We start from the raw sequence: 72,089 nt of genomic DNA on the forward strand, positions 1-72,089 counted from the left end.
GGCTGGATCCAGGCGGTTGTCACCGCCTCCCTTCGGGAGGGGTACTTCCCCGCCGCGCTCAAAACGGCGGTGGTGAGACCCCTCCTAAAGAAACCATCGTTAGATCCAGCCATCTTAAACAACTTTCGCCCTGTCTCCAACCTTCCCTTTATTGGGAAGGTTGTTGAGAAGGTGGTGGCCTTTCAGCTTCGACGGGCCTTGGAGGAAGCTAGTTATCTTGACCCCTTCCAGTCCGGCTTCAGACCTGGTTACAGCACAGAAACCGCTTTGGTCGCATTGACCGATGATCTCTGGAGGGCCAGAGATGGAGGCTATGCGTCCATCCTGGTTCTCCTTGACCTCTCAGCGGCTTTCGATACCATCGACCATGGTATCCTTCTGCGACGACTGCGGGAGGTGGGAGTGGGAGGCACTGTTTTGCGGTGGTTCTCCTCCTACCTCTCGGACAGGTCGCAGTCGGTGTTAGTAGGGGGGCAGAGATCGTCCCTGAGGCCCCTAACATGTGGAGTACCTCAGGGTTCGGTCCTATCCCCCCTACTATTTAACATATACATGAAACCGCTGGGCGAGATCATTCGGAGGCACGGGATAAAATACCATCAATATGCGGACGATACGCAATTGTATCTGTCCGCCCCGTGCCAACTCAATGAAGCGGTGGACGTGATGAACCGGGGTCTGGAGGCCGTTAAGGACTGGATGAGTGCTAACAAACTGGTGCTCAACCCGGATAAGACCGAGTGGCTGTTGTGTTTCCCCCCCAATAATTTGGCTAATACACCAACGCTTAGGCTGGGGGGTCAAATTTTATACCCCTCAGATAGGGTCCGCAATTTAGGAGTCCTCCTGGATCCACAGCTGACTTTTGACCATCAGCTGTCAGCTGTGACCAGGGGGGCATTTGCCCAGGTTCGCCTGGTCCGCCAGTTGCGGCCCTACCTAGATCGGGGGGCCCTCACAACAGTCACTCGAGCCCTTGTGATCTCTAGACTGGAATACTGCAATGGGCTCTACATGGGGTTGCCCCTGAAGTGCATCCGGCGACTACAGCTAGTCCAAAATGCAGCCGTGCGAGTGATAGTGGGCGCACCTCGATTCGCCCACGTTACACCTGTCCTCCGCGAGCTGCACTGGCTGCCTGTTGGTCTCCGGGTGCGCTTCAGGATAATGATGACCATCTTTAAAGCACTCCATGGTAGTGGATCTGGGTACTTGAGAGACCGCCTTCTGCCGATTACCTCCCTAAATCGACCAATCAGATCGCACAGACTGGGCCTCCTCCGAATTCCATCTGCCAGTCAATGTCGACTGGCGACCACACGGAGGAGAGCCTTTTCTGTTGCTGCCCCGACCCTATGGAACGAACTCCCCATGGAGATCCGCACCCTCACCACGATCCAGACCTTCCGCGCAGCCCTCAAGATCTGGCTCTCCCAGCAGGCCTGGGGATAGGCTTCCAATTACCCGCCCGAGTGTTTGATTGCTGAATGAAAGTTGTGTTTTATTATTTTTCTTTTGTTCACAAAGTGTTTGTTTTGACCTTGCACTTCCCCTCCCCTGTGGTTGTAAGCCGCCCTGAGTCCCCTCAGGGAAAAGGGCGGCATATAAATCCCAATAAAATAAATCATGAACTTTTAACTGGGTGGGATTCTGATGTAATTTCCAGAATTGGGATTCCGCAGATGTGCTAAAATGTCTGATTTATTAAATTGGAACTTTAAGGATTGTTTTGCCTTGGACTCTGATTTAATTCTACATGATACTTGGAATGCTGACAGTATCATGATGTACAGTGATTTTTTTGCCTTTGTGGAGCTCGGGTGGGTGTGGCTTGCATGGGCCGCCAGTTTGACACCCCTGCTCTACAGTATTCTCAGCAGCTTCTCCAACATGGCATCAGAATAAAAATCCAGGTTTTGCCCTGGAGCTGAACACATATCTTTGAGGATAACAATTTTAGTTGGATGTCTACAAATAATAAAATAAATATCTCTGATATATGCTGGGTCTAAAGATCCAGAAATGATATAGGAAATTACATCATCCTGTGCCCATATCATCTCAGATGCTAATGTTAACCCTGTCTCTGCCCTATTTCATGCTCTTCACTCCAGCCTGAGTCAACCTTGAGCTGTGTACTCAAGGGTCAAACTCTGTGGGCAGAGTTTGCCTGAAATGCTGTGGGTGGAGTTCACCTGCAAAACTTCATTTAACCCCTGCGCTATCAGAAATAAAGGTAAAGGGGCCTTGAGTGCCACTCTCTGGCAGAGGCTGGATATAATTTTGTTGGATGGATTTTCCTTGTATTTTTCAGGTTTTCTTATTGCTTTTCTATGAACTTCAGTGAACAACGTTTGCCCATGTCTGAAGAGAGAAATTGTTGGTTGCTTACCTTGTTGCAAAAATCTCATGACGAACAGGTGAGGCACCTGGACCTTTATCTGATTCCATGAATATGAATATATAATTTGGGGGGAGAGAGAGAATCAGGCATGGTATTATAAATACAAGTCAGTATATGGGCAGGATTGGGGCATCTTTTCCATAGGATTGAAGAGGATATGTCCCAAACAAGTGATGAACGTGAAGAAATGGTAACTGTGTAAGATATTCATCGCTGCCCGCTTCCATTAGATTTCCCATTAAAAATCAGGGTTTCATAGTGTTTGCTTGTACCATTCTGTGTCCACACATATATTCTTAATACTACAGGATGAATTGTCTGATTTGATATTGGGATTGTTCACACATTAATGACTGCAAAGAGTTTAAATCCTTCCATTCCCCACCATCCAGTCAGAGGTGACGAGGCTTCTTGGATGAGAAGTGAATCATCTTAAAAGAAAACCCAGAAAAAGCACATTCAGATCAACCATGACCTGGTTGACTGAGAATCTCCGTAGACATTTTAAGAGAAAAGTCTACTATGTTTAATTGAAATCTTTTTATGGCATTGTCCCCCAAATCATTGGGCAATGGCATAATGTGTGAACTGTTACTTCCTGCCAAAATGCAGTTTATTAAAATGCCTCTTCTGTATTTTTGCACAGATTCACCTATAAGTGATGTGATTTTAGAGACACACTGATCTACCTCCGAATAACATCAGAATTCATTTTACATAATCGAGCACATTTTTGTTTTCCACTTCCTAGGTGCATTATTTGGAAGGTATATATCACAGGCAGAAATAATAGATGATACAAAGAATTCAGGAAGAAAAAAAAGATAAGGATAAAAAAAATTCCTGCTTAGCAGTGAGGAAATTACCGGATGAAGGCAGTGAGAAAAATTTGAGAGCCTGTAAATTAGGTTTGGGTGAAGTATGTTGAAATCTTACCTGCAGGCATAAGTGATCTGAAATACAAGAAAACCAGGAAGGAAATTCGGCTGAAAGCTTTCGTAAATAGCTGATGAAACATTGGAGGCACTAAATGCTGGCTCTCTACTCAGAATTCTCTCAATGTGTTCTTTTTCTAATAGTACAAATAAGTATGCTGTATTATCCATGATTTAAAAATGGAGACCACCTGAAAATTAATTTGTATCTACCCTGTGAGAGAAGGAACATCTGGTGCAAAACACACGTGCTCTGGGATGCAAAAATTACTAAGGTTAGTGGACATGAGACCAGAGATGTAAACAGATTGTTTACCTTCTGATGAGTCGATTTGAAATATAATGCCCAGATCACATATCCTCGTCATAACTTTCAAGGGGAAATGACTCTAGCACTCTGCTGGATATAGGAAATAGAATATAATTTCTGGCCAGTTTCACATGGATGGAAATGATACTTCTAAGTTAACCTGTATATTGAAAAATAGCTTGGTTTTCAGGGGGAATATTAACTATGCCTTATACATAGGCTGGGTCTTCCCAAGGCAAAAATTGTTTCTCTGAAAAGAGTGAGAGCAAAACAGCTCAATTTCTCCATTTTTATTCAAAAGGGAGTATCCCTGCGAAACCAGGATATGTTTTTCCTTTTGGGACTGGTAGATAAGCAGTTGAGGGGGGGAAAAACCATGGAACATTATTTATATATGTGATAATTGCAGCAAGACCATTGTATGCACAAAGATTGAAAGATATGGCAAAACCTTGGCTGAAGAATTGTTGGTGAAGATGACAGAATCTGCTGAGATAAATGTAAAATGGACTTGTTGGATTAGAGGAAAAAGCAGCATCTTTGTTTACTGATGACTGGGAAAGTGTTTGTAAGTTGTAAGTATCAGAGTGGAAAACCTTTGGGGTAACTAGACATTGAAAGCATTCTGTGAACACGCTTACAAAATGGCTACCAATGGGAGCATTCATAAAAAGACTATTATGTTAACAGATCTCGCTCCTCTTGCCTTTCAGAATTCTCTCTTGGGAGATGATTTTTACTACAACAACATATAGCAATAGCAATAGCAGTTAGACTTATATACCGCTTCATAGGGCTTTCAGCCCTCTCTAAGCGGTTTACAGAGTCAGCATATTGCCCCCAACAACAATCCGGGTCCTCATATCATTTCCTTCCTCCCTCCCACCCTCCCATTTGCATTCCTGGAAAGCAGTGCCAACATCATGCACATCCTTAAGTATTTTTTTAAAAAGTGACATTTAACTTTCAGTCACGCAAGAAAAGTTTCAATTCTTTACAATATGTAGCCCTGTGAAAAAGGCCAAGATCAGGAATCCATGTTCTCTAGTTATAAAGTGATACAGAAGCATTTATAAACATTTATAATCACCCAAGTGATCTGCAATAACGTCACATATGGATCACTCTAAACATTTGTGTGTGTTTATGATCAGTTTCATCCGAAGGAGATTCACTGTCCCTAGACACTGAGAATATTGGGTAGCCATTAAGGAACAAGTTGGAATGATAAATCACAGATAAGTTATACCCCTTAATGGAACAATAATTAATCTGCTTCCCGATAATCTAAAATCCATACCATACTTTTAAAATTACTTCTCCTTTTTTTTATGACAATGATGGATTGACTTCCCTGAGATATATAAAAGAAAAAGCAAACAAAAAAAAAACATCCACACAGACCAAACCGCACCTATGCAAACATGTGGATATTCTCAAGTAAGTTGACTTTCTTTTGTGTGCCAGATGGATGGCATTTTATGGATACAGTCCTGTTTGCACTCACTAACTCAGTGTGCTAGTAGAAAAACTGGTTGTAATATAAGAAAACTTTTCCTGGTCAAAATAGAAAAGATTAACTATTAAATAGCTCACTCTTCAACTCTGTATCTGGTGATACGTGGTCAATATAACATGGATATCCAGTATAATACCGTTTCTCCTAAAATAAGACCTCCCCGGATAATAAGCCTAATCGGGCTTTTGAGCATATGCACTAAAATAAGCCCTCCTGAAAATATTGCAACACAGCAGCAGCCATGAGGTGACCACACTCGCTGCCTCCTGCACCTAAAAAATAATAAGACCTCCCCGAAAATACGACCAAATGTTTATTTCAGGAGTCAAAAGAAAAGGGAAACACGGTATCATATTATTATAATTGGTGCCAATTCTAGTTTCCCTCACTCCAAATGGCCAACTTCATTCCCATAGTGGCAGTTTTAATCCCGTGGAACAGACTCTTTGGGGAAATGAACTAATCCTTGAGAACATTAAGAACATTGAGAACATTAAAAACTGTTAATTGAGAAGGGAACAGATAATAGATAATCTGTAGGACCAACCCACATGATGTGCCAGTGCCTGGAGGCTGTCAGGGTCTGGATGGGGGTTAACAAACTTGTGCTCAATCCAGACAAGACCGAGTGGCTGTTGTGTTTCCCTCCCAAGAATTTGGTTAATATTCCATCACTCAGGCTGAGGGGTGAAAATTTATGCCCCTCAGACAGGGCTCGCAACTTGAGAGTCCTCCTGGACCCACAGCTGACCTTAGAATATCATTTGTCGGCTGTGACCAGGGGGGCATTTGCCCAGGTTCGCCTGGTGCACCAATTGCATCCCTACCTGAACCGGGAGGCACTCGCAACAGTCACTCATGCCCTTGTGACCTCAAGACTGGACTACTGCAATGCGCTCTACATGGGGCAGCCCTTGAAGAGTATTCGGAGACTTCAACTCGTCCAGAACGCAGCCGCGTGAGCGATTGTGGGTGCACCTTGGTACACCCACGTTATACCTATCCTCCGCGAGCTGAGGATACCGATCAGTCTCCGGATACGCTTCAAGGTGCTAGTTGTAACTTATAAAGCCCTTCATGGTATTGGACCTGGGTACTTGAGAGACTGCTTGCTGCCAATTACCTCCCAAAGACCCATTAGATCACACAGGGTCGGCCTCCTCCGGGTTCCGTCTACCAGCCAATGCCACCTGGCTACTACCCGGGGGAAGGCCTTCTCTATGGCAGCTCCGGCCCTCTGGAATGAACTCCCCGCAGAGATTCGGACCCTCACCTCTCTCCAGGCCTTCCGAAAAGCCGTCAAAACCTGGCTTTGCCAGCAGGCCTGGGGTTGATGAGTTCCCCTCCCCACTCGACTTGTGTGGTTGTGTGATTCTTGGCTATTTTAACTACTTGTATTGTGTTCTATGTTTCCCATTTTCCCCTTTTGAGTTGTTCGCCGCCCTGAGTCCCTCCCGGAGAAGGGCGGCATACAAATAAAATAAATCTAAATCTAAATCATATGCTAGTTAGACCAGCTACTGAATCACACCTAGTTCTGGTGATGAGTCAGTCTTTATACCATTTGAGAAAAGCAAGTTTGCTTTGGAGAAGCAGGAAGGGCCATATGGCATTCATTGGTTTCTCTTTTATCAGGAAAACAGTAGGGAACTCAGGGAGACCAACCAGGCAGCTACTCTTCTTGGTTTTCTTTAATTTGTAGGTTATTCCTATTGTTTTGTATCTGTGTTGGGATTTTAACTTTTGCAATGGATTCCTTCAACTGTTGGGTAATATATGGGAAGGGAGGGAGGGAAGGGCTAAAGGTCTGTTGTGCAAGCAGCTTTTTGTTGAGTTGTTAATTATTTAACAAGCATACTTTTAGTGGCTCTCACTAAATCCCAAAGAACAAGATAATGTCAAACCTCAGAGGATCTTTCCAGATGATGAAAAAAAATCCCTCGGTTTTTACTTTTAGCATATGCAACATTCCACAGCCAAGGACACACAACCTTATTCCTGTGCAAATAGCTTCCAAAAAAAGCAACCTTTTTTTCCTACTTTGGAATGGATGCTTATAAAATGTAAATTTCCATATATTATGTTGTAGAGACAGCCTTTTTGCTGTCATGTGCAGCTGTCACGTGCAGCTTACAGACTTTCTAAGGCACCTGCAGAACCCTGCGAAGGAAGAAGATATTAGAATAGATGAGACCACGACCATCTTAAATGTTTTCTTTGCTCTCTGAATTGTTCTCAAATCAGCAGAGGACAGCTATTGCTGAATAAGTCATATGCTGTAAAATGGGCTATTGTAATCTTGATTATGAGATGAAGACTACTCTAGTTGTATTCCTGTTTTTATTATCTAAAGCAGGGGTGTCAAACTCTATTTCATTGAAGGCTGCACCTGGGTTGTGTTTGACCTGGGAGGGTGGGGGGGCATGGCCATCTCGACATCACTTGTGTTGGGGGCACCTGTGGTGGTCCAAGCATTCTGCCAGTGAAAATGGGCTCCCAAGGTCCGTTTTTGGCTGTGACTACCTCCTGTAATCATCTGCCAATGAAAATGGAGCTCTGAAGGGACACACACATTCCTCCCGAGCAAAGATGATATTCGGCGGGTTCTGACAATTTCTGGAGAACCGGTAGCGGAAATTTTGAGTAGTTCGGAGAATCGGTAAATATCACCTCTGACTAGCCATCTATTCTCTGCCTCCTGAGTCCCAGCTGATCAGGAGGAAATGGGGATTTTGCAGTAACCTTCCCCTGGAGTGGTGGGGGAATGGAAATTTTACAGTATCCTTCCCCTGCCATGCCCACCAAGCCACACCCACCAAGTCATTCCACACCCATCAAGCCATGCCCACAAAACCGATAATAAAAATGTTTAAATCCCACCATTGCTCCCAAGCTCTATTTTTGCTGGCAGAGGGACTGCAGGCTGGTCCTTTATTGTTTCCAGGGCAGCCCCGTGGGCCAGATCCGGTCCTCGGTCCTTGAGTTTGACAACCCTGATCTAAGGCATAAAGCATGGAAAGATCTTTGTGTCAGGGTTCCAAATGGCATCCTCAAACAAATAACACTCCAAGGCTAGAAGTTCCTCAAAGTTGCAATTTATTAAAAGAGCCATGTTGGGAAATCTGGGGAAACCCGAATCTGAAAGCTTCCAGTTTTCCCCACCCAGTTAAAAATTCAAGATCCTCTCCCAACACCCACAAGTTCATCACATGGTCCAATCTCCCACTGCCATGAAGACAGATTCCTCCCATCCGGATCCGGCCAGGTGCAGAGACAAAGATGACCTTGGATTTCTAAGAAGAATGTTATTATGGCTACATATCACCCAACTCCATATAATCCCCCTTCCTATTTTCCCACAGTAAAAAGTGTGGCAGGCCTGAAGTCCAAAAAGAAAAGATGGCTTGCAGGCATGACACTTTGCATATTTTTATCCTCTTGCTCCCTGTTTTGATTAGATGGCCTTATTGTCTCTATCACTTTGGGAATGAGAAGAAGGTGAGATTGTATGTAATTCGGGAAAGGTTTGTGTGTCTGTGCATATGTGGATATCAGGGGTGGGTGGCTTTCGGCTTATTGTACTGCCGGTTAGCTCAGGACCGCGCTACGTGCGCATGCACAGTAGTGAAAAAATTGCTTCTGCACATGTGCAGAAGCAAAAAACAAGATGGCGGTGCCATAGAACCATTTCCGGGGTGTGTGTGTGTGTGATATCCGGCCAAGTTACTTCCAGTCGACCAAACCAGTCCAAACTGATAGGAACCCACCTCTGGTGTATATGCATGCACTCCTTGACATTTTCTGTTTTCATAGACGTACAATCTATGATGGCAAAGTTCTTGGCTAAAAAGCTGAGATAAATAAATGTTCTTAGCAGAAAGATACTATATTATGCTTGCATGCAGTTGCAAATGTTAATATAATTGCAATACGACAATCAAACTCATCAATTTGTCATTCTGTTCTAAAATCCAGGGGAGAAGCTGCTTTATGTTTTAAACATATAACTGTATAAAGAGCCATCTTGTGGACAAATAATGCATTTTTTTGTGAATGAATTTAAGATTGTAAACCATGAAGAAGAGAAAAAAAATGGTGGGTTAGGAAGCTTGTGGCCTTCCAGATATTGTTGCACCTCAGCTCTTATCAGTCTAATTGGTGACCACACAAGTGATAAGGAACCCAGCAACATTTGGGCACTCACAAGTTTCCTACTACTGTATGTTTGGGGGGGAAAGAAAGAAAGGAAGGAAGGAAGGAGGGAAGGAAGGAAGGAAGGAAGGAAGGAAGGAAGGAAGGAAGGAAGGAAGGAAGAAAACTACATTATTATAAACCAGTTGTTGTTGCTGTCATGTATCATCTTTGTCGTGAGAATCTTTTTTTTATTATCTCTTTGTTATGCTTCAACAAATAAACAACCTGTTGATTTAGAAATTTAATAAGAGAAATTTGTGGAAAATGGTGAAAATATAGGTTTAGCACTGAGACTTGGTTAATAGAGAAACAATGGACAAAGGGATTTTTATTAAAAAGCTAAAACATGGCTTTTAGATAAGGTTATTTATTCCTACGGAGTATCTATGCTCCATTAATATTAGTGTACTTTAGCATTAAAATCATTCCTAATCCTGGTTCCTTGGTAGGTAGAAATTTTCCCAGGCTAGGATTCTTAAGCCTTAATCAACCATGTTCTTCTACCTGCTCCTCCTGTTTTTCAAGTTCTTTCTTTCTGCTGGACTATAACCTAGGAAAACATCTCAGAGTTGGTATCTTTCCATTGATAATTTCATTCCCTAATCCAGAGCTTCTCGATTTTTGCAATTTTTAATCTGTGCGGACGTCAACTCCCAGAATTCCACATGCACCACATCCTTAATCACTGATGTAAAACGGGATGCTTCCTTTCTAGAACAAGGATAATAATACCTGGTTTGTCTGATGCTTTTAATGAGGAACATTTTTCTTGGAAAATGGAATGTCTCTGCTTTGACTTTAATTGGGTAGTAAATGTAAACATGCACCATCAGTGACACATATTTGAGTTCCCTGCAAGATTAAGAGATACTACATCACCAATCCATCTCAAAGGATTGCTAGTAGAGCTATCTAAAAGCAGGCAAAATATTACTTCTGTTTGGCTGCTTTACAGGTAATCCTTGATTTACAACAGTTTGTTTAGTGACCATTTGAAGTTAAAGCAGCACTGAAAAAAGTGATTTATGACCATTTTTCAGAGTTATGACAATTGCAGCATCTCCATGGTCATGTTATTTACATTTGGATGCTTGACAACTCACATGTCAGGCCTGCAGTTATATCCCTTTTAGGATCTTTGGCCTGCCACACTCTCTCTTATTTCATTATGCTGTCTCATTAGTGTAGTAGTTGGGAGGGGGCAATGGAAAAGAGTAGAATTGTGGAATGTGTTGTTGTCATTCTTTTCTAGAAGCCCAAGGTCATCTTTTGTCTTCGCACCTCTGCACCTGACCGGAGCCAGCTGGGTGGAGATGCCAGCATGGAAGAAGAAGATTGGACCATGTGATGGATTTGTGGGTGTGGGGACAAGATCATGAATTTTCAACTGGGTGGGAATCCTAGGTAACTTCCAGAATTGGGCTAATGCCAGCGTTCCAAATATCATGCAGAATTAAATCAGAGTCCAAGGCAGAGCTATCCTTAAAGTGCCTTGGACTCTGATTTAATTCTGCATGATATTTGGAACGCTGACATCACATTTATGACCTCTGCATGTGATCCCCTTTTCCAACCTGCTGATGAGTAAAGTCATGTGATCCCCTTTTCCAACCTGCTGATGAGTAAAGTCAATGGGAAAATTAGATTCACTTAACAACTACGTTATTAATTTAAGAACTGCAGTATTTCACTTAACAAATGTGGCAAGAAATGTCATAAAATGGGACAAAATTCACTTAACAATTTTCTCATTTAGCAACATAAATTTTGGGCTCAGTTTTGGTCTTAATTTGAGGACTATCTGTCATATTTTCTATGCATAGGATATGTCTTGGGTTTTGCTTGAAATAGCCATTATAGAATATCAGATAACATGTTCCTGGGTATGGCAATCTTGTTCTCTACTTGGATCTCCTATCATATATTTTGCTTTGCTCTGGAAATTTGTTTGCTGCTAAAGAGATATGCAAACATTCTCTTTTGATTTAGGTCACCTGCAGAGAAGCGTCTTTATTTTCACAATTACTCATTTATGCACTTGTTTAATCAAGATTGTACATTGTTTGGTTTTTGGTGGCTTCCTTGTTCGAATTCAGAAGCATAACCAAGACTGAAATAAGCTTGTGCCAATTAATCAGTGCACACCTACATTCAGTCAAATGCCAAACAGCAATGAATCTTGAGTAAAAGCTTCTTTGTGTGTTTTAATTAATTTATGAATGTATTTCTCTGCTCATCTCTAAAAGATATGAAAAGCAGGGATGGACATGGTTGAGAGTTTCAACAAGCTGTCATGTACAAGCAACTAAACGATATCGGGGGGAAATAAAGGCAGCTTGTGATATTCCACATATTGTTTTATTATTAATCGAACTCAAATGTTGCTTGGCTCTCATCATTTCTGGTAGCTCACAACAATCCAAATAAGGAAAATACAATAATAGCTAAATAATAATTGAGCAAAACAGAAAGACCCTCAAATAGAAAGAGAGTGACTGTGGCCAAAGAAGGTAAAAATAGGACCAATAGTAATGGACACTTTGGGTGCAATCCTGAAATATCTGGAGAATCACTTGAACACTATTGGCATTGGCAAAAATCACAATTATAGTCAATTACAAAATGCAGTTTACAGCTTACATCTTGCAATGATACCTTTAATACCATCAAACTACAGCATCTTTCTACTCCAAGTCCTTGGGAAAGATGCAATAAGTGGATAAAAATGCCAAATCCCATCTAAACATCTAGCTGACTGTGTGATGAATCATAATAATAAATAAAATACCAATTCTAATAGGCACCTTGAGTGCAATTCCAAAACATCTGGAGCACTATTTGAATAACAGCAACAGTTTTTCGATGTTTCGGACAGATCCTTTCCCAGCCCTGGCTGAAGATACCAAGTCAGGCTTCTTCCTACAAGCCAAAATGAAAACAAACAATCACCCAAAGATACAGGAACATTTAGAAAGTAGGTATCAGAGGTGAAATCCTCCCGGTTCGACCCGGTTTGGCCGAACCAGTAGGGATGATTGTCCCTGGTTCTGCAAACTGGTAGTTAAAAAAAGATTCCGAGGATCATACGGCTCAGCTGTGAGCCGCGCGATCTTGGGAAGCTTCCCCCCTGCTTTTTAAAGCATTATTTTTCTGCTGGTTTGGGCGAATAGGCAGGGAAAAAATGCTTTAAAAGGTGAAAAAAGTTGGCCACACCTACTCAGTCACATGATCCCCCCACCAAGCCACGCCCAGAAAACCAGTGAGAAAAAAAAATAGATTTCACCACTGGTAGGTATGTTATGGAAATGCTGAAGAAGCTATTATGAAAGATTTCAGGTGACTGCTCTGTAACAAATGCAAAACCTATTAGGAGTGAAATCAAGATTCAAATTCTCCTTCTTTCTTCTGATCATGCAATGCAATGAAGCAGAAACATCTTCCTTTTAAGAAGGAGAGATGCTTTGTACTGTTCCTTATTTGGGTAATGGACTGATCTTGGATCAGGGGATTTGCTTGAGGCTGTTTAAGAACTAGCTCTCAAATGCTGGGATTAAATGTTGATAACTTGTATTATTTTAAATACAGTGATGTTTAAAGATTACTGACATTTTATTCTTTAAATAGCTTTGTAGATTGAAAACAGACAAGTAAAAAGATCTCTTTCTCTCTCTCCCTCCCTCCCTCCCTCCCCCCCTCTCTCTGTGTGTTCCAGCATAACACTGGAACGTCTCAAGCAATTTCAATCAAACTTGGCACACAGATGACTTATTCTCTGGAAAAAAAAATACTGTGGGGATACGACACCCTTTACACCCCCTGGGGTGTGTTTTCTGTTAAAATGTAACCTGTTGTGCCTCAACAGGTTGCATTTTAACAGAATGGCTTCTACTGAACAGCCGTAAAATGGCTACTTCTGTACTGCACAGTGGAGTTGCCATGATAATGGCTTCACAGTACTCCACAAGCGGGCTCTCTCTGGTAAGGGGCAAAATCCAACATTAGAAATTACATTTGGTCTGGACATTTCCCCTCTATAAATACCCGGGCAACACCGGGTTATCAGCTAGTTAACTATAATTTAGGATGTCAATATTACAAACATACAATTATTTTCAGTTTTGATTCAAAGTTAAATATTACTTTGAAAAAAGAATTGCCACCCCTCACAACAAAGCATTTGTCATACAATAAAAGGTCTGGCTCTTTAAGTAGCATGGAAATCCAAGACTGGTTCATAGGCTGGGTGTGGCTGGTACCTTGAGGGCACCTCTCGCTGTCTTTGTATATTTTGTATATTTTGGTATGTTTGTTATGATGTTTTTATTTTATTTTATTTCATTTTATAAAGAGAAGTTAAAATACAAAACTCCAAAAAATTTAAAAAAAAACCCAACAATCAATCAAGACATTTAAAAAGTGCATTAAATATGCATACACATAATTGTCTATTAATTAAAAAACTGGTCTTCAGTTATCCCCTCTAACTGAATACTGGTTAATATATTACTACAATATTGATTCCCACCCCTTGAGAGAAAGCCCCCCTATTTTATTTAGTAAATCTATTTGCAAATTATTGACCTGTCATCTATCTACTACATTAATGACAAAATAGTTAACAGAAAGAACACTAATAATAATAAAAAAGACAAGGTTAAATTTTCAAAACTCTTATTACCCAAGTGTTATTGTAATCAATTTACAAAAAAATTGCCTATCTTATCTATCCCAAATGGTCTTTTTTATTGAAAACTATTTAGAAACCCTTATGTAGTGAGATGGTAGTATATAAGTTTCATTAATAAAGTTTTCAAAATAAGCTATTTTTTTAATGATGAAGTGTCCAAAGTATTGTTATTGAATTCACACACATAGACACTTTTTATTTTAATGAAAAAAGAGCAACTTTAATTGAAATTAAATTAAATTAAATTTTAATTAAAATTCTCAAATGTAGAAAAAAAGAAAAATAAAGCAAAAAAACAATTAGATTCCTAATTTCCCTCTTTTGATACATGTGCTGTTTTATAAACATTAAAAGTGCAATGTAATCATATTTGCCTTGCTTATTTTTATCAGCATCTCCCTGAATTATGCTCTCAGACAAGGAGGCAACCAATCTAGAAAATAACTTCCATTTAACTCCATAATAGCCCAAATAAGAAGCTAAGTGCTGTTTATTTTGTATCCACAGATATTTTTGTAGTGTTCAAAAGAAAACCAACAGATGACCCACTGCAGGAATATAATGCTGCGTGTGTGTATTTATTTGTTTGCTTAATGCATTTAGATATTTTTTTGTCCAAGCCTCACAGCAAATGTGTAGAAAACACAATTCTTACTGGCCCTCTAATGACCTGGTTGTAAAAATTTCCAACCCTGAGATTCTGCTCTCCAGATACACAAATCTTAAGTAGCTGCAGGATATTCCAGTAGATATTTGAGCAAGCTGGCATAAGATTCCATTTCTTCAATAATGTTCATTTTGCATTGCTTGATTTCCCCCCCTGCCCTCCCCGCTGGTCTCTTAGCAAAGGGCACACCAAGAATTTAGCCTGGTAAAAAGACAGCAGGCCCCTATTTTAAGTTTGTGCTCCAATTTTCTTCTTTTCTCTTTCTTGCCCATTTTATTATAATTGTTGTTGTTGTTCTCTTTTACCATTTGGCTATTTATCCCACAATGGTATGCAAATAAATAATCCACTAACCTTGTATATATGAAAGAAGAAACTGAGTATTAATCTAGGTAGTTATTGTTTTTAATTGGTTTTAAAAGTGAAAGCAAGGGCTTGCAGTATATACTGTGTAGCAGCAATAGAGGGTACATCTCAGGCAAAAATAAATAATGCAGAAGAGAAAGGAATGTAAGATGAAGCTGGATTTAGGCCAAGTGCTGAGGAATTGAATTCAATTTGAGGTCATCTTTATCTTTACATTTAGAGGTGATTTTAAACTCCTGGTGATTTTATGGATACAACTTGTCTTTAACATGAAATTTTTTTTAATGACTTTTCAGCTCAGAAGTCCTGGTATTTCCTTAGGACCTCTCATCCAAATGCTAATGAGATTCAAACCTCATCATTCTTCAGAAATATTCTAGAAACTCGGCCTTTCCGGGCAAAAGGTCAGCATTGGAGAAAGGGGAGCAACTTTTTGCCAATCAATAACTTGTAGATCAGATTGTGAGAGGCTGAGCTTCTAAAAAGCCAGCAATTCAAGGATTCACTAAGGTTGTCTTTCCATTGTTGAAAGCAATTCAAACTTGTCCAGCAGGAACCCTCTGCAGCAGTGTTTCTCAACTATGCCAACTTCAGGAAAGGCGGACTTCCAAAAGGAGTTGAAGTCCATCTCTCTTAAGGTTGAGATACACTGCTGTAAAATAATTGCTTGTCAATCTGGTCTCCTCCCGTTTTGCAGGGACTTCAGTTCTTGGAATTCCTAGCCGGCAAGGTATTTTGGAACTAGTAGTTTCTGTACAACTGGTGAGTCCTTTGAAGTCACTCTAAAGCATGTGGCCAACTTATGAATGTGGTGTGTCTCCTCCCACAATTCAGAGGAGAAATTGTTTTGCATTAAATCATCTACCTGCAATAGAACTAATCCAATTCCAGCTTTCCAAATGAAGACCTTTATCAAGCGGATCATGCCTTTATTTTAACTATAACGGTGACTTCTTTTAAATGCTTCAAAACTCTTCCAGTTAATTTTCAGTGTTGTTTTTTTTTTTTAAAAAAAGTTGTGAGTAAACTCTTCCATGCTTATTTAACCAAGGCACGCATATACCAAGGCTCTGTATAAAAACTAGCAGTGGTAACTGATACCTTTATAAATAGCGAAAATGGCATCCACTGATATTTGTGCTGAATTTGACAAAATACATAATACTGTATATACTCGAGTATAAGCCTAGTTTTTCAGCCCACTTTTTGGGCTGAAAAAAGCCGCCTCGGCTTATACTCGAGTCAGTGAAAAATTTGCCCGAAATGGAGGAGAAAAAGGGGCGGGGCCATGCCGCTGGGTGACACTCGTGAATGGCCCAGTGCCCCTGTGAGTTTCCCCTCCCTCTGTGTCAGTTTGCCGCGCAGCGCGCACCGCACCATCCCCCCTCCTCACGTTCTAATGTAATGCAGGGCTGTCTTACGATTCCCCTTCCTCCCCCTCCTGCCGCTCTGCAACAATGTCCCACCTCCTCCTTGTTATGGCAAGCAGCCACATAGCGATGTCCCACCTCCTCTGGTACAGTGATCCAATGATAGGAATCACTGTGCCGTGTGTCATAGGAGGCGGGACATCGCTCCCGCGGCTGCACGGGACATCATCATCACAGCGGGACATCAGCATCATGAGGTGAGTGAAGTATTTCATTGAATACACCGCTAGTTTACTGTTTTTCTTTGAAATAAATATTCAAAAACATTATTGGTATTTATTTTTATTTTTGAAATTTACCGGTAGCTGCTGCATTTCCCACCCTAGGCTTATACTCGAGTCAATAACTTTTCCAGTTTTTTGTGGTAAAATTAGGTGCCTCGGCTTATATTCGGGTCGGCCTATACTCGAGTATATACGGTAATCTGAAATTATTATGATAGGGTTGGGTTTTTTTGTTTTTGTTGCAGGGTGATCTTTTGATAGAAATTAGGTAATTCAAACCAGTTTTTTTTTTTTTTAAATGGCTGGTTACTAAAAGTGGGAGCCGCTCCTTCTCAAGTTACAGTAAAGCTGGTCAGCAAATAAACCCGTGCTGCAGGTGCTGAAGCATGTCTTTAATTTAAAGAAGGATCCTGAGTTCTTTAAAGTTGTTTTAATCTGAAGGTACATGACATTCCAGCCTCACTTACTATACAAAAGACTTATGGAAAAAACATACACCACAAATTGATTGAAGCTTGCATTGAGCTTGTTGTAGGTATGTTTGCTGACTTGTTGAAGGCAAACATGGGGAAAAGTCAGAAATGCTCTTCTTGTGATAAGTATCACAGGAGACATAGCTACATGTCTATGGAGATTCTCAGTCATCCAGGTCATGGTTGTCGCAAAGATGCTTTTTCAAGAGGCAACTGGGCTTCCCGGTTTTTCTTTGAAGACATTTTGCTTCTCACCTAAGAAATTTCTTCAATTCTTCAACCATCTTCAAAGAAAAACCAGAAGCTCCAGTTGCCTCTTGAAAAAGCACCTTTGGGATATCACAGATGACCTTAAACCACGGGCAAGTCCCACAAGACCCTGGGAAAAGACTGACAGAAGTCTCTTTGTCTGCAAAGGAAAGATCATAGTAGACTATTGTTCCAACTTCTGAGAAATTGTGGGGTTACACGACACAGGAGCCAAGTCAGTGATCCAAAAACTAACTGCAGACTTGTTGAGACATCACATCCTAAAACCCCATTAGGAGCTTGGAGATTCCTTGAGAGTTCTGAAATATGCACCTAGCTACTGCAACAATCTTAAAAAAAAACAAACCCATATGTTCAAATTACACAAGGGAAAAATCCCAGTGATTTAACTCTCCTTAATTAATATCAGAATACTTGGGGGGGGGGGGGAGTGATCCGTTCTTTTTCTCCTCTCCTCTCCCCTCTTATGCAGGCTGGACTCTAATTGGCTGCAGTAATTTATAGACAGTTTACATCGGTTCAACAACAATTGAATCGATTCGGCATGCATCTCATGCACGTTTCCAATTAATTTTGCTAGAGCACCGGAGCGCATTTTTAAACGTTTGCCCTCTTTTTTGGGGGGGCTCAGCCGAGGAGACATGAGCCGGGATGGCCATGCCTTTGATCCGGTTCGCCTTCGAAGAAAGACATTGATTACCCCCCACCCCACCAGAGAGAGAGAGAGAGCGAGAGAGGGAGAGGGAGAGGTAGAGGGAGAGAGAGAGAGAGACTTCCACATTTTATACCGTGGTCCCTACCAGCAATTGTTTGAGGTTTTTCAACCTTCAGCCCTACGCTGAGAGAAGCAAAAGACTTCGATGGCGAGCCGCAGTCCAAAGACCCCCGTCGCCCTGAGCTCACGCCGCCCTTCTCCGCGGGTGAAGGACACATTTCCCTCGCTCCCCCCACCCCCCCCGCAACCCCGTCGTGATCTCAGGGTGGGATGAATTCAGCTCAGCACCCCGGAGGTCGTCGGCAGGGCTGGATCTGGCTCCCATTGTTACGCATGTGCCGGCGCGCCTGCTTTCTTCCACGGTTCTGTTGCTATAGGAGCTCCTGGCTAACAATCTCGTTTTTCGCCTGAATCCTCCGGGTTGCGTGGCTCCGGTTGTTCCCGCTGCCGGCGCCGGGAAACAGCCTTGGCTCTCCAAGCCGCAGCCCGCGCGGGGTCTTTGGAAGAAGTCATGCGCTACGGCGAGTCGTCCTGCTCTCCCGGAGCATCGGCAAGGTTGCAGGTAAGCTGGCTTGGGAGCAGGTTGAACGAAATGCAAGAGGAGAAAGAGGAGGACAACAAAACGGGGAAACAATGGCCGTTAAACTTAGATGATGTCATCCAACCTTCTCCAACAGGACGCCTCCTGAGGTGTCTGGACAACGTCTTGACATGAGGTGGGGATGAGGAGACCATCAAGTGGGTGCTAACCGTAGATATGTCTGCGAATGTCTCCTCTATTCCTGAAGGATTGATTTTGCTACATAGCTTTTGTATGGAAAAAACTGGGTTCAAATAGTGGATAGCAATTAATCAGTGGAACGGCCTGCCTCCAGAAGTTGTGAATGCTCCAACCCTGGAAGCTTTAAAGAAGAGATTGGACAAGCATTTGTCTGAAATGATATTGGGTTCCCTGCTTAATCAGGGAGTTTAACAGATTAACAAAGTTGGAAGGGACCTTGTAGGTCATCTAGTCCAACCCCCCCTCCTGCCCAAGCAGGAGACCCTACACCGTTTCTGACAGATGGCAGTCCAGTCTCTTCTTAAAAGCTTCCAGTGATGAAGCTCCCACAACTTCTGAAGGCAAAGCTGTTCCACTGGTTGATTGCTCTCACTGTAAAAAAAATAAATCTCCTTATTTCCAGGTTGAATCTCTCCTTGATCAGCTTCCATCCATTATTCCTTATCTGGCCTTTGGGTGCTTGGACTAGAAGACCTCCAAGGTCCCTTCCAACTTTGCTATTCTGTGCTCTGTATTCAGCTAGTTCACAAAAACACATCCTGCTTCATCCTTTTAAAATCTCGCAAGGTCCTACTCAGTTTTCTGATACAAGATGGAAATGTGGACAAATGCAGGCATTCTCGGGCATTGTTGTATGAACAGGCCTGCCTTACACAGCAACATGTGTCAACATGAAATGTTTACGATGCTTGCCCCATCTTATGAAAGCTTTGTTTACGATGTTGGACTTTTAAACAAGCTTGCTTTGTGGGTTGAGTTGACGTGCCTGGGATGAAGGGGTGTGTATGCATCTTAATTTATTTAGATGCCTTTGTTTTGTTTCCCTGGGTTCGAAGTTGTGGAATGGCAAAAAGGCTTTGGAATCTCCAGAGCTGCGTTCTATTTATTTGTAACTGTTGAAGGCAGCATGACAACAGTCATTGAAAATAATGTGATTACATTATTTGTTACCGAGTAGCTTGATCAGTTGTCTCAGATCATTTATTTCCTAATGTAGCTAGGAAATGAAAGACTAAGGGACAGACTGAATTTTTTTTCCAGAAGTGGTTGTCTCGACATCAGTGACTATTCCAAAAATCTGAGTATATTTAACTTTTCCTGGGTATTTGAGCCATGTCCATGCCTTCCTAAGCTTCTACTCATATAAGTTATGTCAATGGTTAAGTTGGGCTTTTTAAAAAATGAGTAGAATGTGTTAGATTGAAAACAGTAACAAGCCCACCAAAATGTCATCATTTTTGTAACAAGATAGAAACTCAGATTTGGAGGTCTGGGAATTGATTGGTATAACCTTTATAAAACTTAGTTATTACTCCCTTCCACACAAACAGTATGAAAATATACACATCTGGTAAGGGGGCAGAGGATTGGTCCATGAAAATAAGGAAAGATGCTAATAGGAATTGGACTGGGAAACAAAAACAAAAAAACCTTGGAAATGGAAACCAGCTGGTAATATCTATAGTATTGCTGCGCTATGATGGATAAGGTACATTGTTTGAATTATGTTTTCTCTCCATCTTATGCTCTTTCAGTATATATTACATTTTGTGATGTTAATAAAAAGTAAAAGTTATAGTTATAGTAGCGACTATTGGCTAACTGACTTGAGCTATAGCACGCGATAGCATATGCTTTCAGATTCATAGTTTCCACAGCATGGGGGTAGGAAAGGATGTATTATTAATTCATAGTTTCTATGAGAGGCCATTTGACTAGCCAATGCACAGAACATGTGCAAAATAACCTTTTTTTTCTTGACAAATGAATTGGGAGTACTGTAAAGACTTTGCAAACATGTATGAGGCAGAAGTGTTTCAGAAATAGTTAAGTGCCATCACAGTTAAGATACTGTAGAGTTATGACACCAAAATCGACCAGGAAATTAGGAAGCATTACAGCAGCACAAGGGAAAAAAATTACACCTGCTTTAAGACAGACAAACAGCTGCATCCATGCTTTTGTAAACATCAACAATAAATCTTTTGGAGACAAAATCTGAGCTGCCACCCAGCCTTTCTCACATCCATCCTTATTTCTACATGTAGTGTTTATTTGTTGGAAAGCCTTGTTCTGCCACCTTTTATTTAGAAAAATTCCATAGCATTACTTGAGTTCAGCTTTATCCTTATTTTGTTAGGTTGACTTTAGCATACATATAAATGGTACTGTACCTTCTCCTGACAGGACTCATTCAGCCTTTCAGCCCTCCAAGGTTGATAAAATGAGGACCCTGATTGTTGGGGGCAATTTTGTAAACCACTCAGAGAGGGCTATGAAGTGGTGTAACTCTAAGTGCTCTTGCTATTGTGGTATTATTATGAGGCTCTAAATGCATGGCAAAGCTTTTTCTTTCTAGCCGTGAAAGCAATGTATTCTTATTTAATTGATAAATCCAATGAGAACCTAGCAACTTCCCAGGGCTCCAGTGAACCTCAGACAGTGTGCCTTGACGCCTTTGATCTTTGCTGACACCAGAACTGGGGGATATAAAAGTTAACAAAAACGGGAACTGGTTTATCTCAGTCTCACTTTTCTTTTGTTGCATCCTTGTATGCAGTGGTGGGGTTCAAATAATTTAACAACCGGTTCTCTGCCCTAAAGACCAGCTGGGTAGGAATGGCTCGGTGGTCATGTGATTGGGTGGGCATGGCCAACTCAACATCACTCACATCGATGGACGCTTCGGCCTTAGCTGTTAAAATGTAATAAGGGTTAACCGGAGAGGCGGTTTCTGTAATCAGGGCAATAAAGATTAAGCTAGAAACAACACTAGAATGTTCCTTCCTTCCTTCCTTCCTTCCTTCCTTCCTTCCTTCCTTCCTTCCTTCCTTCCTTCCTTCCTTCCCTTCCTTCCCTTCCTTCCTTCCTTCCAGGATTAGCCCTGTAATGTGAGAAAAAGCAAAAGGAGATTTCTTCCAACAACTGGTTCTCTGGACTGCTTAGAAAGTTAACAAGCGGTTCTCCCAAATAGGTGTGAACTGGCTGAATCCCACCACTGCTTGTATGCCATAGGAGGGAAGGAGATGTCAGGATAATATCTGGGGAAGGATGTAAACCCATTTCTTGAACCTTTCATGGGGCTGAGCAGTGCTTCTAGTTCAGAGGGGAAAACATGCTTCAGAATGTGCATGGGTGCACAATTAACATCTAGTAGCAACTCTTTAAATTAAAAAGTATGTTTTCATGGGAAAAGACTACAACTCTGTAGAGAGGTTTTGTGACCTTGGGGAAAGATGCAGCTGCTTTAAAGCATTGTAGACTTGAGCAGTCCCACATACCCGTATATACTCGAGTATAGGCCGACCCGAATATAAGCCGAGGCACCTAATTTTACCACAAAAAAACTGGAAAAGTTATTGACTCGAGTATAAGCCTAGGGTGGGAAATGCAGCAGCTACCGGTAAATTTCAAAAATAAAAATAGATACCAATAATGTTTTTGAATATTTATTTCAAAGAAAAACAGTAAACTAGCGGTGTATTCAATGAAATACTTCACTCACCTCATGATGCTGATGTCCCGCTGTGATGATGATGTCCCGTGCAGCCGCGGGAGCGATGTCCCGCCTCCTATGACACACGGCACAGTGATTCCTATCATTGGATCACTGTACCAGAGGAGGTGGGACATCGCTATGTGGCTGCTTGCCATAACAAGGAGGAGGTGGGACATCGTTGCAGAGCGGCAGGAGGGGGAGGAAGGGGAATCGTAAGACAGCCCTGCATTACATTAGAACGTGAGGAGGGGGGATGGTGTGGTGCGCGCTGCGCGGCAAACTGACACAGAGGGAGGGGAAACTCACAGGGGCACTGGGCCATTCACGAGTGTCACCCAGCGGCATGGCCCCGCCCCTTTTTCTCCTCCATTTCGGGCAAATTTTTCACTGACTCGAGTATAAGCCGAGGCGGCTTTTTTCAGCCCAAAAAGTGGGCTGAAAAACTAGGCTTATACTCGAGTATATACAGTACTCCAAAGCATATTTTTTTTCTTTAAATCCAAATCCTTACACAACCCATACTCCATTCTGAATCCACTAAATGCAAATTGCCCATCACAGGTGTTGTTAGCTACCCAAAGGACCATAAACACAAAACTTGAAGAATTTAGAGTGGTCTGATTTTCCCCTTTCTCTTATTGTTTTTTTCTTCTTTTTTCTTTTTGCTCAGGATCCTTCTTTAAGGGGAGAGTTTTCCTTGGGATATTGAAAATGTCTTTGGCTGACAAGAGGCTTGAAAACCTCCAGATATACAAAGTCCTTCAGTGTGTTCGCCAGAAGGACAAGAAACAGATTGAAAAGCTCACCAAGCTTGGATACCCTGAACTCATCAATTTCACTGAGCCAGAAAATGGAGACAGCGCCCTTCACTTGGCTTGTGTGGCCAACGACATTGACATGTGCAACTTTCTTTTAGAGCTTGGCGCTCACCCCGATGTCCAAGACCGAATGGGGCGCACCCCCGTGATGAAAGCAGCAGAACTTGGCCATGACTTGGCCTTGGATGTGCTAGTCCAGGCAGAGGCAGATATGACAATAGTGGATGCAGAAGGAAAAGGTAAGACGAACCGCGTGTCCTTTTGGTTGGGGCGGGCGGGTTTTCAGGAAGACCCGACTGGATGTTTCAATTCCCTTAGTGGTTGACAGCTGTGTTCAGCGTGGTGGGCATTTACTAAGCCGTAGTGCTGTGTGCTCTTTCCAGGAGTGCTGTTTTATTGCATTCTGCCCACCAAACGGCATTTCCGCTGTGTTCAGATGGTCCTTGAATTTGGAGCGGATGTTAACAACTGCACTTTTGAGGGGAAGCCAGTTTTTGTACAAGCCTGTGAGCAAGCCCACGAGATCAAAGATATATGTATGACATTTTTGGAAAGAGGAGCAGATCCCAATGCAACAAACCCAGTAAGAGCATTCTTAACATTTTACGCGGACACCTTGGACACTTCTGGCATAAAGCCGTTTTGTTCAGTCTGATGGACTGACTGAAAGAGGAACTCATTAACTGGAGGCTAGATTTCTTTAAAAACATGTCTTTAAAAAGGAGCATGTGGCAGGCTCTATCTTATAAAAGTCAGCCCCAGTTTTCCCACCCAGAGGGCAATAGCTCGTCCAATATAGGCTTCCCTAAACACATCAGTGTATCCTAGAAAACAAAGCAAGAAATGCTCTTGTGCACAGGTCCCAATCATGCCCTAACTATTCTACATGATCCATAACTCTTAATGTCATTCTATTCCACACCTTAAGTGGAGTGCTTGGAATGAAATAGCAACACATTCGGAATCATTTTGTGCAAAGGGCAGTGGCAGAATTCAGGACTGCTGCCATTTTACATTGCACATATGTGCAATGTAAACATCCCTGCTTATAATGTTCCCATGTGTAAAGCAGAATCAATTGCTTAGCATTTGGGAAACAAATACATCAAGGAGAAGTCTATTGTAAAGATATGGGGCATTTTCATTTGAAAAATACCATAGACCAGTGATGGCGAACCTTTTAGACGCTGTGCTGCCCCAGCAATATATAGCTAGTGTAGGAATTAGGAGCTGTCTCCTTTAAGAAAGTACCTCCTGGGAAATGTAGGCAGAGACTGCCTTATGGGAAGGTCCCATGACATGTGATCACATCTGTATTTCTGATTGGCCACTGGGGCATTCTGCATGCATGCAGAGGTTATAGCCGGTCATTTTAAATGCCTTTGTGAACCAGAGAAGTGTTTGTGTCTCCGCTCAACATGGGAGCAAAATCATCATCTTTTTACACCGCGTGATGAGACAGATTATGGAAAGTCAGAAGTATCTTAACACTGAACTGTACGTTTTGCTATTAAGAATGCCTGATAATAAACTTGATGAACATGTGCAGGAATGCACTAACATGCTCGCACAGCACAGACCTTAAGACAGCTGGCTGGCGGGAGGCAGGGCATTCCAATACCGGCAGTGTGGCAAGAGGTAAGATCTTTTTCTTTATGAGGTTCTGTTTCATCATTTTCCAGGAAACAGAGCTCATGAAAGAAACACCACGGCAATCTGACATGGGGCAACAGCGCCAGCGCCAGCAGAGAGGGCTCTGTGTGCCACCTCTGGCACGCATGCCATAGGTTCGCCATCACAGTCATAGTCTACAGGTGTCTATGTGGCTTGTTCTCCTGGACTTAACCAATTGAGAAACCCTTATCCAAGGGAAATAAAGTTCCTATAGATATGATGCAATTGATCCAGGTTGAAATGTAGCCCTTTTTTTACAGACCAGAGGACAAAAACAAGCTTAAGGTTTAAGGTTTTAATACATTTATAGGCCGCCCAATCCCAAAGGACTCCGGGCGGCTTACAGAATACATATTTAAAAAGAATTTTAAAAAAAATTTAAAAAGTAGAGAGAAAAAACAGATTAAAAGATCACTTCATGCACTCAATCTAGGTGGGGCTAGACCTCAATTTCATGAGGTCAAGAGCCCCAGGCCTGCCGGAATAGCCAGGTTTTAGTAGCCTTTCGGAAGGCCGTGAGAGTGGGAAGGATCCGGATCTCTGGGGGTAGATCTTTCCATAGGGTCGGGGCGGCTACAGAGAAGGCCCTCCCCCAGGGAGCCGCCAGACGGCATTGTCTGGCCGACGGCACCTGGAGAAGGCCCACCCTGTGTGATCTTATCAGCCATTGGGAGGTATGCGGCAGAAGACGGTCTCGCAGGTATCTGGGTCCTAGGCCATGTAGGGCTTTAAAGGTGATAACCAGCACCTTGAAGCGCGTTTGGAGACCGATAGGAAGCCAGTGCAGCTCGCGGAGGATAGGTGTAACATGGGTGTATCTTGGTACACCCAAGCCGACTCTTTCTTTGGGCAAGTCTGAATCTCTGCAAATGGTTTTATCAATAGAAGGTTGCTTGCTTTTCTGTCTCCTTTAAAATTTGGGGAAAATCTATAATCACATCTCTCTGATTTGCAGGCAACAGGCCGCACTGCCTTGATGGAAGCAGCAAGAGAAGGGGTTTTAGAGGTGGTCCGGGGTATCCTGGAGAGAGGTGGGAATGTTAATGTTTTTGACAACGAGCGACACCATGCTGCCCATTTTGCTGCCAAAGGAGGGTTTTTTGAGGTATTCTTTCTTGATGCTGTCAGAAGCAAAGGTACCCAACCAAGGATCTCTTGGTTAATTATTAATAATCAGCTGTCACTAGAAAGGGAATTCTGGAATACTTGGTTTTTCTATGGGTTGGTAATATGGGGAGGCTATGCTAAAAAAAAGGGGGTTCATAAAGTACAGGGGAAAATGTGAAAGGGATTATAGGCCCAGAAATGGATGAAAGGATTTGAACTGGGGAAGGACTGTATGTAGCAAAGTTGCTGTCAAGAAATGGCAGTTCTGAACTGAATTTCCCCAATTGTCTCCATAAATGTGATTTACAAATACACACAACATTTTAAGACCTTAAGTTTGACCCACCTACATCAGTGGTTACTGCTGCTGCTGAAGGAATGTCTTTTGCTACCATTTGGTAGTTTTTCCTCCTCCTGGTAGCAGAAGAGACAAAAAATTTCATCCCTGTGCTATGCTAATGCACTTCCGGAACCACATTTGATGGAAGAAAACGTGATGGAGAATTACTGCTCAGGGTTTTTGTTTGTCATTCTGTCATCCTGTTAAATTGATTTCTCTGCCGCAGTCTTGGCTGAGAAGTGTATCTGTTTAAATGTTAAATATTTCCTGCTGCTTCGTTTAGAAGCCTCCACTCTGAGGATTCTCTTCATTAAGATTTGAGGTTGCTATGCCAGGGATTTGTCCCAAACGAATCCCCCAGGAAAACCTCACTTGTTTGTCTGCCTGTTTTAAGTTTGCTTAGATCAGTGACTTTCAACTCGAAGCGGAACAGTTGTGAGGGATGGGAGGAGCCAACCTTATACCTTTATATGGTTCACTGACGAAAGGGCGACCGACAAAAGCGCGCCCGACTAAACCGCGTTGACAAAACCGCGAGTTCTAAACCACACCGACGAATGAGCGCTGAATCGCGCCGACAACAGTGTGCCGACAGAAGCGCGCTGTAAATCTAAACCTAACCCTAACCCTAAACCTAACGCTAAACCTAACGCTAACCCTAATGCTAACCTTAACCCTAAACCTAACGCTAAACCTAACGCTAACCCTAATGCTAACCTTAACCCTAAACCTAATGCTAACCTAACCCTAAACCTAACGCTAACACTAACCCTAACCCTAACGCTAACCCTAAACCTAACCCTAGCCCTAACCCTAACCCTTACCTTAACTTAAATCGCCCTTCTGTCGACACGCTGTTGTCGGCGCGCTGTTGTCGGCGCGTTGATGACGTCGCGTTTTTAGCGACGCGGTTTTGTCGGCGTGCTTTTGTTGTGCGCACTTTTGTCGGGTCACGCCTTTATATCAGTTTGGGCCTCAGCATTCCCTATTGCTGCTATTTACCCTTCCTCGCCTCCTAAACTTGTGTTACGAGAAATAGCATCCTGGCCGATTTATCTCCAGCAAGTTCAGTTGAACTGGTTCTTTGCTCTTAAAATAGAGCTTTGCAATTTCCATTGGCTCTAGGACCAAACAAGGTTTATATGTGCAAAGCTCCAAAAGCAAGTAAGAAGAAAGCCGATTTGCAGAGACAGGTTCACATTCATGCAGTAACTTATTGGAAATTAGATGTCTGGCAGGCAAAGTTCTCATGGGAGTTAATTGACTTGGAGTTTAAGTTCTAAAAGATGGGGTCATTTTAATTCAAAGCTATTCAACGAATTCAAAGATGTTTGGTTGGAAGCAGAATAAGAGCTTTGGAAATCAGTGTCTTTGCTTCTCTCAGCTCATGCAGACAGTGCAAATATCCATTTAATGAAGAACTTCTCTTAAGGCAAACAAGGTAGGTCTCTCATACCCCATCTATGCTTCTTTTTTTATAGCCCCCAGAGCTCAGCAGATCAAACTTACCCTCTTATAAAAAAGCAGAACAAATGTGAAAATACAGTTTTGACCTAAAAGATAAAACAAACAAAAAAATTCGTTCTCCTTCTATAGAAGGATTACCATGTAAGAACTTTGCTTGCGTGCCAATATACAGTCACCTATCTTAATCGCTATTATTCCGTGTTATAGTGACGGTGGTCGTTTTTAAATTGTTTCAGTGAAGTCGTCTGTATTTGCTTAGTTTGATAGATGTTATTAGTGTCCACATTTTTGCTTTGGTGTGTAATAGCATGGGCTTGCTTCCCCAGATTCTGAGGATTATTTCTTCGTACAATGGAGATGTGGGCCTTATAGCCATGAATGGAAATACGCCTCTTCATTATGCTGCTGCTGGAGGTTTTGCCGAGTGCTGCAGGTTTATCGGTCAAAGAGGTAAATTGTAAATGTTGGAGAATGAAGAGCCTCTAAAGTAAACGTGGAGTTTCAGATATAGTATCTGATTTTTGAATTCATTGTTGCTTATACAAAAAGGCCATTGGCTGGCCTTTCTTCCTTTCCAACTGTGATTTAATCCACAAAAATGGGAACTCAATTCCAGATCCATTACTTATAAAATATAATCTGGTTAAACCCTGAATGAAAGTACAAACCAAGCATGTATTTATATTGCCAAAGTGTCATGAAGTAGATTACCGTATTTTTCAGCATACAGCCCCCCCCAAAAAAAGAGGGTGAAAATCTGGTTGCATCTTATACACTGAATACAGCATTTTTGGCCTACTGAAACCCTGCGCCCTTTGCAAAAATGGATGTGCAGAGAGTTTGGGAGTATTGCAAAGTGCTCCTGGGGGTCGGGGAAGGCAAAAAAGAGCAAAATATGGGCCATTTTGGCTAATTTTTGCCCCCCCCAGCCCCCAGGAGCACTCTACAAGTCTCCCAAAGTCTCTGCATGCCCTCCCCCTTTTTTTCAAAAACTGGGCCATTTTTGCAAAAAAATGGGCTGGTTTTGCTCATCCTCCCCAGCCCCCAGGAGCACTCTAAGAGCCTCGCAATGCTCTCCATGCCCCCCCCCCCCTTTGAGGCTTTGGGAGGCCTGCAGATTGCAAAAAGTTTTTTTAAAATTTACCTCCTCAAAATCATGGTGCGTTTTATACTCCGGTGCGTCTTATAGTCTGAAAAATACAGTAAGTTGGGAGAGCAGGGATGTAATATAACCATAGTCCATGGCCAAAAGCTTCTTCCAAATGTTTGGTGCTATGTTACTACGGCCAAAATGCTGTAAGAATGCAATCAGTGCACTATTTAACTGTCGCACAACAGTTTGTCTTCCTGAACTAATCAGATAGTAATGGACTACCAAGACTTCTTGTCTTCTAGTACTTCAGTGTTCAGTGTTGCCCAGTCAAGACAGACTTGTAGTTTCATGTGTTCCATAAAGACCATGGATGGTCCCAATTGGTAGTTGGCCTTGCTTAGGCAGTGAGGCTGAATTTTGTATTTAGTTCAGCTTGAACCAATAATCTGAATGCAGAACTGCTATTGAAAATTATGTTTGGTATCAAGTGCAGCAGATAAACTAACCAGTACAAGATATAGGGACCAATTGATCTGCCCACTGAATGATCTCTACTGGATGACAATTGATCTTTAAAACATCAAATGCTTGGGACCTGACTATCCAATAGACTGCCTCTTCCTAGCTGAACCTACATGGTTACTCAGAGTAAAGGAGTGGTCCTTTGGAGCCCTGAAGTTTTCAGAAAGTTAGGTCCTCCTTCTATATGGCTCTCAGGTTTATATTGCTTTCCCTTAGATAAGTGTGTTCAGCCCCATTCTTTAGTATTTATAACAATTGTAAAAACATCTCTCTGTGAAGATATTTTTGTTAATTTTTTGCTGCTAACATCATGTTTTATGTTTTGTATTTTTGAAATCTGCTTTGCAAATATAAGTAAAAAGGTAAGGTATAAACCTAATAAGTATATGTGCGGACACACACACACACACACACACACACACAAACTAATATGACCATGGGCAGACCATGCCCACAGACTACTAAGACTTAACTCAAGATTTAAATCATAATATTTCTTCATGCCTTCGCACACACCCCTGCAATGACACCACGCCCTCCCCAGGGGCGTATGGACCACAGGTTGAGAACCACTGATTCACACTATTCCTAATCTCCAACCACAACTTGTTTTTCAGTGTATTTCTTCTAAATTTGTAGGTTGTGATCCTACCTGGAGAAACTTAGAGAAGAAGCTACCAAGGCAGGTTGCTAAGGAAGGGGGGTTCAAAGCAGCTGCAAAGGAGATACGTAAAATTGAGCGGCGATTTGCCAAATTTTCCAAACCTAAACCTGGAGTTAAGGACCCCAATCCACCCTGGGCTATCAGGCTGCACGATTGGTCTGGAGAAAACCAGGCGAGCCTTCGGGAAGCACTTGAGCCATTGGATCGAGGGGATGGGACTGTGACCAAGGAAGACTTTATAGCCGTTATTGAGGAAAGGTATCCATTTATTGAGTTGGAGCAGCTACAAGCAATAGCTCACAGTCACGAGAAAACACGTGCTGCAGGCGTTAACATTGAAGAATTTCTGAAGGGCAGCCGGTACTTGCAGAAGGCTTTCCTTCTTGGGAGTTACGGTCCAAAGAAGAAGAAGCCCAAGAAAGCAAAAGGCAAAAAAGGAAAATTTGCCATGCCAATGCCCATCTGTGTCATTCCAGAGAGCTCTCGCTCTCGGCGGACAGACGGGGGACCCCCAGAATACATGATCGAAACGTATCAAAATGTAACCGACTGCACTCGGTTTAATCGGGATCATCCTCCGGAACACCCATTGCAGGATGATTCCTGGTGGTACATTGAAGACCCACCCAAGAACTATGCCAACATCAATTATCTTGCCAAAGAGGGGGACCTTTCATCCATAAAGAAAGCATTCGAGGCAGGGGTGCCAGTAGACATCAGAGACCATTTCTATAAGACTCCGTTGATGGCTGCCTGTGCAAGTGGCAACATGGAAGCAGTACAGTTCCTTCTTGAAAAGGGGTGAGCTAACTTTTTAAAAGGGCTTGCCAGGAATCCAAGAATAGAATTCCATGCCCCCCTCCCAATAACCTCATTGTTGGCTTGGTAGTAGGTTTCCAGGGTGAGGTGAGGACCATGTGATGACCAGGGCATTGTGGATTTAATGTTGGATAGAGCATATTTTGAAGCTTGTTGGGTTCCTTATTGAACTGCAAGGCTCTCCTAGTCAGTGGCCATAACTGTTGTGGAGGCAAGCCAAGAATGTAAAACCAAGATGAGCGGGGTAGAGTTCGATAGAAACAGGCATGGCATCTGGTAAAGCTGTGATATTTTGTTGAACACACTTGCTTTTCTTGTTTGTGCTTGACAAATTTGCCATTTAGTCCTTATTGGAAGTCATCAGTTTGTGCCCATCAAAGTAGCTTGCTGTGTTTCTTTATTGTCATGTCTGTAATTGCTTTTTTCTCCAAGCATCCCTTTGTAGTGGTGGGAACTATGGAAAAATGTTCTTCGTCGGGAAAGAAATCAAACTCTGCACTATCTCCAGATCAGTAGTTCTCCTGTTCCCTGAAAGTGAATTAAAATAGTGTGGCAAAATAAATAAGATCTAGGATTTAGCAGAAAAGAAGGAAAGGTGGTAATGAATAGGTTTTAAAGAGGAATTGTCTAAATAAGTAACAAAGGATGAGTCCAACAATCAACTTGTCCTCAAAACCTACTTAGTAAATAACTAAAGGCCTTCTTTTTTCAGTCCTGGTTGTGTTTCTGTCTCTAGGGATGAGGGTTTGAATTCAGGAAGAGGCTGGGATATGCATTGGTCCTGCCCTCGATGGCTTTTCAATTTGATCATCTTGCCCTTTGCTTTTCCAAAAGGCAATTGGACTTTGTTTTTGCCTTCAAAACATTTCACTTCTTATCAAAGAAGCTTCTTCAGTTCTGACTGAACAGTGGCGAGCGGAAGGATTTATATTCCGTGCAGTCATCTGGTAATTAGAAGAAGAATAAAAAGAACTGGCCAGAAAAGCAAGGAATATAAATCTTTCCATTCTCCTCCATTCTGTCAGAACTGAAAAAGCTTCTTGAATGAGAAGTGAAATGTCTTCAAGGGGGAAAAAATGAGGTCCAGTTGCCTTTTGAAAAAGCATCTTCAGGACAACCAGGACCTGGATGACTGAGAATCTCCATGGATATCTTGCCCTTTGCTCTTCAGTCTTTTCAGATTGGGTGGGCAGGTCCCAACAGGAGTGCATTCATATTTGCTTGAATGTTTAAGTACAATTTTAGCTGTGATCTTAAATCCAGCCTTATTAGGGCCATGGCGTGCACAGAGAGCTGTGAGTACAGCTGCCCTTCAGACAGGACAGAAAGGTTGGGGAGAACAAGAGGCTGAGCAAATATCAAATACAAGAGATGGGCCAATTTGGATTCAAGCTTTGTATGCAGCCCTAGACATGGCTCACATCTCTTTAGGCTCCTACCTGGGCTATTTAGTTAAGTATTTGGATTTGGATTTTGGATTTTAACTTTATTTATATGCCGCCCTTTTCCCTGAGGGGACTCAGGGCGGCTCACAATCCAGGGGGAGGGAAAAACAAAACAAGATACACACATAAAGACAATACATCATTAAAAAGCGCAACAATCATACTATTCGGGTGGGGTTGAAGTCTTTAGCCCCAGGCCTGTCGGGACAGCCAGGTTTTTAAGGCTATGCGGAAGGTCTGGAGGGTGGTGAGGGTACGAATCTCCACGGGGAGTTCGTTCCATAGGGTTGGAGCAGCCACCGAGAAGGCTCTCCTCCGGGTAGTTGCCAGTCGACATTGACCGGCTGATGGAATTCGGAGGAGGCCTAATCTATGGGATCTTATTGGCCTAGTGGAGGTAATTGGCAGTAGGCGGTCTCTCAAGTACCCAGGTAGAGTTTCATAGACTAAAGTAGGCTGTAATCCACAGCATTTATTATGCTGTACTGTACTGCAGTTAATTGCAGTTTATACTGCAATACATTTCTTTACCTTTGGTGCCATTACTTTTGTTGTTTTAATCAGACTCAAATTGACTGCCAGTTGCTTTCATTGAATGATTCATTCTTTCAAAAGAAAGAAAAAACAAGCCCTCTCCATTTCTCAGTTAATTTAGTTGGGATGCTGAGAGATTAGCGTTTAGACATTCTTTCAACACAGGAAGTGAATTCAGTTAAGGACTGCATTTTGTTATCTCTGTAGTTCATTAATACTAGATCCCTTTGCCTAGAATCAGTTGAAGAATACAAAGAACTAACTAGAAAAGCACAGATGTGCCTTACGGTTCCACCACAAAACCGTGGTAGATGAAAGCGCGCTCGACGAAAGCGCGTACGTGATGTCATCACAGCGCGATGAAAACATCGCGCTGTGAGCGGTAAATTTAAAATTAAAGCAAAAACCTTACCCTAACCCCTCCAAACCTAACCCTAAACCTAACCCTAACCCTAACCCTTAACCTAACCCTAAACCTAACCCTTAACCTAACGCTAAACCTAACGCTAACCCTTAACCTAACGCTAAACCTAACCCTAATGCTTAACGTAACCCTAAACCTAACCCTAACCCTTAACCTAACCCTAACCCTAACCCTAAACCTAACCCGTACCTTTATGTGAATCGGCTTGCTTTAATTTTATTTTAATTTCAATTTAATTTATTTTTAATTTTTTTCGTCGCGCTGCTGATGACGTCAGGTACGCGCTTTCGTCGAGCGCGCTTTTGTCTACCGCGGTTTTGATGGGTCACGGTGCCTTACGGAATTTTTATTTTCCAGGGCAAATGTGAATACCACAGACAATTTCATGTGGACTCCTCTCCATCATGCCTGCCATGCAGGACAGCAAGACATTGCTGAACTCCTTGTCAAAGCTGGTGCCACGATAGATGCCGTTTCAATCAATGATGGGACCCCATTGATGAGGGGTATTGAGAGCAGTCGCTTGGACACCGTGCAGTATTTAATCAACAGTGGTGCTAAGGCGCAGAAGACAAACCGAAGAGGTAAAGTTTTGCGTTATTATAATTATCATCCACGTGGTTAGAGTGCAGTACTGCAGACTACTTCTGCTGACCGCCGGCTTCCTGCAATTTGGCAGTTCAAATCTCACCAGGCTCAAGGTTGACTCAGCCTTCCATCTTCTGAGGTGGGTAAAATGAGGACCCGGATTGTTGTGGGCTATAGGCTGACTCTGTAAAACTGCTTAGAAAGGTCTGTAAAGCACTGTGAAGCGGTATATATGTCTAAGTGCTATTGCTATTATTATTCAATGTATTATTGGCTGTTAAATGCAGATGAGCAAGCAGCTATAGAAAGGAAGGGTTTCCCCCCTTATTAAATAATGTTATGGAGTTAATTGGTTTTCAAAGTATTGATTAACAGAATAAATAGATGGTTTGACCTTTTGCTTTATTCATTTTTTTCTTTCCAGCTGATTTTTACCAGCTGCCTTGTTGTGTTATTCCTAGCGTCTGTCTTGCTTGGCTGTAACATTTGCTTGTTTTACACTCTACTCACAGTGATTCTTAGAAGGCAGCCATCAATGCATGGTGCAATGGAAGTTTTATTTTTCAGCCAGCTTGCCGCAATGCATGATAGTGATCAAGGCTTGGAGGGAATGACTTGCACAAAGTCACCGGCAAGCTTTCATGCCTAAGAGAGGACAGGCACTTGCATTTCTCTGTTTCTAGTCCAGCAACTTAACCACTGCATTGTACCAGCACTCATTTTAATTAGTTATTAATCCTTTTACATGCATTACATCAGTGGTGGGTTCTGGATCCCGTTCCAACCAGTATGGTTGGAACAGGCCTGGCGGCATCCACATGGATGCGCACAGCACACACATGTGCCTTAGCACCTCCGCGAGCCTCCACTATGCTCAAGTTGCTCAGCAGAGCATCGCGGAGGCACTGTATGCACCATGCGCATGCACAGAAGCACCGAAGACTTAAAAGACCGGTAAGGAGCTCGGGCGGACAGGTGGGCCTTCTGGAGCACCGTACCGAATGGTATCTGGTGCTCCGGGCAGACTCCGGTATGCCTGTACCGGGGGATACCACCTGTAACCCACCACTGCATTACAGGTAGTTTCCAGAGCCTCTTCCAAAATTGCCTGCATAATGTAATTTTTAATGTGATAGAGGAGAGTTTTATTGAAAACCTGGAGATATTAACATGAAGTACTGTACAATCAATTAACATAGTGTAATTTAAATAATTGAAGTTCAACAGATTACCCCTCTTGTACCTCTGATGATGCAAAGAAAATGAAACAATGATGTGGCTAAGTAGAAGCTTATCAGAAATCTAATCTGATTTCTTAGTGCTGCATCCATACGAAATCCAAACATATTTGTTGAAAAGCCAATACTATCTTTGATAGTACAGGAGCTTCTCAGTTCAATAAATGTGTTCTAGTGATCAGCATTTTCTCCTCCACACTTTCATAAAATGACATTTTGAAAAATAAGAAGTCTTTTGTTTCAAAAGGGGATCAGGAGATGGGCAAAAGAAAGGCTTCCAGGTGATCCCCTGTAGGCCTTTGGAAGGAGCAACAAAGAAGAAGGTGCAGAGTCATATAACTACGTGGGACATCTTTAGGAAAGCTAAGATTGGTGAAGCTGAAGGCCTGGATCCCATGGGAAGGGATGTGCCAAGATTCTTTGGTAGTGGAAGATTTGTATGTAAGAGGGAAGAAATGATGCTGGATTGCAGGAATTTAGGAAAAGATTCCACTCCAAGTCATCAGAAGGGTGAGTTACTTTCAACAGAGTTCAGAAGGTCCGTGACCCGTCAAAACCGCGGTCCACAAAAGCGCGATCGACGAAAGCGTGCATTTGACGTCATCACAGCGCGACGAAAAAAATTAAAAATTGAAATAAAAATTAAATTAAAGCAAGCCGATACACATAAAGGTAAGGGTTAGGTTTAGGGTTAGGGTTAGGGTTAGGTTAAGGGTTAGGGTTAGGTTTAGAGCGTTAGGGTTACGTTTAGCGTTAGGTTAAGGGTTAGCGTTAGGTTTAGCGTTACGTTAACGGTTAGGTTTAGGGTTAGATTTAGGGTTAGGTTAAGGGTTAGGTTTAGGGTTAGGTTTAGGGTTAAGTTTGGAGGGGTTAGGGTAAGGTTTTCGCTTTATTTTTACATTTTTCGATCACAGCGCGAAGTTTTCGTCGCGCTGTGATGACGTCAAATGCGCGCTTTCGTCGACCGTGATTTTGTCGTCCGCGGTTTTGTGGTGGAACCCAGAAGGTCATGGTATGATAGTAGAAGATCAAAGAGGAGATAGTTGTAGCGAGAGCTGATTGAAATCTAAGCCAGAGATCCAGCAAAGGGCAATATTTGCTCAGTTCTCTGTACAGAGAAGTTACTGTAAGTTTTATTTAATAGGACAAAACTCACTGGAAATTGCCAGGGCCTATGCAGACAACCGACTGATCCACTTCATTCAAGATACCTTGGACCACTTGCCACAAACCGTAGAAGTCAAACCGGATAAGAAGAAAGGAAAAAAAGGGGGCAAGCCTAAAGCTGCTTCTCCTACTACTCCAGCTCCATCAGGAGTTCCAGCTCAGGCTCCAGTTGTTCCCAAGCCAAAGCCTGTAGAAGACTCAAAGGAGTCTGTGAAAGAAGAGGTATGATTGCCAAGATTCTTTGGCTTAAATTTGCTTTTTCATAATGTTTGAAAAATCACTTTAAGAGAAAGGTGACTGGAGGGGAACTCCTGTCTCTGGTATGATGTCATGGGATTTCCATTGGGGTGCACCAGAAACACCCTCCCTCCCCTCTTGATGTCATTGAAGCAATCCTTCTGAATTATGGAAGGACCACAATATACAATTTCTGTCCATTCTCTGTTTGAGTCCCTACAACCACCACAGGAAAGGATCTCTGCATGCTGAATTCAGCATGTGACCCTGCTTGAAAGCAGGACAGGGGAATCCGGAAATTCTGCGCCATGGAAGCTTAAATAGAGTACACACCAATAAAGCAAATACTTTGGGTTTTGTTACAGAGTTTTTGAAGAATAGCATGACAAGGGAAGTGTCATTATCAGTAGGGAAAAAAAATAAGGAAGAGGGTCATGGGAAGCTGCTTCATTCACAGTAATGCCATTGGTCTATCCAGAAGTCTGTCAAACTGTTCTCAAGAGTTTGAAGTTGGGTGAAGATGATTGTTTGCTTTTTTCTTTTTTTTTTGTCAGTCTTATCCGGAGATTACTGTGATTGAACCTAGGATCTTTTAAATGCAACAGGTTTTCTATTCCCTTTTCCTGCTTATTAAGAGAAGAATCAAAGCATCCTTCTCAAGTTCCAGCCATTGAAGCTACTAGCCTTTGACTTTAACTTTTTAATTGCAAAAAAACAGAAAGAAATTTAGCAGCATAAATCTTGAAAACCCCAATATAATTTACATTGTGTATTTCAGATGCCACAACCACTTGAGTCTATTATTGAGAAATCACTCTTTGAAGAAGAGAAGGAATCCATCAAAGATAATGTAGTTTATCTGAATTCCCTGATAACCAGAGGGGTTACAAAGAAACTTAATATCACTTTCACACCACAGAGAGTAAGTACCACTATAAAATAGGACTAGAGTTATAATTCACTGAGCTTCCAATTTTATGGATTATTTTTCTGGTGGGTGCTCATATCTATTAGTTTAGATTATTGTATTCATTTTGTCCTGTTCAGTTTATATTTCCCATTTGTTCCAAATCGGGTGGTTCAAAATCCTAACAAATGACAAAATCCTAACAAAAGCATGACAAATGCTACTGTCATTAAGCCATTGGGATAATGAAAATATGCTGCCTGCAAAATTACAAACTCAGGGATGATATTACAATTTCCTAATGCCCTCCAGATCTTGAGGCATCCATGGTAGATGGTTGTGTGTGTCAAAGAATAAATATGGTAGATACAGCAGACAAGGGTTCCATTTGCGTAGTTGTTGTCACCATCTTTCCTTTTTTTTAACCTACCTCCATCTTCTTCCCATCCAGTTCTATAGAGTTAGGGTTAGGAATCCTTCTGATAATTAGAATAGTTGATTTTCTCTAAGGTGGCTTGTTGGGAAAAGTTATTCTAGATCAAAGGATAGTCAGATAATTATTATTATCAAACCAAATCTTGACCTTAAATGAGGACCCACATTGTTGGGGGCAAATATGCTAACTCTGTAAACCACTTAGGGCTGTAAAGCACTGTGAAGTGGTATATAAGTCTCAAGTACTATTGCTATTGCTTTGAGTGTACTGAATATAATGAAGTAGAAATAACTTACACACCATTATTCATTACTGTTTATTGATAACATACTGCTAATTGTTAAACATTGCCAGTTAGGGAATTGGTTAATGAGACAAACACATGCCACATAGATGCTACGCAACCATATTTTGATGATAGGTTTGATATCAATAGACTGAGAGTTCCAGACAATCATTCTATGACATTCGCAATAACTTTGCTTTTTTCAGAGCAGATCGATATGATTCCTTAATATATCATGCTGCATATTGACTAAGAACTGCTTTTCTTTTTCCAGTCTTGGAGTCCTGAAGCAACCACAAAAGATCTTCTCAGAAAGAGGGAATTACGTCGGCAGCGTTTTACTTATGAAGTGGACTTTGATGATGATTTCATGATGCCTTTTAAGAAGAATTTCATGGAGAAAGTCCATGCACTGCAACAAGGCAGTGCTTTGCATTAATCACAATGTGATTTCTGCATGGATCTTTAAAAAGTGAATGGGAGAGGACCTCCCTCTCAAGAAAAATGCTTTGGAGAGGCCTAAATCATGTGTTTTTTTCTAATTATGATGAATGTTTTATTTTATTTTCCTTGGGTTCAGCACAGGGCATCTTAAACCAGAGGAGTTTTTGTGTCTAAAAATTGGGAAACAATCCATCTTTTCCTGTAATGTTACACTGAATCCTACACTGAGCTGATATATTAGCCCCAATAAACAACTAATTGCTCTCTTCTGTTCAATGAGATCTTAATTCATCCCATTCCTTGGGAAAAAAATGATTCACTCCCACCGTGGAAACTTGAAGCAAATTATTTCTAGTGCTCTAAATCTGAGTGACTGAATAAGTTGTCTGATAGTTCAAATCTAGGGCATCTGAAGGATTTGGTACAAATCCACTGGATTTTTTCCCTTGAGACTCATACCCTGGAAGAATGCAAAATAGGTATTTTTTTCTGTTAAGGTACATTTAGGGCAGGGAGGTGTTTGGTTTTAACAGTGCAGGAGAGAGATTGATTTTGACTACAGCCCTGTGCTAGATAGTTGTAAACAAATATATTGTTACAGATTTACGAGGGGAGGAGATTTCAGTTGTTTAGGAACAAGTTACATGTTCAAAAGCTTCTTCATTGCCCTTCATGGCTGAGGTAAAATTTGCATATTGTCGCATTCTTCGGATAAATCAGGAGATATCAGTAAAGGCAACAGCAAACTGAGATGATTTCATTGGTGTTGTGTTTTCCTGCACCTTACTCATAGTGTTTTAAATTGCGACTGGCAATGAAGTACCAGACATCATCACAGACCCTCTGCGCATGCGCAGAAGGTTCCAAACCGGGAACGAAGGTAAGAGGATTTCATGCCTGGACTAAACCTAAATGAAGGCAAAGTTTCTGCAACAATCATCTTTAGTGTTGGGCTGAAAGAACCCAGAACAATTATGATTATGGAGAAGTTAAGGAAAATGTTAATCATATTCCAATTGTCTTCTCTGCTGCTCGCTGTTGTTCAATATTCCAAAACTATTTTAAGCTCAAATGTCTTTGCTTTGTTTTGCACCTATTTTGTGAACCTCTATTATGACTATGGTTCGCTTTCAACCATGCACATTCTCATCTGCAACAATTTTTCTTTTTTTTTAAGTAGTAATTTTATTAGAAATTACAATTAAAAAGATAAAAACATATGCAAAATGAAAGAAATAAAAGTATAAAAAAGAAAAGAGAAAGTGCAGAAAAGAGAAAACAAAAATAGAAAAAAAGAATATAATAAAAAGAAAAGAAAGGTATAAAGAAATGACTTCACCCTCCACAACAAGTATACATAATTTTAGAAATTTAGCACCATTTCTGATAGTGTAACAAATATTCCTTCTTCCCATATCCCATCTCTTATCTGTAAACAAATCCTTAAAGCCTTGTTGTTCCATACTTACCAGTAAAAGTCCATTAAGAGTTACCAGAGATAACATATCTAAAATAGATATCTTGGTCAAATAAACCAACTTTTTCTTTTGCTTTTAACATCTTGATCTGTAGTGCCTTGAATTACACCTCTTAGAATTTGATTCCTTTTCATTTTTTTTCTTTATTCCTTTTTACAAAATTCTTCAAAGCTTTAACAAATCCCTTTTCTAAATCCAATATAGGAAAGTTATCCAGGTTAATTTGCTTTGTTATTTGTAGAGGTAGTCCTCAATCACAATGGAGCTACACCCCATTTTACAGCCTGTTTTGCCACAGTTGTTAAGTAAATCACTGCCATTGTTAAACAATTCATGTGATGGTTAAGCAAATCTGAGTTCCCCCATGGATTTCACTTGTCAGAAGCCAGCTGGGAAGGTTGAAGGATGATCACATGACCACAAGACATGCAACTGTCATGGATACATGCCAGTTGCCAAGTGCTCGAATTTTGATCACGTGACCATGGGGGTACTGCAACGGGGATAAGTATGGAAAACGGTAATAACTCATAAGTCTTTTTTCCCCCAGTGCTATTGTAACTTTGAATAGTCTCAAAATGCATGGTTGTAACTCAAAGACTTCCTGTCTATCCCTTTTAATTATTAAGACATCACCTGGGTTCATTTGTATATCCATTGTAACATCTTTTTCCTTTCATTCCTATAGACCAGAAATGGCTAACCTTTATGTCCTCGCATGCCGAAAGGATGTGCACATGCACGACAGTCATAATGCATGTGTGATACCCACCCCCTGTGCCCCACCCTCCTGTGCACATGCATGTGACACCCCCATGCTTTCCCTGCCCCCACGCATGCGCGTGTGACTCCCGTTTCAGGTGCAGCGGGTCTCCCTGTAGCCTCCTGGGACCAAAAATGGACTGCGGGGGGCGGGGGAGTGCCACACACCCCCGTGCTCCCCATGCATGCACATATGACCCCCGCGCATGCGTGTGCATCTCCTGCATGCATGGCAGAGACCCAAAAATCAGCTGGTCAGCAGGCATATGTGCAGTGGAGCTGAGCTGGCCGATGGCTTGCGTGCCATTGGTTCGCCATCCCGGCTATAGCCTGTCATTTTTAAATCATTAGGAATAGTCCAAGACCACAAATTTTAAAAAATGGACTCGAATTTTGTTGGGAGCAGATAACTGTTGTCTCCTTGATAGAGTCATCATATTTTTTAACATCATGGGGAAGTTGTACATGTGTGTGCTTTCTTGAGAATTCTTATTCAACCATAGGAAATTTATCAAAATGAAAATAATTATAGAATTATCTTCTTCCTTTTGGGTTTCTCCAGAAATCCTAAATTATAATTTCCATATGTATGGCCCTCTCGGTCCTTGAGAGTTGTGGTTCCTTTGGAAGGCATCAGATTAGGGAGAACTGTAATAAAGGAATAATGAAAGATATCAAAGGTAACTATTGAGGTATGATGAAAAAGAACAGAGGTATATTTTTGGTATTTTTTAAAGGTTGACAAACTGATTTGAATTCATATTTTATTTTGAGTAGTTATCTACAGACGTTTTCTTAAATGGAAAATGGTTGGATGACAGAACAAATTCTTACCAGAATGCAGTAGTGTTTTCTTTACTATTGGGTGATGTTAACATTGAAATCAGAAATGAACTTTTCCCGCACTACCCCCCCCCCTATTTTACAAAAGAAATTGGTGGATCTTCATGTATTTTCTAGATTTAGGGTTGAGTTCTTCCACCCTTGAGGAACGCTCTGGTATATGAGAGAGCTGCTACAATGAGAATAAAAATAAAAGCTCAGAGAGGGGCTGTCAACATTCATTTGTCATAGACTACAACACAGCAGCTTAGAAAGCCTTGGACTTTAACTGAGAAAATAGTAGATCATATTTGGGTCAAGATCCAGTGTATCTAGCTCTCTGGTCTGGTGTTAATTAAGTGAACAGTCATTTACATTACTAGAGATATGAATGACAGTGGGTACTGATACCTTCTAGTAATGGAGGTGACCAAATGACTGGACTTTTTTTTTTAAAGTCATTTTCTGTTGTTTTATTCATGTGATGTTCCATTGCGCAAGTGGAATTGCACTGACTTGTCACACATCTCAACTCATCCCCTCTCCTGCTGTCAGCATGTTGTCAAGCTGTCCATAGCTGACAAAAACAAAGGGACCAAAAGTAACATGGATTTCAAGAAGATTTCTTTAATGAAATGTCTTTGAATATTAGTAGCTCAGGTTGGTTGATTATGTTGTTGGTTTGAGCTCCAAGCTTGGCGATTTGCAAATGTTTCGTCCCCATTCGAGGGGACATCTTCAGTGCGCTTTGGATTGTGCTTGTGTGGGGGAGTATAGAGCAGGATTCAGAAAGGTATTTAAAGGCCAGTGCTCCCCAAGACAAGCACAATCCAAAGCGCATTGAAGTTGTCTCCTCTGATGGGATGAAACATTTGCAACCAAATTGCCAAGCTCAGAGCACAAGCCAACAACAGATTTCTTTAATACTAAACTGGGGTTTTAAAAAAAAGAATCCTGAAAGCTAAGCTTTTCAGACAGGGCTACACTGGGTACATGAAAACGTATCTCTTAGAAAACCCTCTCGCACATGTAGAGCAATAAAGGATGACTGCTTCCTAAGCACAGATGTTAAAAATGCTCTGCTATACAACACATATTGAGCGGAGGTGAAGGTTTAGCATGATAGTAACAGCTGTGCAGAAGGTGGCCCAGAGTTGTGATTCCTAATGTGGTAGAAGGAGAGAGAATATGCCAAGCATTCATATTTACCATCTATAAGGATACTTCAACTTTTAAAAATATTAATTTTAGTACTTTGCTAATTCAGATACAGGCAAAATGGGTCTCATAAGCAGGCTATCATTAACCAACTTCATGATGTCGGTGTTTAATTCAAATGTAACATTCTTCACTGTAGAGAATTCCACTCCAAGAGCAATAAAACATCCTTTTTGAGAAAGAGTTTCTTGAATTTGATTTTCTTCAAAACTACGTATAGAAATAGATAGAACATTGGTCTACTCTAGAAGCTCTCCAAGGTCACTTCCAATTCTGTTATTCTGTTAAGACCTGAGTTCCTGATATAACTGCTACATAACAATATTACTTTCTCCATTAATTCTTTTCTTGGTTATATAAAATTAAATCAATATTTTGTCACAGAGCAGCATAAGAGAATGGAATATAATCATTAGGAACAACCACAAGCATATAACTGGTAAAAAGTATGGAGAGAAAGGGGGGAGGGAGGAAGGGAGAGGGGGAGAGAGGGGGAGAGGGAGAGAGAGGGAGGGAGAGGGAGGGAGAGAAATGGAGAGAGATGGAGGGAGGGAGGGAGAGATGCAATAGAAGGTCTAAAATATAATAAATAATCTTAAAGAATGGGAGCATTAAGAAGGTATAGGAGAATATAGACTATAAAAAGAGGCTATACTTATATCTAATATGGCAATGTAGGTGCATGTTGAGACTATTTTTAGAATTGAGCCTGAAGACAAGAAAACATCATCTGATGAATTTTGAGCATCGTTGCACAGAACTTGGCAACCTTATGTTTTGATAGGGTTGATATCTGAAGGCAACTGGGAGATGCTGCCTTGTACTATGTGCACTCTTGGATATTTGTGTAATAATGAGAGAGTGAGCCTACTATGAAAGTCTCTGTAATATGAACATGCTCTTGTTTTAAGGCTGCTCCAGGTACAGAGTCTTTCTATAGCAATCCTCAAGAAGAGCTTTATACAAAAGCTATAAAGTGCACCCTGGAGCTGACTGGCCATTTTATTTGAAATTTAAGAATGAACCTTTAAACATTAGTGGGAGTTTCCCATTTTTTTTCTTTTTATATGTATTTATATTTGGGGAGGGACGTGGTGGCTCAGTGGCTCAGTCGCTGAGCTTGTCAATCAGAAAGGTCAGCAATTTGGTGATTCGAATCCCTAGCACTGCATAGCAGAATGAGCTCCTGTTACTTGTCCCAGCCTCTGCCAACCTAGCAGTTCGAAACCAAGTAAAAATGCAAGTAGAAAAAATAGGGACCACTTTTGGTGGGAAGGTAACAGCATTCCGTGCATCTTTGGCATTTAGTCATGCCAGCCATATGACCACGGAGACGTCTTCAGATAGCGCTGGCTCTTCGGCTTTGAAATGGATATGAGTACAGCCCCCTAGAGTTGGGAACGACTAGCACATATGTATGAGCTAAGGGGAACCTTTATCTTTACCTATATTTGGGGATTGGGAAACTTGTCCCAAGCTATATAGAGTGGGAGAAACTCTGTTCTAAAGAAAAAGGAACAAACTAAGGAAAAAAAGAGAAGTGATCCAATGTAGGATTTTTGGTACAGAAACCACTGTTAAATCTCAGTTCAACAATCTGAACTTCCCAAAATAACGAAGCCTCACTCAAACTCAGCCCCACTGTGTTCAGGGGTCTTAAAAGAGTGGGTGAGTATCGAGCTCCCAGATGCTCTAATCTGCCATGAATTTTATATCCATTCTCTAAAGACAGAGAAATTGCATCTCAATATTACGAGCATCAATTTTACAGGGAAGTCTTTAATTTTTTATGTTTATTTTTAATTGGCTGGCTGCTTAATGACTTCGCCGAGAGACCACTGATGAAAAACTTTTAATTGCTTGTTTGACCTAAGATGAACATTGTATAATACCTAAATAAACTCACTGGTATGCAATAAGTACCATAAAGAGTATGTGCGCATTTTCAACCTCCCTTTTTGCTTTTCACACTCCCCGTTCATTATTTTTTTGCATATGGCATTTCCTCTAATGGCAAATTCATCCAATCAAGTGTTTGTGGCAGTATTGCAGAAAAAAAAACTGCTAAGAAACAAATAGGAAGATGAAACGAATAGAAAGATGAAAAAAGGAGAAATAGCAGCCAGTGATGCTTGAATGTGCTCTGTGGTATCCAAGAAAAGTATCAGTTGAAAGGCAAAATGAAAATAAACTGGAGTAAGCAGTGAGGGAGCGAAGAGAACATTAATTGATCTATTTGGAGCTTGTAATTACCTGGCTCTGTTAGGTAGGAAGTTAAACATATATGCAAACGCTAATTTGATGTAGTGATGAAAGTGCTGGCCTAGTAACGGGGAGAGTGTGAATTCTAGTTCCACCTCAGACATGAAAGCCACTGTGGGTCTGAACCTCCCTCCCTCCTCCCCTCTCTCTCCAACTCACCTCACAGCATTGTGGAAAAAAATAGGAGGACTTGAGTTGCTTGTAAACTAATAAGCACCAACTTGAGTTACTTACAACGTAATAAAGATGGGATTAAAAATCTAATAAATATCACAAGGGCACCAGGTTACCTCCAAAGTCTTTTGGAAACTTTGGGTTTCTACGTTCACTAATCCTACTAGCAGAGTTAATGGCAAAGGATGGTGAGAGTTATCCACAGCTTTTGGAGGATACCAAGTTACTCTTGGTTTAGAATGATTTGGAGAAAAACATGGCCAACTGACCAAATTCCGGTTTTGGAACTCTAATTTTAAGGTACAATGCATGTCTCCTTATGGTGGCAAATACAGTAAGTAAGTAAAAGTAAGTAAGTAAGTAAGTAAGTAAGTAAGTAAGTAAGTAAGTAAGTGTCTCTCTGCATGTCCACCTTTTATAAATGCCACACTACCATGTATCACTCATCTATATTCATGTGCTTATAAAACTATGGAAAACACAGCTATGAAATTCAAGTCAGGAACTTTAACCTGAAGTTACAGAAATTGTGATGCAAAAGCAGGGAATGAATAAGAGGTCAGCAGAGTCAGATACCAATTGAGATAGTTGAATGCATAGTTTACTGCAAAGGAAATATGTGCAATGCTTTAATTGAACCAGCATTGGCTGCATGAAGACTGTCAGGGAAAAAGACATGGAAAAGAGGGAAAGCAGCAGACAAGGCTTATTTTTAAATGCTTCGCTCCCCAGTCTACTGTTCAAAGACATTCAAAGTAGTTTTCATATTTCCGAAGGAAAAAAAGACCCTGCATGAAGTCTTACAATGTGAAAGTCACATCACAAAAGAAAAAAAAAGGATGATGGGAGAAGAAAAGCTTATGTTATTTTTCAAATGACATCCTGCTGGATTGAAGCAATTAAGGTGTGGGATGCCAGGGAAACACCCCACACCTCTGTGAAGCATGCAACCTTTTCCTTGGCCAGGCCAGCCTTTTCAGGCAGAGGAATAGCTTTGGAGGCTGGATGCTAGAGAAACAATGAAAATAGTGATGAAAGCTCCTCCTTTCCTGGAGGGAAGATGGACAGAGTCAAACGGTAAAGTCTCGCCTCTTCCTGTACTTAGGCTACATGCAAGTAGAAATGAAAAGCTTGAGGAGATATGTCAAAAATTTGACCTTCAAAGACATTATGACAGCTACACAAATGAATTTGAAATCAAAGCAGCAGCAGCAGCAGCAGCAGCAAAGTAAAATTAAAAGGTGGCTCTCTCTATCTTCTAAAAACAAGAAGTTTTCTAAGTTTTTCAACGGATGTTTTAAAAGATAAACAGATGAACAGATGAAGAAAAATAGGTCAAGAATCTGATCCCTTTAACCTCTCTTGTCTTAGAAAATCGTGTTGGTGAGCACATGTGAGAGAAATCTGACATCTGCTCCTGAATATATTCTGGTGCTCTAGAGGTGGTATTCAGCAGGTTCTAACCAGTTCTGGAGAACCGGTAGCAGAAATTTTGAGTAGGTTGGAGAACTGGCAAATACACTTCTGACTGGCCCCACCCCCCATCTATGCTCTGCCTCCCGAGTCCCAGCTGATCGGGAGAGAATGGGAATTTTGCAGTATCCTTCCCCTGCCATGCCCACCAAGCCACGCCACACCCACCAAGCTACGCCCACAGAACCGGTAGTAAAAAAATTTGAATCCCACCATTGTCTCCAGGGTTCCTGTGGAGAGAGCATAGAGAATGGCCTTAAAGAACAGTGAACAGAAGACTGATTAGCAAACAATCTGACAAAGGCAGCTTAAGCTCATTCCAAGAAACTCTCTGGAGAAAATGCCTCAGACAAGCTCTACTCCATGTGAAATAAAGTGAGGAAGCACATTCAGTCCTGCAGGATTCTGTTACTATAGCTGTTCTAATAAAGAATAGTTTTATATGGGGTTAGTCCCTTAGCCTGTTCTACCCCATAGGACTGTCCCTGCTGATAATGTCAGAAAACACCATCTACTTGTAAATGGCCTGTGGGCATGACCTTGGGTGACAGGAAGAGAAGCTGCAGACGAGACAACCCTCATGAAAGAAAGAAGCATGGTGTTTGCCCAGAACCTGCCACAAGCCCACCCTCATGCACTGCCGTCCGTGTTTGAATGACATCATGCCCCTTACCATATTCTTATAACAGGATTTGAATAACTCATAAGAAGAAGAAAGGAAGAAGTTCCTTTTTGTTTCTCTGCCCCCTCCCTCCTACTCATGTGACTGAATCAATCTGTTATTGATTTCTTCTTGCATAACAAAAGCAGATGCTTTCTGCAGATTAGCTTTTCTCAAGCTGATTGTTGTACTTTCACACTGGCAGCCTCTGAGCAGGACCTTGGCGCTATGAACTGCTGCCAGCACCTCTCCTCAGCACTGAACTACAATCGCCTGACCCGGAGAAACAAAAATAAATTCCCCTTTTCATTAAATGGATTCTAATGCTTGTGCTTATAGGGTGGATTTCTTTTTTCTTTTAAAAATGAGATGATTATTGGAGGAACACAATGATACGGGGATCATTGGTAGAGTGTTAAAACAAAAAGCTGTGAGGTCTCAGCTGATTCTCCATTGTGTATCTACTCCTTTAGTTGCGGATTAAAATTGATTTGCATTGTTGTATCTCAGGCTTTCTACTCCAGCTATTTTTGTTTTCTCAGAGGACAACCTGATGCAAAAGAACTGTTTAGGGTAGAGTTCTTGTAAGTGGTCAGTATGGGACTTCCTGTTACTGTTATTGTGGTTGTTATTTGTAGTATGGTTAAAGTAGTACATATGAAATTACTTTCATTTAATAAAAGTTTGGGATCAATAAGCGATCTGAAGATGCATGAAGGGGTCAATGAGATGAAATGATTAGGGCAGAGGTGGGTTGCTACCAGTTCATACCGGTTTGGGTGAACTGGTAGTTGAAATTGCGACTGGATCGCCAAACCAGTAGGGAACTGGTTCCCCAGTCGACGGGCATGTTTTTTTGGCATTTTTAATCTTCTGCGCATACGCACACCTATTTATAGGCAACTGTGTACACACATCGAAACGGCAGTAACACTGCAGCAACCCACCCATGGTTTAGGGACCCATGATTTAGGGCAGGAGTGGGGAACTATGGCCCCTTTATGACCTGTGGACTCCAAACTCCAGAATTCCTGAACCAGCCATGGGGCTCAGGAATTCTGGGAGTTGAATTCCTCAGGTCATAAAGGGACCATAGTTCCCCATCCCTAGTGTAGGCCAAGATCTCTGTGTCGTGTTGAGAGTGCTTTTTATTCCCTAAAGAAAAAACTTGTGAGAATTGTATGGTAAAGTATATGGACTGTTACCAAATAAACTTGCTTCTCTATGTACTTCCAGCCATCGCTGATCTTGGAAAATGAAGAGGGGTGAATTAGAACAGCAGGCTCAGAATACCCCCACTTTTTTTGGTGCACAGGCTTACCTTGCAGAACTTAAAGGAATTCTTTTGTAGGGAGAGGTGGAAAAGGCATGGTGTGAACATGCAAGAGTGACTAAGCTGGCTTCACTTTGTCTAGCCCAGGCATGCTGCCCTCTATCTGTTTTGCATCACAGACCTCCAATGGCCTGTCATGGAGACGACAGGAATTGAAGTCTAAAACACTTAGAGGCCACCAGGTTGCCTGTGGTGATGGCCACCGGCAACAGCTCTTCCCCACCCCTTTGGTTTAGCCAGCTGATACAGTGGACTGAAACCAAGGCATTTTCCACTCTGGGGTGGGAACCATAGCATCACAGCCTGTACCAGAATCAGTTCTAAAATTGACCCATACCATCAATCCTGTTTTTGATGCACATTAAGAATCATTCTAGTTGCAATGGGGAAGCTCTTAGTTTTTCAATGGTCTCCCCCCACCACCATCCATTGTCCCATCAGTGAGATTTCCTGCCTTAACCAGCTTCATAGCTCTTTAAATAGCAAGGTTCCCCCCCTTCTTTTCCCACTTTCCCTTGCTTCTGCCATTTTGTGATGCAACATAATAAGGAGCAAGAGGCAGGAACTCATATTAATTCTCATATAGAAAAGCACGTAACAGTCTTCCTAATGGCATCTGCTTGAAATGTGGCAAGGCAAACACATTAACTCTCCATGTGGCTTGCAGATTATTTGAGAAAAGCAGCAGCGAATTAAGTGCTCCTTTATCTCCTTTGGCAGGTACTTCTCTTTCCTACCAAAGCTTTGTGTTTAATTTAATCAGCGCTCGTTCATGGAGTAATGAATTGCCCAGATTTTCCCTCTTCTTGCTGTAGATGCAACCAATTTTGTTGTATTTAAGTACAATGACAATAAAGATTATACTTATACTTATAGATAACAATGGATAGTACAGCCCATCATATCTGCTCACTTTTGTTTAGGCAATGGAAAATAAAATTACTTTCATATCATATTCTATTCCAATGATATCATGGATGCTGTGATATAGATTTCTTGGTAGCAATATTGATGTGTTTCACCATTTTCTGGCTTCCTGAATGCTCTTTTTCCTATTTTAGGTTTATTTGAGATACTTATATTGATAAATTGCATTGCTTTGCATTACCTTATTATACTGTGCTATGCTATGCTACGCCATGCCATGCCAGATGTAGCAAGAGCCATTTTAGTATAAGTGATTAAAGGTTAGAACCTGGGAGATCATGAATTTTAGTTCTGTTTTAGGCGCAAAGTCAGCTAACTGACCTTGGGCCAGCCCTTCTCTCTCAGCCCCCAGAAGGAGGCAGTGGAAAACCACTTCTGAAACCCTGCCAAAGTAACTGCAGGGATTTTTTCCAAATATCAAAGAGATACACTCACAAGTCTGATGCAAGCAGGGTAATAATAAGAAATAATGATTTATTCCCAAGGTTCAGTTCAAAAATTCTCCTGTCACAATGCAAACAAACCAAACAAAAACAACCCCCCTCAAAAAAAACCCACTGTAAGTTCCCAGGTGTGCAATGTAGCTCATTCACACAAACACCCCCCCCCAAAAAAAAGCTCAAACTAGCAGGTAAATTTAAGTTCTTGGAAGATGTTCAGGATTGTTGTGCAAAAGAGTCTTTTCGTTTTCAAGTTGGAAAAGCTGCCTTTGCAGAAAAAAACTTGAATATCTTGGCGGATCTGATTGTCTCAAAAAGGACATCTGATTCATAATTCATTTTGCATAAAGATGAAACTTCCTAAATTATTATTCTTGTCCCCAAATATGGTACCTTAATTTTTTTTAACCTAATATATTACTAATCCTGGAAATTCAGTCTAGTTGCACCAAACTGGGGGTGTCAAACTCAAGGATCGCAGGTGGAATGCAGCCTGCGGGGGCTTAGATCTGACCCATGGGGCCACCTGGGAAGGACCAGCCACAGCGAAGGACCAGCCCGCGGTGCCTCTGCCAGTGAAAATGGAACTCCCAAGCTGTCATTTTTGCTGTCAGAGGGCTGCAGGAGACCATCGCAGTTGCAAACAGAGCCCAAAAACAGAGCTATAGCAATACAATAGCAGTTAGACTTATAGGGCTTTCAGCCCTCTCTAAGCGGTTTACAGAGTCAGCATATTGCCCCCAACAACAATCCGGGTTCTCATTTTACCCACCTCGGAAGGATGGAAGGCTGAGTCAACCCTGAGCTGGTGAGATTTGAACAGCCGAACTGCAGAACTGCAATCAGCTGAAGTAGCCTGCAGTGCTGCATTTAACCACTGCGCCACCTCGGCTCTCAGCTCTCCCTAGTCTCACCACGCTCTACTGGAGACAATGGTCCCAGCCAACCCTGCCCAGGCCACCACAGGTGCCCCCGACATGAGTTACGTTGAGATGGCCATGCCTTCCCTGGCCACAACCGCCTGCCCTCCCGAGGTCAAACACAACCCTCATGTGGCCCTCAATGAAACTGAGTTTGACACCCCTGCACTAAACAATAAATTATAATACATGGCTGGATTCTAGTGATAGTCAACAGGAGAGGTACTCTGCTTAGTCATTCCCAAATGTTGAACCTCCCCACCTGGCAGTAGGGATTGGAGCTGAGCTGGTGATCTGCTTTAAAAAAGTACTCATATCTTCTTCCAGGACTTTCATGTTAATGGAACTTTTCAAGTGTTTCAGATCAGGGATATCTGCAGGGACAAGCCTAGACCTGAATCTGTAACATTGGAGTTACATGCCTGATAAGGGTTACTAACAGAAACTCTTAAACCTTGGCAAGACGGCAACTGTACATAACTTGCAAGATTAGGAAAGAAGCGCAGCTCAACCGGTATTTTTTGCAAGAGGTCTTTATCAGCTTGTCAGAAGCTCCTCCAAAACCCGTAACACTCATCCCAGCCCTGCTTATATTCAACACGGGCTGAAATTAGCACTTACAAAAGGAGAGAGCATATGAAGAGCATCTGCCTCCATTTCTACTTTATGAAGCCAGGAATGTATTTTTACTTGGCTAAAAAAAGTAATCTCCAAGGAGTTTATTGTCTCCAAAGTCATCTGTCTTTTCGAAGTCTTAAAAAATAATTAATCACCCTTCCTTGGATCAAATCCAGAATAAATGCTTCCAGTGCTTGTATCATGCTGCCCAGTGGTGGGTTTCAAAATTTTTTAGAACCTCTTCTGTAGTTGTGGCCTGCTTTGTGGGAGTGGCTTGCCGGCCATGTGACTGGGTGGGAGTGGCTTGCCAGCCATGTGACCGAGTGGGAATGGCTTGCCGGCCATGTGACTGGCTGGGAGTGGCTTGTCAGCCATGTGGCTGGGTGGGAGTGGCTTGTCGGCCATGTGGCCAGGTGGGAGTGGCTTGCCGGACATGTGACTGGGTGGGCATGGCCAACTTGTAAAATGTGGTGAAACTCACTTAACAACGCTCTCGCTTAGCAACCAAAATGTTGGCTCAGAAATCCTGGCATTTGAAGCACGCAAGTCTTAAAGCTGTCAAGTTACAAGACGCTTGCACCCCAACCCTTTAGGGGGAAAAAAGCCAGGGGTGTTCAAACGTGACAGCTTTAAGACTAGTGGACTTCAACTCCCAGAATTCCTCCTCTCGCTCTTCATCTTGATGATGCGCAGATGGGCGGGGGAGGGAGCTGGAACCAGTTCTAAACGGCACTGTAGATTTGTGGAAACTCTTCTATAGAAGAGGTCAGAACTTACAGGAACCCACCCCTGATGCTGCCAATACGATCGCCAACGTCCGATGACAGATATGGCACAAGAAGTGCTTATAACTTTTGACAACAGCATGTCATAGCATAGCGTAGCGTAGCGTGGCGTGGCGTGGCGTGGCATGGCGTGGCATAGCAGGAAGCGACCTTGGAAGTCTTCTAATCCAACCCCCTGCTCAGGCAGAAAACCCAATATTATTTCAGACAAATGGTTGTCCAATCTCTTCTTTAAACTTTCTAGGGTTGGAGCATTCACAACTTCTGGAGGCAAGTTGTTCCACTCATTAATTGTTCTAAAATTAATTGTTCTAGGAAATTTCTACTTAATTCTAGGTTGCTTCTCTCCTTGATTAATTTCCATCCATTTTTTCTTGTCCTGCCCTCAGATGTTTTGGAGAATAGCTTGTCCCCCTCTTGTTTGTGGCAACCCCTTTGATATTGGAATACTGCTATCATTTCCTCACTACCACAACCCCCTTGCACACGTCAACTCACCGATGGTGACTATTTTCTTTGACTTGGCTTTTTGATCGTCTTGTTTGCAATATTGCAGCTTACAATGTAGAAATTAAGTGGGCTTGTAGGTGTCATGACTATAAACAGAACCAAGAAAATAAACTGTGAAGAAAAAGAGGGGGAAAGACTGAAGCACAGTTGAAAGTCTGGTGTTAAAATTCTTCTCTGGGAGTCACAATGACAAAGGAGTCACTATCGGTATTTTATATTACTTACCCAGATTCTGAAAATATATGCTGGGTCATTTTCATCTTCTGTAGCTCGAGCAGAAGAGTGGAAACATGGTAAATGCTGAAATGCATTTTTAAAAGGTTGGAATGAAACTGCATTTATGCAGCCAAGATATATTCAAGGAAATATGGGGGTGGGGCAGAGTTGGTACAATCAGGTCATTCCTGAGCTGATTCAATGCTGAATTCTACTTTGTTTTCATTCTTTTGGGTAGAGACAAATGTCTTTCGTGTCAGTAAAAAAAAAAAGTTCACCATTAAAACCCTTTAATGCTCCCTTTTTGTTTTCCCTAAAGTGCGTGGTAACTTTTCTCTACTGTTTATGGTGGTAGCCATTTCTTGCTTTCCTGCAGGGGTCAGCAAATGTTTTCAAGAAAGGACTAGGTGGTAAATATTTTAGATTTTGAAAGCCAAGAAGTAAAATCGAGAATATGATGTAGGTTATTTATATAACAAGACAAAAAACAAAACTTCACAATTTTTTAACTGATGAAGTTCCTTCCTGTTAGATATTCACCCTATCTACAGTGGTTTCCACCAAGGTCCTCTGTTCCGGCGTGAACAGAGGTTTAATCCTATTCAGTGACGTGCGGTCAGCTTTAGCCCTGGTGAGGCACTTTTTAGACTTGTGGACTTCAACTTCCAGAATTCCACAGCCAGGCATGCTCAGTTCCGATTTAAAGCGACAGCATTTTCCCCCTTGCAAAATAAGTTTTCCCATTCTTTTTCTTCTCCCTCCCCCTCCTTCCTCCCTCTCTCCCTCCCTCCCCCCTCTTTCAAACAGACACACACACACAGAGAACTTCGATCCCTCTCTCATTCACTCACTCTCAAACACAAACACAGAAGTTGGATTGGATATATTTTCCAAAGGCTTGAAAGCAGCTCCTCTGCCATACCCCCCATTCCCCTGCTGCCTTCCGATCAAACTTTTTGAATTCCTCCCCCCTCCCCACATGCACCTTTTCCAGCTGTTTCAGAGACAATTTCAACTCTGCTTCTCCCTGCCCTGCCCTGCCCTCCCCTCTGGAAAAGCCAGAGCTCTGTCAGACTGAGCTAGTTGCTCCCAGAGAACTCTAAAAAGCCTCTAAAAATGCCCTCTACAGGAGGCGAGAGAATACGTGCCTCATTTTCATAAGGAATTCTTTGCTTGTTAACCCTTGCTTAACTCTTAAAAGGCGAAAAATTCCTTATGCAAAAGAGGCCCCTAATTCTCTGGCCTCCTCCTAGTTAATACTAAGAGCAGACACCAAGCCACTGTGACTTGAAATCTGGTAGCAACTACCCTGGCTTTAATTATTTTAAGAAAATTATTTAAAATCCTTTCCTTTCTCTGAGGAGATTGGTGAGGCCCCGCCTCCCTTGCCTCTAGTGACTGCACGTCCCTGATCCTATTGGTCGAAGGGTCTGACAGCTCCCTATAAAAGGGCTGCTGTCAGGCTCAACCTTCGCTGAATTGTTCTCACTTGTTATATTCAATAAAGAACTGTTGTTACTGTTAAGCCTGTGTGTGCCTATCCATTACTCAATCTAACACTTCCCTCATTTGATGTGGCAGGAATTACAAAGCATCAGTGGTCTAGATGGGGTCAGAGGCTTCGGATTCCTCCCTCCCTCTCCCTCCCTCCCTGGATGCGGCCAGCAGGTCTGCTGGCCAAGGAGCATGAGAGCCACTTGATCAGCAAAGAGATATAATGGTATGTGAGAAGGACCTTGGAAGATGGAAGAAGACCAATAGCAATAGCAGTAGCAATAGCAGTTAGACTTATATACCGCTTCATAGGGCTTTCAGCCCTCTCTAAGCGGTTTACAGAGTCAGCATATCGCCCACACAATCTGGGTCCTCATTTTACCCACCTCGGAAGGATGGAAGGCTGAGTCAACCTTGAGCCGGTGAGATTTGAACCGCTGAACTGCAGATAACAGTCAGCTGAAGTGGCCTGCAGTACTGCACTCTACCCATTGCGCCACCTCAGCTCTGCAGTGGTCAGACAAGAAGCAGATGAGTCCATAGAAGGAATGTGGATCTACTAAAGGTCTCAGAAGCGACCCTCCCTAGTTGTTTGGACTGGAAAAGCAAGAAGGAAAAGATGCAATATTCTATTACTATAACCTTATTAAAGTTAGAGTGAGTCACGTTTACGTGTGCTTCTGGCTCAGGCTACTTCATAAAATTGACAGGAGGCCACTGATAAGCTGCAAGCAAAATGGAAGATGCCCTCTTACGCCTTGTCTCTGCCCAACACTTAAGGAGCTCAGCTGAGTCTCAGGCCTGGCAATATACTGCTTTTCCACCCATCCATCCTTACACGCCATACAAAAATCGATGGTGAGCTGGATTTGACCCCTGTTGCAGATTTCCGATTTCTTCAATGTTCTTAAGCACTCAGGGAGCATGAGCCAGATGTGGTAAACTAAATATTGACTAGATGTGTCTACTTGCTTCTCTAAACACTAATGAAATCAATTTTATGCTGAGATGAATGTAGATAATCTGGCAATCCTAGCTGTTTGTGCTTCACACATGGCCTACAAGGGTATATGGCAGGGGTGGATTTCTCGCCCCGTTCCAACCGGTTCGGTTGGAATGGGGCCGGCGGCGTCCTCGTGCACGCGCGCGGTGCACGCATGCGTACTAGCGTCTGTGCGATGCTCCAGCTGCTCCTGGATGATCGTGCAGGCGCTGTATGCGTCCTGCGCATGCGTGGAAGCGCAGAACTCGTCAAAACCGGGTAAGGACCGCGGGCGGGCGCGCCCTTCGCCGTTCCTGGAAGTTACTTACTTCTGGGTTCGGCGACCAACCGGTTCGCAGGGACCGCCGCGAACTGGTTGAAACCCACCCCTGGTATATGGGTGTGTTGGGAGAAAGAGCCACAGATAAGACAAGCAGCACTTAAAAAATACTTCAAACCAGTTCTTGATTTACATCCAAAGTGAATGTAAATATTAGAAAACATATGTTAAATCAGGGGTATCCAACCTTGGCAACCTTAAGACCTGTGGACTTCAACTCCCAAAAGCTGGCTGAGGAATTCTGGGAGTTGAAGTCCACAGGTCTTAAAGTTGCCAAGGTTGGAGGCCCATGTGTTAGACAACCTCTTCAAAATCCTCTTTTATTTTTTTGACCTCCTACCTTATTGTGTTCCTTTTCTCTTCGTGTTTTCCTTTCCCCTTCCTCGTGCTTCTGAAACGCCGCATAGATTGCTATTCTCCCAGTTCCGCCTCCTTAATTATTATACGACTGCAGAAGGAGCAGGATTTGCTTTTAAGTTTGCCTTTATCTGATTAACCTGGAGTGTTGTGCTTCTGAGACACTCATTCACCAATTCCAAATTAATACTTTGTTCCTTCAGCTCTCTTTTGAGCTCAGCCATTCAAGTCTCCAATTGTCACTTTCTCTTTCAAGGCCAGGGCTGCTTTGCTTCGTTGGCACTCTCTTCAACGGGCTCATGGCTCCCTTGTTGAACTTGGCACTTAGCACATTCAGCAGCTGCAGCTTGAATCATCTGCTTCCATTTCTCACACCTGTCTAGAACTAGGGTGAGTGAATAAATTGCAAATGAGAGAGAAGCATACTTCTCTGTGCTGGATCGGCACAGCAGTATTTGGGAGAGGCCAGTGACGTGTTGGAAGAAATATCCAGGTCCAGATTCAAGCCGAGAGAAAGGCACTGGAGACAAAATTCGCTCTGGCCCTATGGAATGAGCTACCCCCAGAGATCCGGGCCCTACCCACTCTCATGGCCTTCCGTAAAGCTATTAAAACCTGGCTTTTCCGGCAGGCCTGGGGCTGCTGACCTCTTGATTGAGGTCCAGCTCCCTTTGATTGGATGCATGTTGTGCTTCTTCTTAATTTTGTTGTATCTTATTGTTTTAACTCTTTTTAAATATTTTTCGTTTCTGTAAGCCGCCCGGAGTCCTTCAGGATTGGGCAGCCTAGAAATTCAATAAATGAAATGAAATGAAATGAAAATTGAGGCTGGTGACTGATTGGAAAGAGAGTGCATTTATTGATGAACAGGATCACATGCAGAGGTGGTATTCAGCCGGTTCAGACCAGTTCACCCGAACCGGTAGCGGAAATGATGGGGTAACTGCTGACCAGCTTTCTTCCTACCGAGGAAGAACTCAAACCACGGGATCCATCTTAAGAGACCTTTTCCTGTTTTTCAGTGGCAACTTCTTCAAATCAGGAAAAGTGCAAAACATTTATCTAAGCTATTTAGAACTATGGAGAAACAGAACAGTTAGAATCAGGGGAACAACTTGACTTCCGAAGCTGTAAATGCTCCAACACTGGAAGTTTTAAAGAAGAGATTGAGCAACCATTTGCCTGAAAGGATACAGGGTTTTCTGCCTAAGCAGGGGGTTGGACTAGACGGCCTCCAAGGTCTCTTCCAACTCTGTAATTCTGTAATCCTAATATGCAATCAGAAATACACATAAAGCATACAATATAGGGATTCATTTAGCGATACTATCATGGGTTCTCAAATGCCAGGTTATTGCATCCTTTTTTAAATTTGTCCCTAGCGTATTAAGTAAACAATTGGGAATCTGTCTGAAAGACTATTGCCTGATGCTATTCAAAATTATTATATATAGTCCCCTGTGGTTGGAGAATATAAGTGGAGGGATGCTCTTGCCAGAATATTCAGTTTATGGGGTACTCATCGACACCTGCACGGACGTTATGGGAACCGAATGCTGGACAAGATGGGTCTCTCCTAGAGGACAGAGTTGGCAGAATCTTATATCATTTTTTTTTCTTCTGTTCAATCATATTTGATTCTTGGAAGTTGCCTGGACAAATCCCTGCAGTTTTCTGGGCAAGATTTTTCAGAAGTGGTTTGCATTGCCTCGTTATTCTTAGAGCTGAAAAAAAATTGCTGGTCCAAGGTTGCTTGTTTGGTGGTGGGAATAGAACTCATGGTCTCCCGGTTTCTAGCCTAGCCTGATGCCTAATCCACTGCACCTAACTGGCTCTGTTATACCAATGCAAGAGAATATATGTAGTTCAGTGTCTGTAAGCAAACAAGTTCAGAGAACCAGGTTTACAGAGCTGTCACAGAGAAGTGTATGTGTGTGTCAGTCTAGTCTTCAAAGCACCTGAGGGCAGGACAAAGAAGTAATGGATGGAAGATTATTACGAAGAGATTTGACCTAGAACTGTAGGAAGTTATCACCCAGCCCTCTCCCAGAAAAATGAAATATCCTACGAAATATTGAAAAGGCAGAATATTTCTCTGGATGTGAAAAAAAAGAAACATGTTTTAAAAGACAGAATAGCTGCCTGTAGCTACCTGCCCATCCCTACTTTTGTCAATGGGCCATTAAGAAGGCCAAGCTAGTCCACTTTACATAATAAAGACTTCTCCACTTCAGCTCCAGGGGGGATGGGATTAAAGCATGATAATATTGGCCCCAACTGACCACATGGCATCTGAGAACTCAACCAAACCTGGATTCAAAACACAGCCTAGAGAGTTGCCCCTGCATTGCCCCATGGGAATCTGACAACCAATCAGAATACATTTCTTACACAGGAACAGGAAACAGAGAGGTGGGACTGAACAGGTTATAAAAAGCCTAGCAAGCCCCTCCCTCAGCCCTTCTCTTCTTCTCCACCAACATCAAAGCATGTGATCACCTTTTCTGTTCAGGACTTAAGCCATGTGGTCCTGTCCACCAATAAACCATCTTTCCAAGCAGCCTCCATGTCTCCAGTGTCTTTTCCTCCACTTGGAGCCGAACCCAGAAGGACATTTCTTTCATCAGAACTGGGGAGAAATTTCCTGACAGTAAGAATAATTAACCAGTGGAAATGCTTGCCTTCAGACGTTGTGGGAGTTCCCTCACTGGAGGTTTTCAAGAATAGACTGGATAACCATTTGTCCAGGATGCTATAAGGTCTCCTTCTTAAGTGGGGGTAGACTAGAAGAGTTCTAAGGTCCCTTCCAATTCTATGATTCTATGAAGCACCAAGGACTCAGCAGGGTGTTTTTACCGAATTGCAGTAAATATTTGGATTGCTGCTGCCCTCTGGTGGCATCTTTGAAATGAAATATATTCATATTGGGTGGGCATGTGCAACATGCAATGTTCATTTCTGCATACAGTAGAGGTCTGTGGAAGTTTGGGGCTTTTCTCGTCCATGTCAGTGGAAAGATTTGTTTGTGCATTTTGCCTCTGTATTAGGCATTTTCAATATTGTAAGGAGGAATGGATTAGGGGGGAAAAAACTTCAGGAGAGGGGAAACATGATTCCAAAAATGCTGTCATGGATGTGATGGGGTTGACTTGTTCTCTCTTACTAGAAGGCAAGACTAGAACCAACCTCAACTGATCACAGAGAAATGCACTACTGATAAAACTATGGAGCAGGATGTGCCAAGCAAGCCTTCTCTGGACGTGCTTAAGCAGCGTCTGATCCTCTTCTATCAAGGATCCCTTGGCTGCAAGATTCCTGCAGTGTGCAAAGAATGCACAAAATGAAAAGTGGAGCTGGTTTTGTATTTTTATTATGCAGATGCTCTTCACACTTACCAATATTACAAGTTGGAAATCTTCCACTGGGAAGAAAGAAAAGATGGTCCCTCAGCTGCTCAGGATTGAGCTGTTATATGCCATCAAAGCAGCTGGCAAAAATTCTCCATACTCTTACTTGACTATCAGGTATAGACATATAGCTTCATTTGCTAATAGGATAGCTTGTTAAGAGTGTCGATTGCTCAAGAAATAGAAGGAGGAAGGACAGATAATCCATTATCATTTATGCCACCAAATCCTGAGCAGAGAGGCACTCTAGCCTCTAATTGAGGGGTGAAATTCAGCAGATTCTGACAGGCTCTGGAGAACCGGTAGCAGAAATTTTGAGTAGTTCGGAGAACTGGCAAATGCCACCTTTGGCTGGCCCCAGAGTGGGCTGGGGATGGAGATTTTGCAGTATCCTTCCCCCAGAAGTAGGGAGGGATTGGGGATTTTGCAGTATCCTTCCCCTGCCATGCCCACCAAGCCACATCCACAGAAACGGTAGTAAAAAAAAATTGAATTTCACCACTGCTCTAATCGAATTTATTCGTAATCTTGTGTCTTCCCCCCATCCCCCCTGGCATAAAGAGTCCCCGTGTCTGGCTCTTGACTTGGTGGCTATTCTGAGCCTAATTACTAAATAAAGACGCAGGATCTAATTCATTGAGATGGATCTGAAACCTCCCCTGCCCTCCTTTCTTGCATTTTCATTTTCCTTTGGCTCATTGGGAGTGATTACATCCAAGCCCTAATGGCCAGATAGCATATTTCAGACCAGTTAGCTTTGACCTGGTTACCCAGGCTGGGATTTCAGATTTACTTTGACAACGTCTCCGAAGACTTTGAACTGTCCACAGTACCAGCTGTCTTGCGCTAGGATTTCCTTTCATGGAAGACAAGCTTCGATCGTTTTACTGAATGCAGAAAGCAAGTAAATAGCACAAGCAGGAAAGCACCGCAGTCTGTGTTGTTAATACCAGTACACAAAATGAAAGCTTCTTATATAAATATGAGCCGGCCAGGCTGCATATCGCTGGCCCCACCTTCCTCAAGCTATTTTTCAAATCAAATCACTCAAATCTGTATCGTTTCTCCCTCTCCTGTAGGAAGAAAGACTTCTGGACCTTTTCATTTTCCTGCATTTTTCCCTCTTGGCCTTGATGGAAAAAAAGCAGTTCTGAAGGATGATTTTGCACTGAAAAATGATAACGGTGAGCCAAATAAGCTCTGTTTTGCTTCGCCTGAAAAGTGTGGAAAATAAATCCCTTGGAAAATAAACACACACAGAGACATCCCGAATAACCAAACCAATCCAAAGTAAACTCAGAAAACAAAGGTTTTCATAAAATATGTATTGGATAGACACGGAACATTTAAAAATAAATACTGTGATTCAAATAGAAATGCATTAACTTCATGGTTTAATGTACCGCAGGCTTGTAGACTTTGGATAGAGAAGACAATGTTTTGACCCAGGCGATGCCCTGAAACAACCGATTGGTCTACAGTGGTAGGGGAACTATGACCCTCTTTATAATTGTGGACTTCAAATCCCAGAATTCCTGAGCAAGCATAGCCATACTTGCTCAGGAATTCTGGGAGTTGAAGTCCATAAGTCATAAAAGAGCCATAGTTCCCCACCCCTGGTCTGTCTGGTGAGGATTAGCCCAGACAAATTTTGCCACCCATAAAAGTTGAGGAAGCTTCTGGGCACAGTTCTTGTTTTGAGTTCCTGATGGGGAAAGGGAGAAGAGAAGGAAGCACTGGGAGGTTGAGGCCCACAGAGGATAGAGTGCTGGGGCAGTTAATAGTGGTTGAGACAAGAGAGCTAATGATCATCTTGGTTGTTTTTAAAGTCATTTAGGGATGTTTATTTTCATAATTTATATATATATATTTAGACTCTAATCAAACTGGCGGCCTATGGGCCGGATGCATCACATGCGGGCCACGCCCACCCCAGCTCGGCAAAGAGGAAAACCGTCACGAAACATCACATGACGGCAATGTGATGCCACAAGTTTGACACCCGTGCTCTACTCCTTCAGGGTACAGGTAGTCCTCGGCTTAACAACAGTTCATTTAGTGACTGTTCAAAGTTACAACGGCACTGAAAAAAGTGACATGACCATTTTTCTTTTTCTTTTTTTATATTAGCAGATTTTTTCAAATTATTTTTTCCCTTCTACAACACCTTACAGTCATTACATCAACATTGTTATGCCATTATACCTGTACATGTATATAATATTTCTCTTCTATATTTACACACCTTTATACACAGTTCTATATATATTTATATATATATTGTTTTGTGGCTTAATTAATTTTATTCTTGTTTTGCGGCCATTTGTACCAATTGTTCCAAATTTCATAATATTCTGACTCTTCTTTATCTTTTAATTTCAGTGTTAATTTGTCCATCTCTGCACAATCCAAAGGTTTTTTTTTCACTAATTCATCCGAGGGGGTATTATTTTGTTGACATGACCATTTTTCATAGTTACAATCTTTGCAGTTCCCCAGGCTCATGTGTTCAAAATTCAGTTGCTTGGCAAATTGGTTCATATTTATGACCATTTTATCACTTAACAACCGGATTACTAACTTATCAACTGCAGTGACTCACTTAACAACTGAGTCAAGAAAGGTTGTAAATTGGAGCAAAACTCACTTATGAGCTTGTCTCCCTTAACAACAGAAATGTTGGGCTCAATTGTGGTTATCAGTTGAGAACTACCTGTATTGCTCTCTGGAGTAAAGAGTAAATAACTGCAACAAACACTTGTCAACTTAGATATTGTGGTAGTTCATTAATAGTATATGTTGCTTCTGTTTCAGGGATGCAAAAAAAAATTACAAAATAAACTTTATTGGTTCGATGTCCTGCTAAAGTCACCTTCATCAACCATTTTGGTCAAGAAGTCTGAGTACTACAGTTCTGCTATATCTGGAGGTCACCAAATTAGACATAGTTGCAGTGCAGTGGTGGGATTCAACGTTTTTTACTACCGGTTCTGTGGACATGGCTTGCTGGGAGTGGTGTGGCTTGGTGAGCATGGCACGGGAAGGATACTGTAAAATCCTCATTCCCTCCTCACTCCAGGGGAAGATTACTGCAAAATCCCCATTTCCTCTTGATCAGCTGGGACTCAGGAGGCAGAGAATAGATGGGAGTGGAGCCAGTCAGAGATGGTATTTACTGGCTCTCCGAACTACTCAAAATTTCCACTACCAGTCAGTGGTGAGTTGCAGGTGGTACGCCCCGGTACGGGCGTACCGGTGCCTGCTGGGAGCACCGGGTACCGTTCCGGTACAGTGCTCCGGAGGGCCCACCCACCCACACGAGCTCCTTACCTGTATTTGAACTCTTCGGTGCTTCTGTGCATGCAGCGTACTGCGCCTGTGCGATGCTCCACCAAGCAGCTGGAGGTGTCGTGGAGGTAAAGACGCATGTGTGCGCTATGCACAAATGCTGCTCATGTGCATGTGGGGGACGCTGGGCCCCATTGCACTGTATCGGTTGCACCGGCGATCCGGAACCCACCACTGCTACCAGTTCTCTAGAACTGTTCAGACCTTGCTGAATACCACCTCTGGTGCAGTGAGATATAATTAAAGTTGCTTAACCATGGTTGACATGATTATGTTTGATGGTTCAATGCATGGGTGGGTTTCAACCGGTTTGCGGCGGTCCCCACGAACCGGTTGGTTGGCGAACCCGGAAGTAAGTAACTTCCAGGAACGGCGAAGGGCCCACCCGCCCGCCCGCGTTCCTTACCCGGTTTTGACGAGTTCTGCACTTCCACGCATGCACAGGATGCATACAGAGCCTGCACGATCCTCCAGGAGCAGCTGGAGCATTGCACAGACCCTAGTACGCATGCATGCGCGCACGAGGACGTCGCCGGCCCCGTTCCAACCGAACCAGTTGGAATGGGTCGAGAAACCATATAGAGCCGAGGTGGCGCAGTGGTTAAAGTGCAGCACTGCAGGCTACTTCAGCTGACTGCAGTTCAGCAGTTCGGCTGTTCAAATCTCACCGGCTCAAGGTTGACTCAGCCTTCCATCCTTCTGAGGTGGGTAAAATGAGGACCCGGATTGTTGGGGGCGATATGCTGACTCTGTAAACCGCTTAGAGAGGGCTGAAAGCCCTATGAAGCGGTATATAAGTCCAACTGCTATTGCTATTGCTAAACCCACCCCTGGTTCAATGTGTGTGTGTGTGTAATACTTACCAAAGAATTATCCTTCCTTTAGATAAAGGGCTAATCCTGATTTTTTTTCCTGTTTCTGCTTAATTTTTTCCTGCTGTGAAGTTGACTGACTGATTGATTGTATTGGCTGAGTTTTTCCTTCTCCTACAAGCATTTGAGACTCTTTTGGCAGCCTCGGGAGATGGCAATCCTATCCCAATCACCCAATCCAAAAACGCTGCTGTTTGTAACTTGAAGACGGTGTTAATATTGCCGAGGGAGGTGGCTGTAGCCAGCAATGGAAGATTTAGTGGCTGTGCATAAGAAGGGAGACGAGCATAGTCTCGCCTGCTGCTAATCTTTGAAGAAATGTCGTCTTGATTTAAACTTGGCTCGAGTCAACCCCTCCCCCCATACTGCAGCAGATTTCTGCTTTGCTAATGCACTGCACTCTGCCACAGCCTTGGGCAGTGTGTTTAAGAAATCTCTTGTTTCTCTTAAAGACAGACCACTCTATGTTTACACTGAATCTCTGCTTCCTCTAGCATGGGGAGTGTGGAAACAGCAAAGGGGGAAGGATAAGGAAGAAATATTCATCACTCAGACAAACTGGAACTGAATCCTGTAAAGCAGACAGTAATGCAAAGATAAGATAAACAGTAGTCTCATTCCCACCACCCCCTCGGATGTATGAGAAATGCCTCTGTGGGAAGTTAGCACCCACCCCACCTCTAGAAAAATGAAATATTTTAGGAAATATTAAAAGGGCAGAATATTCCCCCTAAAAGGGAGGCAGAAACTCAGCCCCCCACCTTTGTCCATGGGCTATTAAGGCCTGCGCATGTCTATTCTACATAACAAAGAACTGCCCCCTTCAGCTCCAAGGTGATGGCCTTAAGACATGGCCCTCAGGACATGATAGGATTAGCCCTCTACACATCTCACCACATGGCACCTGGGAAGATTACATCAGCCAGCAAGGCTCAACCAAGCCTGGGAGGCAGACAGCCTACAAAGTTAGCTAAGACTCCCGCCCCCCGGGAATCTGACCACCAATCAGAATACATTTCTTGCACAGGAACAGGAAGCTCTATGGTAGGGCCCAGGAGAGGGTATAAATCTCCCCCTCCCTCCCCCCCTCTCTATCACATACACACACACACAGCAGTGGGTTACAGGCAGTACGCCCCAGTACGGACGTACCAGTGCCTGCTGGGAGCACTGGGTACTGTTCCGGTATGGTGCTCCGGAGGGCCCACCCGCCCACTTACTGTCCTTACCTGTATTTGAGCTCTTCGGGGGTTCCGCTCATGGAGCGTACAGTGCCTGTGCAATGCTCTGCCGAGCAGCTGGAGCATCGTGGAGGCATCACAGAGCATTGTAGGAGGTAAGGATGCATGCGCGCGCTGCGTGCGTTCATGTGGTGGCCTCCAGGCCCCATTGCACCATACTGGTTGCAATGGGATCCAGACCCTAACACACACACCCACACACACCCACACACACCCACACACACCCACAGGCTTTTTGTTATACAAGGACAATATTACACAAATCACATTAGGGTTTTGAATAAGTCCACAGTGTTCTCTTCACCTTGCTCAGGTTGGAATCCTAAATCCACATAATCCACTGGGAGTAAGTAAGCACCACGGAGTTCAATGGAACATAGAATCATAAAGCTGGAAGGGACCTTGAAGGTCTTTTAGTCTAACCCCCTGCTCAAGGCAGGAGACCTTATACAATTCCAGTCAAATAGCTGTCAAATCTTTTCTTGAAAACTTCCAGCAATGAAACACCCACAACTCTGGGATGCAAGCTATTCCATTGATTGTTCTCTACGTCAGAAAGTTTATCCTTATTTCTAGGTTGGATCTCTTTAACAAGTTTCCACCATTGCTTCTTGTCCTGCCATAAGGTGCCCCTCTTCTCTGTTTCAGTCCCTCAGTTATCATGCCTCCCCTCAAGCCTTCTCTTCAATAGTCATGTGTTTGAGTTCAGAGACTCATGTGGTCAACGTTTTTGATTCTGCTTATGGAATAGAAACTCTCTGGAGATTAGAGAAATGAACAAGTACCAACAGTAGTGAATTTTACGGCGGCGTTTTATTATAGTACTTAATGGCATTTTGAAAGTACTAGTTAGAAGATTGTTTAAATTTACTCTTTGGCCTGCAGTACAACTAATGAAGTCTAGCGGGACCTTTTGCCATCTGCATATATTGGTGGAAAAAAGTAGCTCTCTACTTTTCATTGTAATTATTTTCTATTTTTGTTTACCTTTTTTTAAAAAATTGAACTGGCGAAAGCCAAGAATCAATATTTGTTTTGCTGCCTGCCTGCCAGCAAAATAAATAATTAAATAAAAACCTTCAGTGAATGCACTTCTCCCACCCCACCCCAATAAATAAAGTTTGATACCCAAGGATTTCTTCTTGGATTTGCATTTCAGAATACATGCAGTTAACTGGCCTAAACAGAACATTTCCCAGGAGGGTGTAAGCCTATGCATCCATGCAATGCCTGAAAATAGAAATAACTATTTTCAGTAGGTCATACCAGAGAGGAAGCATGGTTGATATTTGTTGAGGCCATATTTCAGGATTCTCTTTTTTCCCCTATATGTCTACATGAACGGGTGTGAAAATAATTGCTGTGTTGTTGTGTATGATAATTATTTGTATGTATGTATATGTGAAGCATGAATCACATATCTAAGCCAACTTTTGCTGCAAATCAAGGGTGGCTTTCTCTTCCCAGCCTTTCATCCTGTGGTAAAATAGAGCATTGCCTTATAGCAATCCATCTCTCTTAGTCTAGGTTAGATTATGACAAAACTATGGCCCAAAGACTACATGCTCTTATAGTTTGGTCTTCTGAGCCTTCCACCCATCCATCAAAGATTGTGCTGCTAATGTTCAGCCAAAACTAATAGGCTAATGATTTCCATCTTTAAAAGAAGGAGGGAGAGACTCAGAAGTCAAATACGTCCATTATGCCTACTTTAGCCTCCTCTAAAATTTGGGAGGGGGGCACCAACTTCACTGAAGCTACTGCATCACTGTGCTACACCCAAAGCCCTTAGTCACCAAACTGATGTTTTGTGTTTTCTAAGAGCAGGCCTTGGCTGAGACAGATTGTTTCCCCTTGATCCATTTCAACTGACAGGACACTGCAGCGATTCATGCTGTGCCTGCAAACCTGCTTGCCCTGTGCCTGTTACTCTATCCCTGCTGTCACAGGCAAAAATCTGAAAGATTTGATTTCCTTTCTTCATTCTGCAATTTGATCGCTCCACTTCTCAGAATGTGGCACGACACCAAGTATCAGGCAGCTTCCCTGCCCCCTCCAAATGAAGGCTTTCTTCTGCCTCTAATTCTCCCTTCCAACCACCGCATCATTTTTCCTCAAATGGCACTAAATTTTCTCTAGCAAAATTATTCCATTTCTGCCAGGGTTTGGTGGGCTGGTAGTGCCAAGGAGGAAGGGGATGGAATCATATCTTACTGGAAATCAAACACATCAACCTATATCCATGATTTGCTCAAGCAACGCCATTTGTTTTTTGAATTCTTTATTATTTTTAAATTTTATTTTCTGTAAGCCGCCCGGAGTCCTTCGGGATTGGGCGGCCTATAAATTTATTAAATACTAAATACAAATACTAATTTTATAAGAGACCTTCTAGGATCTTTTAAAATATTGGCCTTTGGGAAGCTTCCATGGTACCACAGAAAGTGACCATGTCAGTGGTGGAATATGGTGCACAAAAGGCCTCCGATTTATCACCTGACATTCCCATCCAGAATGCTTAGGTAAGAGATTTACCTGTGCCAGAAATGGTGATACTGGACAAGACATACTTAGAAAAATCAATCCCTCCCCCCTCCTCTCTCTCTCTCTCACACACATATCTATCTATCTATCTATCTATCTATCTATCTATCTATCTATCTATCTATCTATCTATCTATCATCTATCTATCTATCTATCTATCATCTATCTATCTATCTATCTATCTATCTATCTATCTATCTATCTATCTATCTATCTATCATCTCCCACCTTTATTATTTTTGTAAATAACTTTAGGCAGAAAATATATCTAATATTCCTTCCTCCTCCTATTTTCTCCACAAAATAACAATCCTGTGAGGTAGAGAGGGAGAGAGAGAGAAAGAGAGAGAATTTCTGTCTCAGAAATTATCTTTGGGTTTTCTTTTCAGCCATATGCCATATGCCTTTAATTTATTTGTAGCTGCATGCTGTTATGCTAGGCAATGACTACCTTCTGAGTCAGAATGAATGGGCTTCCCATTTGCTCTTCCAGATAATTCCCCTCCCCATTTCCTTCTTCTGATCTTTCTCTCTCACTTTCTTCATCTACAAGGCAGCCAGAGGCTGACAGAGAAGAGACAGATCACTATCCCTATTCCGGCACTTTCTTTCTTCCACTGAACAGTCACGTGACATAGAAATCCCTGAGCAGAAGAGAAGCAAATATATTGGGGATAAGTAATTGTACCCTGTCTTTCTAGCGTTTAATGCTCTTGTTTGCATGCCCTGCTTTTATTGAGAAAAGAGTTTGCATTAGTGGCACCTTCACTATTGGGGCTCCCTCTAACTTTGGATCACATTATTCCTGAGAACAGTCAATGCTGGCAACACAGAAGAGGGGCATCTTTTGAAGGTGCTCAAATGGGGAAGAATTGCCAGATGCTGGAGGTGGAACAGAGAGATAAGAGGCAGTTGTCTGTCCCTGATAAGACACAGAACATGAATAATCCTGGAAATATTGGTATAAAGGAAGGAAAGAAATCACTTGCATTAAATCTGTCTCCATACATTAGCACTGCTAATTGAGAGCAAATCAGGGTTGCTTTGGAGAGCAAATTAATATGGAAGTGAAAAGTACAGTGGTTTTACAAGGCAATAGTCAATTTCAATTTTAAAAAATCCTTGTGGCCTTTTTGAGTGTCTCTTTGTTTAACTCCTTTGGGAAGGATGCAGCTTCTCATAGATTCAGAAGAGAACCTGGCTTCTGAGCATATTAAAGGTGCCTCCTTGTGGAGGGAGGGATAGTAGAAGCACATGGGCTGCTCACAAAATCATGTCCCCATTAATGGAGAATGCGGAAGATAAGGGGAGGATAAGCTGGTGAGGAGGTTGTTAGTTTCCCCCATTACTCTCCCAAAGCAGAGACTCCCTCTTGGGAATTTTGTAATCTTTTGTAGGAATACATTGGGGGGAAGACATACATTGTAAGAATGGAAGGGGTCTCGTGGCTGCCTCACACTGTCAATTTCCAGCTTCAGCAGCTATTAGTATTAGTCTACTGAGCTGGATTGTTGAGTTTGCCTTTCCCAAAATAAGTACGTAGCCTTATAACATCTCAATGCATCTCAAATAACGGAATCAGGAGATCAGTAGGAGTTTAGAAATGTTAGAAAACTTTAGTAATACCAATGTATTTCTGAAGTGATAAATGCAATGTTTTGCACATTGAATTTTGCCCACTGATCTATTGTACTTGTGCCTAAACTTGTGCTCCAACCCCATCCCTTTATCAATTCTGAGTATTTCTTTCCCCAATAAACCTTGCCAAGAAGCCTCTCTCTTTATAGTTCTCAGCAGATTAATCAGAATCTTTTCCGCTCCAGAAAGTTATTGAATATGACGGCAACTTAGATTTTCATACTACATTGACTTCATGGTTGCTTTTCCTCAGTGGTGAAATTCAAATTTTTTTACTACCGATTCCGTGGCCGTGGCTTGGTGGGCATGGCAGGGGAAGGATTCTGCAAAATCTCCATTCTCTGGGGCCAGCCAGAGGTGGTATTTGCCGGTTCTCCGAACTACTCAAAATTTCCGCTACTGGTTCTCCACAACCTGTCAGACCCTGCTGAATTTCACCCCTGCTTTTCCTGCCACCACTAACAAGTATAGGTAGTCCTTGACTTATAACCATTAAATGAATAGCAATAGCAATAGCAGTTAGACTTATATACCACTTCATAGGGCTTTCAGCCCTCTCTAAGCGGTTTACAGAGTCAGCATATTGCCCCCACAGTCTGGGTCCTCATTTCACCCACCTTGGAAGGATGGAAGGCTGAGTCAACCTTGAGCTGGTGAGATTTGAACAACTGAACTGCAAAACATCAGTCAGCTGAAGTAGCCTGCAGTACTGCACTCTAACCACTGCGCCACCTTGGCAGTAAGCCAAGGACTATCTGCATATTGGACTGATTTGAATTTCATTTAATGATAGTTCAAAGTTTCTGATCTGTCCAGTGATAGATTGGAACATGCTCGTAAGAGAGAAGTCTGTTCTGTGCATATCAATCAGAATAGAGCTGGAAGGGACCTTGGAGGTCTTCTAGTCCAAACCCCTGCTCAAGCAGGAGACCCTATACCAGTAATGGCAAACCTTTTTGGCACGAAGTGCCCAAACCAGACTGTGTGCACATGTGCGCATGCTGGAGCATCGGAAACCCAATGACCAGCTGGCTGGCATGTGCATACCTGGGTTTTGTTGTTGTTGTTGTTTTGGGGTTGTTTTCAGGCAGTTTGGGGGGCATTTTCAGGCACTCTGATGCCCACAAACAGCAGCTGGCTGGCCAGCATAAGTGTGCCAGAAACCTGAAAACCAGGTTTCTGGCACACACCAGCCAACTGGTCTTCAGGTTTCTGGCACTGTGGTGCAAAGACATGAAATGCATGTTCCAATTTAGGCACTCGGTGCCAAAAAGATTCACCATCTTCTGGAAACCAGAAGAGCAGCTGGCGACGGTGCATATGCCCACAGAGAGGGTCCTGCGTGCCACCTCTAACATGCATGCCATAGGTTTGCATCACAGCTCTACAGCATTTCAGACAAGTGGCTGTTCAGTCTCTTTTTAAAAGCCTCCATTGATGAAGCACCTGCAACTTCTGAAGGCAAGCCATTCCTCTGATCAATTGTTCTCACTGTTTGGGAGTTCTCCTTAATTTTGGGTTGCTTCTCTCCTTGATTAGTTTCCATCCATTGTTTCTTGTCTTGCCTTCTGATGCTTTGGAAAATAGTTGAGCCCCTCTTCCTCGTGGCAGCCTCCCAAATACTGGAATTCTGCTATCAGAATATATGTGTCAGCGTTCCAAATATCATCCAAAATTAAATCAGAGTTCAAGGCATAGCTTTCATCAAAGTTCCAATTTAATAAGAGAGACATGTTGGTACATCTGTGGGAAACCTGAATCTGAAAGCTTTCTGGGGTTTCCACCCAGCTGAAAGTTCATGATCTTGTCCCCACATCCACAAGTCCATCACATGGTCCAATCGTCCTTTGCCACGCTGGCATTTCCACCCATCTGGTTCCGGTCAGGTGCAGAGATGCGGAGACAAAGAATGACCTTGGGCTTCTAGAAAGGAATGTTTTATTTTGACAACAGCACATTCTACAGTTCTATTCCTTACTATTCCCCCTCCCAGTTCTCCCCTTAATGAGACAGCATAGTGGAGAGAGAGGGAGGGAGGGAGGGAGAGAGAGAGAGAGGGAGGGAGAGAGAGAGGGAGGGGGAGAGAGGCAGGCCAAAGATCCTAAAAGGAACTGCTGCAGCCTGACAATCTAATCACCCAATTCCTGCAACCATTGTTCATATCTTTTAGTCTTCAATAGTCATAGTTGCTCTTCTTTGCACTTTTTCCCAGAGTCTCAACATATTTTTTATAATGTGGTAATCAAAACTTCATGCAGTACTCCAGGTATGGTTTTACTCAGAATTTATAAAGCGGTACTAATACTTCACATGATTTTGATTCTATGCCTCTATTTATACAACCAAGGATCGTATTAGCTTTTTTGGCTGCTGCTGCACACTGCTGATTTATGATTTATATTCATAAATGATTACACATTGTGGTAGATAATATATATGTGTGTGTGTGTGTGTGTGTGTGTGTGTGTGGTGTGTGGTGTGTATGTGTGTGTGTGTGTATCTGTGTGTGTGAGGGATGGAGAGAGAGAGATTTTATATGTGGCTATATATTATTCATAATATATGAATGGGATAATGTTTAA

General features: G+C 42.3%; 1 protein-coding gene across 1 annotated transcript; it reads left to right on the forward strand.

Moving 5' to 3' along the window:
- The first annotated feature begins 23,185 nt into the window (after positions 1 to 23,185).
- Positions 23,186 to 38,679, forward strand: ANKEF1 (ankyrin repeat and EF-hand domain containing 1). Its single transcript, XM_032214718.1, has 9 exons — positions 23,186 to 23,531; positions 23,676 to 23,875; positions 25,922 to 26,071; positions 28,207 to 28,330; positions 30,135 to 30,960; positions 33,739 to 33,965; positions 36,352 to 36,596; positions 37,390 to 37,533; positions 38,515 to 38,679. The coding sequence occupies exons 1-9, from the start codon at positions 23,186 to 23,188 to the stop codon at positions 38,677 to 38,679; spliced, it is 2,427 nt and encodes an 808-aa protein (XP_032070609.1).
- The last annotated feature ends 33,410 nt before the right edge of the window (positions 38,680 to 72,089 follow it).

Source organism: Thamnophis elegans, chromosome 3 (assembly GCF_009769535.1).
Source record: "Thamnophis elegans isolate rThaEle1 chromosome 3, rThaEle1.pri, whole genome shotgun sequence".
NCBI classification, from domain to species: domain Eukaryota; kingdom Metazoa; phylum Chordata; class Lepidosauria; order Squamata; family Colubridae; genus Thamnophis; species Thamnophis elegans.

What these genes read in the sequence shown, in the direction of transcription:
- ANKEF1 (XM_032214718.1), top strand. Translation starts at nt 23,186, where the DNA reads ATGTCTTTGGCTGACAAGAGGCTTGAAAACCTCCAGATATACAAAGTC. An exon ending in ATCCCAATGCAACAAACCCA is followed by an intron (nt 23,876 to 25,921) that starts GTAAGAGCATTC and finishes TCTGATTTGCAG; the next exon opens with GCAACAGGCCGCACTGCCTT. An exon ending in TCACTTTCACACCACAGAGA is followed by an intron (nt 37,534 to 38,514) that starts GTAAGTACCACT and finishes TTCTTTTTCCAG; the next exon opens with TCTTGGAGTCCTGAAGCAAC.